Source organism: Myotis nattereri, assembly GCF_964212035.1.
Source record: "Myotis nattereri genome assembly, chromosome: 5".
In the NCBI taxonomy this organism is placed as follows: Eukaryota; Metazoa; Chordata; class Mammalia; order Chiroptera; family Vespertilionidae; genus Myotis; species Myotis nattereri.
This window is the reverse complement of record NC_138080.1, coordinates 44,555,715-44,626,027: the sequence shown is the minus strand read 5'-3', so window position 1 is coordinate 44,626,027 and position 70,313 is coordinate 44,555,715. Positions and strand designations below refer to the sequence as shown.

Here is a 70,313-nt window from a genome sequence, read left to right as displayed (position 1 = left end):
GAAGGATGAACAAGGATTAGAAAACCTATTAGAAGAAATAATATCAGAAAACTTCCCTGAGGTGGGGAAGAAAAAAGTCACACAAGCCCAGAGAGTCCCAAACAAGGTGAACCCGAAAAGACCCACACCAAGACACATCATAATTACCATGGCAAATGTTCAGGACAAAGAGAGAATCTTACAGGCTGCAAGAGAGAGACGGAAAGTTACATACAAGGGATCTCCCATTAGATTGTCAAATGATTTCTCAACAGAAACACATCAGGCCAGAAAAGAATGGACAGAAATTTACAAAGTGATGCAAAGCAAAGGACTGAATCCAAGAATACTCTATCCAGCAAGGCTATCATTCAAACTTGAAGGGGAAATAAGAAGCTTCACAGACAAAAAAAGGCTAAGGGAGTTTATCACCACCAAGCCAGCAATGCAAGGAATGCTAAAGGGACTGGTATAAAAATAATAAAAAGCTCAGAAAGAAAACAGCCACACACACAAAAAAAGAAATGGCTACAAATAAGTACCTTTCAATAATAACTTTAAACGTAAACGGACTAAATGCTCCAACCAAAAGACATCGAGTGGCTGAATGGATAAAAAAACATGACCCATACATCTGCTGTCTACAAGAAACCCACCTCATTAGAAGGGACTCACACAGACTGAAAATGAAAGGATGGAAAAATATCTTTCAGGCAAATGGAAAGGAAAAGAAAGCTGGGGTAGCAATACTTATATCGGACAAAATAGACCTCAAAGTGAAGGCCATAACAAGAGATAAGGAAGGCCACTTCATAATACTAAAGGGATCAATTCAACAAGAAGATATAACCCTGGTAAACATATATGCACCCAATGCAGGAGCACCCAAATTCATAAAAAAACTCCTGGAAGATATCAAAGGAGAGATCAACAACAATACAATCATAGTAGGGGACTTTAATACACCACTGACAGCACTGGATAAGTCCTCTAGACAAACAATCAGCAAAGATACAGCAATCCTAAACGACTCACTAGATCAGATAGACTTAATAGACATCTTCAGAACACTTCACCCCAGTGCCACGGAATATACATTCTACTCAAGTGCTCATGACACATATTCAAAAATAGACCATATATTGGGTCACAAGCAAAGTATCCCCAAATTCAAGAAGATTGAAATCATAAAAAGCATCTTCTCAGACCATGATGGCATAATATTAGAAATAAACTACAATATAAACAACCCAAAATACTCAAACACCTGGAAGCTGAATAGCATGCTATTAAATATTGATTGGATTACCAATGAAATCAAAGAAGAAATTCAAAACATCCTGGAAACTAATGACAATGAAAACACAACAATCCAAAACCTATGGGACACAATGAAAGCAGTCCTGAGAGGGAAGTTTATAGCTCTACAGGCCTATCTCAAAAAACAAGACAAAATGGTAGTAAATCAGCTAACTCTACAACTCAAAGAATTAGAAAGACAGCAACAAGAAAAGCCCAGAGTGAGCAGAAGGAAGGAGATAATAAAGATTAAAGCAGAAATAAATGACATAGAGACCAAAAAAACAATACAGAAAATCAATGAAACCAAGAGCTGGTTCTTTGAAAGGATAAACAAGATTGACAAACCTCTAGCCAGACTCACCAAGAAGCAAAGAGAGAGGACCCAAATAAACAAAATCAGAAACGATAGAGGCGAAATAACAACAGACCCCACAGAAATACAAATGAGTGTTAAAAAATACTATGGTCAGCTCTACTCCAACAAACTAGACAACCTGGAGGAAATGGACAAATTCCTAGAAAAATACAACATTCCAAAACTCAATCAGGAAGAATCTAAAAATCTCAACAGGCCAATAACTATGGAAGAAATTGAAGCAGTCATCAAAAAGCTTCCATCAAACAAAAGCCCAGGACCAGACGGCTTCACAGGGGAGTTTTACCAAACATTCAAGGAAGAACTAAAACCTATCCTCCTCAGACTACTACAAAAAATTCAAGAGGAAGGAACACTTCCAAGCTCATTCTATGAAGCCAGCATCACCCTAATACCAAAACCAGGTAAAGACAACACAATGAAAGAGAATTACAGGCCAATATCCCTCATGAACATAGATGCCAAAATCCTCAACAAAATCTTAGCAAATCGGATCCAGCAGTACATCAGAAAGATCATACACCATGACCAAGTAGGATTTATACCAGGGATGCAAGGATGGTACAATATCCGCAAATCAATAAACGTGATACATCACATAAACAAACTGAAAGAAAAAAACCACATGGTCATATCAATTGATGCAGAAAAAGCATTTGACAAAATTCAACACCCATTTTTGATAAAAACTCTCAGCAAGGTGGGAGTAGATGGATCATACCTCAACATAATAAAAGCCATATATGACAGGCCCACAGCCAACATCATACTCAATGGACAAAAACTAACACCATTTCCCCTAAGAACAAGAACAAGACAGGGATGCCCCCTCTCACCACTCCTGTTCAACATAGTACTGGAAGTGTTAGCCATTGCAATTCGGCAAGAAGAAGAAATAAAAGGCATCCAAATTGGAAAAGAGGAAGTAAAACTGTCCTTATTTGCAGACGACATGATATTATACATACAAAACCCTAGAGACTCCATCAAAAAGCTACTAGACTTAATACATGAATTTGGCAATGTAGCAGGATACAAAATTAACCCCAAGAAATCTGAGGCATTTCTATACACCAATAGTGAACTTTCAGAAAGAGAGATTATAAAAACAATCCCGTTTACCATCGCACCAAAAAAATTAAGCTACCTAGGAATAAACTTAACTAAAGAGGTAAAAGACCTCTACTCAGAAAACTACAGGACGTTGAAAAAAGATATAGAGGAAGACATAAACAGATGGAAGAACATACCATGTTCATGGATTGGTAGAATCAACATCATTAAAATGTCCATACTACCCAAAGCAATCTATAAATTCAACGCACTTCCCATTAGAATACCAACGGCATACTTCAGAGATCTAGAACGAACTCTCCAAAAATTCATCTGGAATAAAAAAAGACCCCGAATAGCTGCAGCAATCCTGAAAAAGAACAAAGTAGGTGGGATCTCAATACCAGATATCAAGTTGTATTACAAAGCCACTGTTCTCAAAACAGCCTGGTACTGGCACAAGAATAGGCATATAGATCAATGGAAAAGAATAGAGAGCCCAGAAATCGGCCCGAACCAATATGCTCAATTAATATTTGACAAAGGAGGCAAGAACATTCAATGGAGCCAAGATAGTCTCTTCAATAAATGGTGTTGGGAAAATTGGACAGATATATGCAAGAAAATGAAACTAGACCACCAACTTACACCATACACAAAAATAAACTCAAAATGGATAAAGGACTTAAATGTACGACAGGAAACCATAAAAATTTTAGAAGAATCCAAAGGCAACAAAATCTCAGACATATGCCGAAGCAATTTCTTCACTGATACAGCTCCTAGGGCACTTGAAACTAAAGAGAAAATGAACAAATGGGACTACATCAAAATAAAAAGCTTCTGCACAGCAAAAGAAACCATCAACAAAACAACGAGAAAACCCACTGTGTGGGAAAACATATTTGCCAATGTCATATCTGATAAGGGCCTAATCTCCAAAATTTATAGGGAACTCACACAACTTAACAAAAGGAAGATAAACAATCCAATCAAAAAATGGGCAAAGGACCTAAATAAACACCTTTCAAAAGAGGACATTCAGAAAGCCAAGAGACATATGAAAACATGCTCAAAGTCACTAATCATCCGAGAGATGCAAATCAAAACAACAATGAGGTACCATCTCACACCTGTCAGACTGGCTATCATCAACAAATCAACAAACGACAAGTGCTGGAGAGGATGTGGAGAAAAAGGAACACTTGTGCACTGCTGGTGGGAATGCAGATTGGTGCAGCCACTATGGAAGACAGTATGGCGTTTCCTTAAAAAACTGAAAATGGAACTCCCATTTGACCCTGTGATCCCACTTCTAGGAATATATCCCAAGAAACCAGAAACACCAATCAGAAAGGATATATGCACCCCTATGTTCATAGCAGCACAATTCACCATAGCTAAGATCTGGAAACAGCCTAAGTGCCCATCAGTAGATGAATGGATTAGAAAACTGTGGTACATCTACACGATGGAATACTATGCTGCTCTAAAAAGGAAGGAACTCTTACCATTTGCAACGTCATGGATGGAACTGGAGAGCATTATGCTAAGTGAAATAAGCCAGTCAATGAAGGAAAAATACCACATGATCTCACTCATTCATAGATAATAGAGACCATTATAAACTTTTGAATAATAATAGATACAGAGGCAGAGCTGCCTCAAACAGATTGTCAAACTGCAGCGGGAAGGCCGGGGAAGGTTGGGGGGCAGGAGGTAGGGGGGTAAGAGATGAACCTAAGGACTTGTATGCATGCATATAAGCATAACCAATGGACATAAGACACTGGGGGATAGGGGAGGCTGGGGGACTGTCTAGGGCGGGGGGGATAAAATGGACACATATGTAATACCCTTTGTAATACTTTAAGCAATAAAAAAAAAAGAAAATTAGGTATGCAATTGATACTTTTCTTTTTCTTTTGGATTATTAAATATATTCAAAAATTGAAAATTTTGAGAAAATAATAAAATAACATACCTACCATTTAAATTTTTTGCCATATTTTTCAGATTTTACATATTTTGAATCATGCTGTATATATTAGTCTGAAACCTGCTTTTTCGTTTCCCATGTTTATTGTGTATTCATGCCAATACATGAAGATAGAGTTTATTTGCTGCACAAAATACTGAATATTCCATCATTTACTTATTCAATTTTCCCCAGCTAATGAACATTTACATAGTTTTAATAGTTTATCTACAGCAAAGACATTGCAATGAAACTGTGCACATTTCCTTTTGGTTCTGTTCCTAGAAGTGAAATTGCTGGAATTTTTTGATATATGCATTTTTACCTTGACTATATATTGACAAATTGCTCTCTGATATACTAGTAGCTATACCCATTTGTATAGCCAACAGTAGCATATGAGAATTCATTTTTCCCCATTATATTATATTCTCCATTAGATTATAATGTGAGTCTTTTAAGTATTTGGTGTGTGTGTGTGTGTGTGTGTGTGTGTGTGTGTGTGTGTGTGTTTTCCAATCTTATGTATATGCATAGGTATTTTATTTTTGCTATAAGAATTCAGTGGACACTCTGGCTAGTGTGGCTCAGTTGGTTGAGTTTCATCCCATGCACCAAAAGTTGCTGGTTCTATTCCTGTCAGGATTTCAGGCTTAATAGCCAGCAGGTAGGGGGCATGCAGAAGGCAGACAATTGATGTTTCTCAGATCCATATTTTTCTCTCCCTCTCCTTTCCTCTCTCTCTCTAAAAAATCAATAAAAAACATACGTAATCCCTAGCCAGTTTGGTTCAGTGGATAAAGCATGGGCCCAGAGACTGAAGGGTCAAGGGTTTGATTCCAGTCAATGGCATGCACCTCAATTGCAGGCTTGATCCCTGGGCATGTGCAGGAGGCAACCAATCAATGTATCTCTTTCATATGAATGTTTCTCTCTTTCTGTTTCTCTTCCTCCCTTTCACTCTTTTTAAAAAAAGTCAATGGAAAACATCCTCAGGTGAGGATTAACAAAACTAACAAACAAAAACATATTTAAAAACAAAAAGAATTCAGTGTACATTAAGAGGCAGGATGGAAGTGATGATGCTCTAAACAACAAGAAATTATGAAAAACTAAAGTGAAGCTCCAGAATTATGATCGGGTATCTGTGTAGCTTTGATTGAACTCAGAAAATACTAAAGCTACTCAGGAGATTGCAATGTCAAAAGTCAACAGTGTGTCCTGAGAGACCTGCTTAAACTCTATCCGTTTTGACATGGTGGAGCTTGTATTTATTTCATGGCTCAGAGGTAGGTTAAAGTAAATATAGGTGTAGGCCAACGTTTTTGGTTATTTTGTTGTGGTGTGAGAAGAGAAGGGGTTTAAATCTCCAAGACCAATTAGAATGGATTGAGACAGATTTTTCCAGAGTTAAGGGTTATGAGCTAATAAGAAAGAAGATTAAGTACTGCAAAAGTTATTCAACAATTTCCACAAGGTCATCAGTGATTATTCCCACAATAGTATCTAACAACTTTTATGCAAATCCAGTCTTTCATCAGGTCTTACACATCTGCATTAATCAAAACCTTAGAAAGAAGACTGTAATTAAACAAAGGATTAGCTCAAATGATTCAAATGTCTACTTTAAATGACATTTAAAATTTGTATGCATTAACAAACCACAGTACACAATTCAATTAAACATTACTTCTACCAGTGGCCATCCAATTGTCCTGAATATATTTATATATCTTCCTAATGCACTGGCAACATTTCTGTCCTATTAAGAGCAAATCAAAACCACCTTTCGGCTATTCTTTTTTGTTGTTCTTTTGTTGTTTGTCATTAATCCTTGCCAGAGGATATTTTTCCCATTGATTTTTAGAGAGGGAGGAAGTGAGGGAGGGAAAAAGGGAGAGCGAGCACGAGAGCCAGAGTGAGAGAAACATTGATGTGAAAGAGACACATCGATTGGTTGCCTTCCACACGGGCCAGGGATCAAACCTGCAACCCAGATACATGCCCTTGAACAGGGATTGGAACCTGAGACCCTTCGGTGTGGGCCTATGCTCTAACCAGTGAGAAACATATGGCCAGGACTAGGCTATTCATATCCGCTGGAGCCCAAAGTGATCTTTCTTACAACGAAGTACTCTAGGTCAGTGGTCGGCAAACCGCGGCTCGCGAGCCACATGCGGCTTTTTGGCCCCTTGAGTGTGGCTCTTCCACAAAATACCACGTGCGGGCACGCATGTACAGTGCCATTGAAACTTCGTGGCCCATGCGCAGAAATCAGTTTTCGGAAAGGAGATAGAAGAAACAAGTATACAAGACGAGTGTGGATGGGAGAGTTAGAGGGGTCCACCTCAGCAAACATACCTCAATCAGATTGGGGACATTTTTAGCAAAGGCCAGCTTAGGAGTACCCTAATTAAGTTAATAACAATGTACCTACCTATATAGTTTAAGTTTAAAAAAACTTTAAAAATTTGGTTCTCAAAAGACATTTCAATCATTGTACTGTTGATGTTTGGCTCTGTAGACTAATGAGTTTGAGGACCACTGCTCTAGGTCATTCTTGTTTTGAGAAGGAGAGAGAGAGAGCAAGAAAAGCCATATATGATTAAGTTTCAGAATGTTTATTAAACAAAATACAAATTCAGAGAAGGTGAAGAGAAATAAATCTTCACATTGTTGGGGATTTCAAAACAGAATCGAATCTTGCAGACAAGATTGGAAGACCTTGTATATGCTACTGGGCCTTTAGCATAGAAGCTTAGAACAAAGTCTTACAGGTGCGAATTTGCATAGTGTGTTTGCACACATTAAGAAGATTTTACGGAGTTGAAGGGAAATAAATTGAATTGGAAATTCTTTTGAATAAAAAGACACTGGTCACATTATAGGAATCGTGGTAGTTTTATCCAAGGCAATCGCTGTAGAAAATTGAGAAATAGCCCTATAGTGTCCTAAATAAAGTGGTTGAAGATAGAAAGGAAAAATAGGCTTTGCAGTGCCAACTATTGGCACAGAATAGGGGAATAATCATGTGCTGGTGATAATAATATCAACAGGTACCACTATTCTAGAGATCAATGTGCAAATATGTAGTCAAATTAAATAATTATGACCCAGCAATTTTACTCTTGGAGATATAAACATATGATATATATATATATATATATATATATATATATATATATATATATATATATTTAATTTATATTTGATATTATGAGGTATATTATATATTTATATTATCTATAGTTATATATTATATTATCTATATCTATATTTACCAGCTCTTTAATTGGCATGTTACCCACACTTAGTGCTGCAGTTGACCTTTCATGTAAAATGGAGGTGATAATGAGTATTTACTCAATGGGTTGCTACAAGGATTAATCATATGCAATATGTTTAAAACAACGTTGGGTACGTGGGGGCACCGGGTAATATCGGTATTGTTCCCCTATTGCCATCTGGTGATACAGATTTTGAAAGGCAGCAGGAGTCCTGGTCACCTTTTATCTCAAGTTTTTCATGCTCACTAAGTTTGATTAGCAGTTACTATATATTACATTTAAAGAGATGTACATTTTTAAAAGGAGTTTTGTAATTTTCATGGTAGTGTTGCCAACACTATTTTTTAAAAGAACTCTTTTTTTTAAAGGCTTTTACATGTTAAGAACTGCAAAGAGCTGTATTAAAGAATTTCAAATCTTAAAAGTTCATAAATTGGAAGGAACTTTTGGTAAACTCACAGAGAAGGGCATGTTGTACGGTAGGAACATTTCCTCCCACTAAGTTCTGGGACATTCTGTTAAGCATAAAGCAAATCAAGTTATAATTGTTCATGTGTACACAAGTGTGCAAAATCTCTAGTAGTCATCTTTTGCATAATTCTTTTTTAGTTAATGCTTTTCTAATATTCCTGTCAAGTGCAAACAAAATAGGTTGGGTTGCCAGAGAAAGAACAACCTTTAACAAAAATACAAATGAAAAGGAGAAATGGAATGTGGGAGGTTACTGAATGATGAGTTAAATCTTTATAAAGATTCTTAGCATTGTCAAAAGATAATAAGGGCTGCTTAAAGCTTCATAATTGCCTCTTACGCAGAATTTGCAAAAGAACTGTCAAGTGAAAATGCAAGGTCCTTTATCATCTCAAAACATCAAGTTGCTAATGTTAATAACATTTAAAAAGGGCTAATTTCTTTTCCTTAAATATTTTCCTAAAAATCCCTGAGAATTCATTTTCCTTTATTACTCTTCTTAATCACCATCTATATATGTGCAAGGTATTTAAGTTCAGAAGAAGTGCTTTATTCTAAACTATACATGATAAATTTGTTGTATCACAAGTCAGCCAGCTAGATACCAGATGCCTTAACAAGCCAATTAATTAGGAGTCATTTATTGTGCACAGGTTCAGAGAAGATTACCTCTGTCAAATTCTGAACACCCAAAGGAGGAAGCATTCTCTTTTTATATTTTTTAGGTCCTTGTGTAAGTTATTTTTGCAGACAATTTGTAACCTTGAGTACATATCATAAATAACAAACACCCGTAACCTTGAATATATATCATATTTATACAGACACCTGAAACCTTGAGTATCATATCTATACAGGCACCTGGCATCAATATCAGTGTATCAGTTAGATGGCTAGTTTGCAAGGTCAGACAATTAAGTTTATCTTTTCTAGTCAAGCAAAAAACAAAAAAACAAAGTTATTTTACAGTCTAAAAATAACAGAGTTGACCTACAGAATAAGAGACTGTCTAAGGATAACAGATTAGTTCAAACAGCAGTTTCAGACAGCAGTTTTCCAAAGGAGGGAATGCTATGCTTCATTCCCCACAGGTTTTATGTAAATGAGTCAAATCATTGACTCTTGTGGGTCACTGTTGGGTAGGAGGTCATACTGGCTCCTGAGGACCATAAGCTTGATAAAATTAATTCTCTGTTGAATAAAGTTAATAAACCAGTTTATAAGACAGGGGCCCAGAGTGAGGGCCAGGAGTACATGCAAGAGAATCTCAGCTTTAGTGGGTCTGACGAAAAGTCCTGGGTTCTCTATTCTGCCAGTGTTGCCTTAAGCCGGGTGTGATGAAGCCACGTAGGTATCCCGTCGACCTTGACTGCCGTGGGGGTGGTCAAGATGACGGTGTGTGGTGCTCTCCAGGTAGGAGTCAGTCCTTGGGTGGTAAATTTCTTTACCCAAACAGAGTCACCAGGTTGGAAGGGATGGACCGGATCAGAAGTTGCTTTCTGGGTAGACTGTAAAGCCTGTAACAACTTGAGTAAAGATTGGTGATGGATTTCAGCTTTTCTAGATTGGGTTTCCATATAAACTGGTGAGGTGGGTAGGTCAGGGTATGGAAGAGTTACTAGAATTTGTAGAGGCCCCACTGGCTTTTAAGGCAGCCTCCTGGGCTGCTTTATCTACAGCCTAGTTTCCTCTTGCTTCTGGGGAGCCCCCTTCTCTCTCATAGGTAGAGGTGGGAAGACTTAGTTACATTTGGTAGCACTAGTTGGTCCATCATCGTTGCTCCGCTCATGTCTGTCTTACTGACTAATATGTTACCTCAAGGATCCTGGCTCTGAATTCTTTCAGGGAAAATGGACGCCAGCGGGCTCCTCTAACTGCTTCGTGCTGAAGGAGGACGGAGTTTTCTTTCAGAGCCAAGAGATCCTTGCTGTCTGTCAGAGGGACGATGAGGCCTGGGCACCAAAGGAGGTGTGCTTGTGACCTGGTGGAGACAAACTGCCTTATAAAAATTAGTATTATTGAGCAATTATATAAAAATTGAGTATTATAGAACAGCAAGAGTTATAACAAAAATGGTTTGGTGGAAGGGAAAGAAAACATTCCAGTTTTAATAACTTCTATTGAAATAGAATTTTTTTTTCCTTAAAATTATTCCTCTGTTTATTAAAAGAGCTAAATCAAGACTAATTTATCTATTGCATTCAATTTGGCCTGATTGTTTGCATAAATATAATAAGAATGGTAACTGACCACCTTTGCCGGAATTTCATGGTTGAATCTTAATGTGCCCCATAGGGCCAGGAAGCCAAGCCGTCCAGCTGCCTCAGGCCCGCCTGCAGTACCTGCTGAGTTAGGTGAATCCCTCACCTGCAGCGACTCCATTTGGGCCAGCGCCTTAGGCTTCAAGGCCTATTTCAGTAGCCCTCCTACTCCTGGCGGCCTAGAGTGCATGGGGGCCCCACAGGGACACAGAGGTGCCCTTATTGGTCCCCTTCTATTCTGACCAACCGCCATTGATGGCAGGGTATGGGCTTGATGTTCCAGTACCAGCCATTTTCAGGGCCACCAAGCAGGGTACCAGGCTTTCTTTATTGGCTTCAAGTGTTCAGAGTTCAGACAGAGCTCTTTAAAACATGACACTCCAGTCAAAGTTTTCCGTTAATAAAACCACTATTGAAAACCGGTCTTATTGAATCTATGCAAAGAAGTGTATTGCCATGATTTATTAAAAAATTGCCAAATTTCGGAGGAATTATATAAGGAGAAAAACATACTGACCTGCTTTAAGATTTTCTGACTTTCCTTGCCAGTCCTTTCTATGGATTCTTCAGAGTAGTATTTTTCTAAATGTATTATAATCAAATAGTAACTGCCTTTAAATGACAAGAAGAAATTTAAAATGTGTCTATACTCAAATAGGTAGTCACAGCTGTCCCTGTAGTAGGGTTCCCCCTACTTGACTTGTCTTTAAACTATATATGGTCTCTGGGAGGGGTGACATGCTCTCTCAGAATGGATTAAGGGAGTAGCTCTTCCACATGAGCTTTATCCCTTTGCAGGGTCTCACATGTCACAGGACCTCACAGGGTCTGTAATTCCTGTAACAGAGGGCTGGTACTCACCACTTCCTTCTGCTCTATATAGGCTTCCCCTACTTTTCTGAAGTTGAAGTTTGTGCCACCCCTGACATGGTGGGCATGGTCACACAGGCCTGCAAGGCAGTATACAGGCTGCCAATTGTCTCTCAATAGAAAAAATACCCTGGTGGGTATTTTTCTTTGCCTATTTGGACACCAGCCCTTTTGGCAACTGCATTCAAATCTGCAAGAGAATTAAAGGTTAATATAACATGTTTATATAATGAAGCCCAATATTGGCACTGTGGCCACTTCAGGCAGCCAAATTTTCTGCCACCAAACATGACACGCGATAGGGCTATACAAACATCTCAGGGAGTCGACTAAAGTTCGTTTTCGACCTTCCCACACAAAGCAAAAGTGTCTTTGTCTCTCTGGAGTCATGTCCATAAAGACGCAGGCATCATCTAAGTCTATTATACAGTTTTGCAGCTGGTTCTTCTTTCTAGTCACAAACACAGTCTGTCTAATTTCCCTAAAATGTATTCTGGCATGGGAGAAAGTTGTTTTGCTTTGCACAGGCAGCTTAACCCCTATACAACTAGTCTTGGACCTCCATCTAGCAAACTGCAGTCTGTAAGTTCAATATGCAGCCTCCGGTCCTTCTAATCTAACCCAACAGGGTCTCGGCTATTCTCTCAGTCAGACTCCTCCTCTCTAGGAGCTTCCGAAAGTCCTGAAGGCTCTCCGGTCCATGGAAATTACCTTCCCTTTACCCTCTCCTGTTAACCCTGTTTATCAGTTACAGGGCATTGCCATCCCTGTCTTTCACCACTGCTTGGTTTCTAGTGGTAAGCCGAACATCTCCGGGGCTGCAGGGAGAAACAAGTTCGCATGTAGCAAAGTGCTCCGGTGATGGCTTGGGCATCAGGCCCTTGCCTACCCACCTGTCCTCTTTCCTGGCAGAGACTATGGCCTCCTCTGCAGGCTCCTTTGCCGGGAATGTGCCATCCAGCCCCCCTTAACCAGGTATCTTGGCCCACCCCTTGGTCTAAGAGGTTAACTCTCTTTATTTCTCGGGAAGAATTTAAAGTCCTGAGCCCTCCAACTCAAAGGAATGTCTTTTCTCCCATTAATTCCTTGCAGTATCAGAAGCTGCTGCTGAAGTCTTAACCCTTTCAGTACATTTGCAAACAGGGAGCTTTCATTAGCTCTATTTGTTGCTTTCACAGATCCTGGGCTAGCTGCTCTATTCCTGGGGCTGCTGGAAGGCTGGTAGCAGTCACTGGCTTCTGGTTTAACTGCTGTAGCCAGCAAGACAAAGGCCTAAGTTTTGTATTGCTTGTTGTAAAACGCTCATTATTCACTGGGCGGCAGCTGGGCAGCTCCAGTGTCAGGTAAATGTCTGCTGCTCCCACACCCTTCTCCCCCCACCCCCCCTTGTCATTATTGCTGCTGTTTGGCTCTAGGTGTTTTACCTCCCCTCCTGCTTGCTCTTCTCACCCTACCCCCCCTTACCTACCCGCTCTTACTCTAGGCAAAAGTTTCTGCTGGGATTGCCTGGCTGCAGCTTAGATATGTGGCCCCTCTACCTTCTTTTGCCTGCTCATGCTTCTCTGGCGAAGGTCTCTGTCAAGACTTCTGCTCCCTGCTGCTCTTTGGGGATCTGCTTTCAAGTCCTCAAGAGGTGGGGAGTCAACACAATCTCCTGACAGGGCACTTACCCCTAAAGTCCTGTCCTGATACCTAGTGTTTGGAGCACTGGCTCCTGCTGGGACCAGCACATCTTCTAGATCATCGTTTCTCAACCTGTGGGTCGCGACCCCTTTGGGGGTCGAATGACCCTTTCAAAGGGGTCGCCTAAGACCATCAGAAAACGCATATATAATTATATATTGTTTTTGTGATTAATCACTATGCTTTAATTATGTTCAATTGGTAACAATGAAAATACATCCTGCATATCAGATATTTACATTACAATTCATAACAGTAGAAAAATTACAGTTATGAAGTAGCAACACAAATAATTTTATGGTTGGGGGTCACCACAACATGAGGAACTGCATTAAAGGGTCGCGGCATTAGGAAGGTTGAGAACCACTGTTCTAGATCCTGCCAGCGAAGCCAAGTGTCAGAGCAGCAAGGGCACAGCTGCTCTGAGTTGTTCTGAGTTCCTATATTTTTCCTTTTTTTTTAATTAATTGTTTTTTTGCAGTTTTAATCTTTTAACTAGTAAGCCAAATGCTTAAGTCCTTTATTGTACACTGTAAAATATTTATAATTCACTGGGCAACAGCTCAGGTGTCAGGTTACTGCCTGTCATTTCCCACTTTTCTCCCTGCTGCTGCTGCTGCTGGGGCTGCTGCTGCAGCTGCTGTTTCTTCTGGTGGCTGTAGGCGTCCAGGGAATCCAGCCTTTCCCCCAACCCTCGTCCCCACCCCGCCTTCCTTCTCCTGGCTCTTGGGGGCTGAGTCTGCCTAGTAACCAGCTCTAAATCACCAGGGCGGCTGTGGACTTCAGCTCCATCTCTCCTCCACTTGGCTCCTGGGAGTTTATGTGTGTGTTTTTTCCGAAGTCACGCCTGCCCCTGTCCTGACTGCTTTTTTCTCTTGCTACTAAAACCTTACTCTGTTCTTTTTATTATATATGTAATCTTTATAAATTTCATACTTTCAAATTAGTCTTCAAACCTTTTTTTCTATGTCCTTCAAAAATGCATAACTATGCCTTAGATTAGACCTTCTATTAAGTATCTTTACTCTCTGTCACACTATCACCAACTTGTAGACCTTTCTTTCTTTTATTCTTTAAAATGTATTAAAATTCTTTACTCTTAGCAATAATTGCCAAAAAGTAAACAGCCAGAATTTCTTATTAATATTTATGAACACACTTTAAATGTACTTTTTCAAGAAAATATAACTAGACCTTCTGTGATAAAACTAAGAGCAGGTAATTTAAAACTTGTCTAGTAAAAACTGCTTTATTTTTCCTTATGTAATTTCAAGTATATTGTATCAGTCTAATTTAGTTCAAAAATATTTCTTTTTGAAAGAGACAGGTTTTTGGGTTATGTCAGGGCCCTAGAGATCCATCCCATAAACTACCTTTTAGTTAAATTCTTGAAATATTACATTCGGAAAAGCTGTTAAATATATTTAATCTAAAGATTATTAAAACTTAAACCAGTCGTAACATTAAAGATTTGGTAGAATTAATTCCTTTTAATCTGGCCAATAAAATATTATATTTTAAAGTATCTCTGCTTGAACATTCTGGGGCAGCCCAAGAAGCACCCAGTAGCCCCACCCTACCAGGCTTGGAGGCAAACTTTTTTATTTTTAAACCTTGTCAGCCAGAGGGGAGACAACAAAGCCATAAATAAAAGTTCTTTGTCCTTTGAAATTTACTACTTTGTTGCAAATAGTTAACTTGAAAAGACTTCTCTCTTGCTTTATTTATTTATTTATTTAGAAGCAATCTTGGAACCTAGCCAGCCTTTATTTTCTCAGGGCTAAACCCTTTACAAATTTATACCATTAAATCTAAATTTCAACTAAGACAGTAAAATCATAAATCAGGGAAGAGCAAACCAAAACCCCTACTATAGATAGACAGAAACTTCAATATCTAAATGGGCTGATTCCCTCTGTGATAGAGAGAAAATGTCTCTGAGAAAAACAAGTCTCTGTAGCGCTACTTGAGACCTTTGTAGATTATCACGGCATTCAGCTTTTAATAAATCAAACGTTTTTAGCCAGACAAATCAACAAAGGTGCAGAATAAATCAAAGTAGCTTTTGCTTTTACACAGGCTCCCACACTTATATTTATAGACCAGTTAATGAACAGATAATTATGCCAAGACAGACAAACATCCATACTCACACTCTCTCAGCAGACAAGCACTCTTGGGAGTTAAGCAGATAACTGAAACACTGCCCACTCCCCTGATGGATGTGCGGGCACTCCTGGTAGCCATGCCTCAGGATAGGATTCTTGACCAACACCTCAGTGAGAACCTCACCAGAGAAGTTACAACTGCATCCAGTCCTTCTTCCAGTACAAGAAGACAAGTCAAACAGACAGAAAAGTGAACTCAAAATTCCTTAATTGAATTTGAATTCTTTCACCTCCAGAGGCTTTCTTTCCGATGGCTCCAAAAGAATGCAGGGGCATGTCAGGTGTCCCTTGTCTGGCTGTCAAGACCATTGAGAAGCGTCTCTGGGGCCCTGGAAAGCTTCGTTAGGTGGTACCTCTCCTTAGAGACCTTCAGGGCCTGGCAGCCAGGCCAGGGAAGCCGTCCATCCTAGGTGTCCGAGACTAGGTGCGGGTAGGCACACGTCTTTAGTCTCATTGGTGCCTCCAAATATTGTATCGCAAATCAGTGAGCTAGATACCAGAAGCCTTAACAAGCCAATTAATTAGGAGTCATTTATTGCATGCAGGTTCAGAGAAGATTACCTCAGTCAAATTCTGAACACCCAAAGGAGGAAGCATTCTCTTTTTATATTTTTTTTAGGTCCTCGTATAAGTTAATTTTACAGACAATTTGTAACCTTGAGTACATATTATATCTAACAAACACCTTGTAACCTTGAGTGTATATCATATTTATACAGACACCTGTAACCTTGAGAATCATATCTATACAGGCACCTGGCATCAATATCAGCGTATCAGTTAGATGGTTAACTTGCAAGGTCAGACAATTAAGTTTATCTTTATATTCAAGCAAAAAAACAAAGTTCTTTTACAGTCTAAAAATAACAGAGTTGACCTACAGAATAAGAGACTGTCTAAGAATAACAGAATAGTTCAAACAGCAGTTTCAAACAGCAGTTTTCCAAAGGAGGGATTACTATGCTTCAAATTCAAATAAAAAGTATAAGCATATACCTTCTATTTCTTTATCAAATGATCGCTTTCATTTTCAACTATTTAGATACTTTTCTTGTTTTGTTTTTAGAAATAGCAAGGCGTGATTCAATGTGTTGATGGGGAAATAAAACAATAAAATATCTAAGATGACTCCTTTTTGTATGTAAGATCTAATCAGTTGCCTGTATATCTAGACCTGAACTGTCCAATGATAGCCACCTGCTTCATGTGACCATTGAGCACTAGAAAAGTGGCTGGTGTTAAATTCATTAAACAAGGAGGCCATCAGACTAATGTAGCTGTAATGCCAGGGTGACTTACATAAACAACCCCAAATCTAAGTTTGTAAATGCCTCAAGGTTCAGAAATTGAAACAAGATAACCAATGACAAACGGGCTAGGCTTTTAAATTGTAGCCAATCAATCATTTCCTCACTCAGAAAGTCTCTCTTGAGCTCTTGTTGGTAGAACGACGTCCTGTATGGTGCTGCCTGATTGGAATGTATTTTCACTCAAATAAACTCTTAAAATGTTTATCGTATAACATTAGCCTGAATCGAGATGTGCCTCAGGTATAAAACATGCACTGGACTTCAAAGTCTTGGGGTGAAATAAAGAATGTAAAATGAGCCCAGCTGGCATGGCTAAATGGTTAACCATCAACCTCAGAACTAGGAGGTCAGTCAATCAATGATTCTCTCTCATCATTGATGTTTCTATCTCTCTCTCCCTCTCCCTTCCTCTCTGAAATCAATACAAATATATTTTAAAAAGAAGAATATAAAATGATTCAATCATAGTTTTTATGTGGATCACATGTTGAAATTACAGTATTTTAGATACATTAGGTTAAATAAAACATATTGTTAAAATCAGTTTCCGTTTGTGTGATATAAAACTTTTAAATTTAAAGATTTATATCACACATGACTTGCATTTATTTCTGACATTATATGTCTATTCAACCGTGCTGATAGATCATCCTTGCAATTTTCTAAGTAGACTTTAAAAACATTGCTTTGGAGGAAAGCATAGTTATCCTAATGCATCAAAGAATTACAAACACCCCATTATTTAATATCCTATCTATTCTATGCTTAAAACTGAGGATACAAAGTCATTAAACAAATATGTTTCATAAACATTTTTCCACCCACAAACGGACATCCTGCAAAAGGATTTGGACTCTAGACACACTTAACTCCCAAATCTTTCCTGCTGCTGATTCTCTCAGTTACTGGTTCATTTTGACAGCCCATAGGTTTTCTTGTCAGTTCATAAATTTGATTTCTACCTACTTTCTGAGACTGATGATACTTCCTTCAAACCCTGCCTTCCCTTTGTCTCGGGTTCCACAATATGAACACCTGATTCCTCATGGACCAACCTACTCACTTACATTCAGAGTCGTAACTGCCCAGGAACAAAAGAATCAGTAGCTGTCTTAGCCTGTGCCTTACACTGTAATGAATTTACACATGAACAACCAAAATCCCTTTGGTTATATTCTTTGTACTAATGCACTCGAGACCCATGTGCACTCACAATATCAGATTTTGGTGCTGTAATTACCCAACTTTATGATTGCATTATATTCATGGGTGTATATAAATTATATTGAAGGTTGTTTATGTCATGTCATGCAGAAAAACACAAAAGAGAAGGTATTTACGGAGGTGTTCTAATTTAATTTTTTTAAGTTGTTATAATAATTGCCCCAGCTTTACTGAGGTATAAATGACAAACAAAAATTGCATATTTTAAGGTGTGCAATGTGATGTTTTGACATATGCATACATTGCAAAATGATTACCACACTCAAGCTAATTAATATATCTATCACTTTACACAGTCACCTTTTCCATGTGAGTAATGAGAACACTTAAGATCTACCCTCTTACCAAATTTCATGTGTATAACACATCGCTATTATTAACTAAAGTCATCTTGCTGTACATTAGCTCTCAAGAACTCATTCATCTTATAACTGAAAATTTATACCCTTTGACCGACATCTTCCCATTTCCTACAACCCTGATAACCACTTTCTAATTTATGTTTCTATGAGTTCAACTGTCTTGGATTCTACACGTGAGATCATTCAGTATTTGCCTTTCTGGTCTGACTTATTTCAGTTAATATAATGCCCTTCAAGTCCACCTGTGTTGTTGCAAATAACAGGATTTTCTTCTTTTTAAAAACTGACGAATATCCTGTTATATATTTGTATCATATTTTCATCTATGGACATTTAAATTGTTTCCATGTCTTAACTATGGATTTCTATTTTTTTTAAGGGTGATGTTTTGTAAGTTAATCAAAAATGGGCAATAAATTATATTAGTACTAATTTAAAAATTATCTCTGTAATACTCACTGACACTTCCTGTCTTTCATTTTAAGAGGTTATGTTCTATTTGAAAGCATGGCTACTTATTCTCCCCTTGTTGTTAGAGAATCAAGAACACAACTCTTTGTTAAGGAATTTAAACTTAGGACACATAATTAAATAATATTACAGGGCCAATTTTTAACAGAAACACATGCATTAATGCTCTTATACACTAATCTGGATCAGTCATTGTGATTTTAGCTTAGAGTAAAAAAAAAGAAAGTCTTCACCAGGTGCTTGCCCCACCCAGTTTTATTTCCTCGAAGTTAGTTTTAAAATCCCTCACTTGATCTACTCTTTGTTCCTGGACTATTAGAGAGAGAGAATGGTTAAGAGTTTAGGTTGTCTTTCTAAGTATTCTCAAAAAGGCCAGGCCCAAGTCATAGCATCACTTCACCGGAATTTTTACCAAAAAATGATGGAATTTTGAAGCAAGAATTAAGTTTAGGTAACCTCTTGTCCAGCTCCTTTTATACAGATTAAGAAACTGAATCTCAAGAAGGTAAATGACTTATCAGGACTGTGGGGCTGGCTTTGCCAGAACTGGATTCAGGTCTTGACTCTCTGTCCAGTGTGTTTTTTTTGTTTGTTTGGTTTGGTTTGGTTTATTAATGCAAAATGATGGATTCTTCAATTTTCTCCTTGTAAATAAACAGTACTCTCATATTTGTATTGTATAGCTTCTAACATGAACTACATAAAACTTAGTTTGCCTACAATCATTCTGTCCAAATAGTTTTTATTACAAAATGCCCATTTTAACAAGTGTACATCGCTTCCTAAGATTTTAGAAGAAATATTTGGGTGAAATTTTGAACTAGGTATGTGTGAATGAATTTCATGTTACACAAATGGACAAAATAGGGTAGAGATAATTATTTTTATGCCATTCCTTTGAATCTGGAGGCTGGTGGAAGAGATGGATTCAAGGTTGCACACAGGAAGTCCCTGTCAGTTGGGAACAGAGGTGGTGAAATGCACTTGTAGGAGACATCCTATGTCTTTCCCTAACAGCATTCTCTGCTGCCCCCCAGAGGTTCTATGAGTCGTTAGTGAGGGCTGCAGAAAGGGAAACATACTTAGGGGTAAACAGATAAGTAATGATTTTTCCCTACGAATTCTGCACCCATTTACAATGTGGGCTTTCCCACACACACACACCACCAAACACTTTCCAGGACACCAGCTGGGTTTCCTACAATTCAACTCAATTTTGACACTATTTTCTAAGATAGCAAGTTTCATCCTTTTTCATCTCATGGAGCACATAAACTGATTCCTAAAATTCTGCAGCACACCCAAAATCTATATTTTTCACCAATCTGACAAAAAGGGGTATAATTTTTATTCATTCACACTGGATGGCTATTATTGTGTTGGCTGTTGTCATTTATTTGACAATCTAAAGGAAAAGAGATTTAGTGTTGGCTGCCTCCTGCACACCCCACACTGGGGATCGAGCCCGCAACTCGGGCATGTGCCCTGACTGGAAATTGAACGGTGGCTTCCTAGTTCAGAGGTCGGTGTTCAACTGCTGAGCCACACTGCCAGGCATATTGCATGTTTTAAAAATTCTTGCGGCACACTGGTTGAAAATCAGTCTTCTAGGAGATAGTATCAGATTCCACAGTTGAAGAGCTCAGCCCTAGAAAACTGCCCCCACTTCAGGGGCCCACTGCAAGTCTAGGTCATCTTCTGTGCTTCTGACCCACCTGCTATAATTCTAACATTCCCACAACACCCAATTTTGGTTTGATTAATGTGCTACAATGGCACACAAGCTCAGAGAAATTGTTTACTTACTTAAAAGCCTATTAACTCAAGAACAGCGAGATGGGAGAGATGCATGGGGCAAGATGTGAGGAAAGGGTGCAGAACCTCTCTGCCCACCTCTGCAGGCACCACTCTCTCTGCATCCTCACTGGACACTAATCTGGAAGCTCTCCAACTTGGTCTTTTTGGGCTTTTGTGAATATACTAGAGGCCCAGTGCACAAAATTTGTGCACTGGGGTGGGGGGAGTTGGTCCCTCAGCCTGGCCTGCACCCGCTTACAGTCCCGAAGTCCTCGGGGATATCTGACTGCCAGCTTAGTCCCGCCCCCCACCTCTGGGTGAGTCATGCTCCCTCTGTGGGAGTGCACTGACCATCAGGGGGCAGCTCCTGCATTGAGCGTCTGTCCCCTAGTGGTCAGTGTGCATTATAGCAACTGGTTGTTCTGCCTTTTGGTCGATTTGCATATTAGCCTTTTATTATATAGGATCATTGCACATATATGATTGATTAGATCACTGGCCATTGGTAATGGGTTTAGCCTCCAACCTTTCTCCCCGCCTTGGAAGTCAGAGGCTGGGGTTGAGAAGACTGAAAGTCCCAACCTTCTAAACACAAGAGTGGCTCCACTGGAAACCAGCCCCCATTCTTAGGTGCATGCCAAAAGTCATCATTAACATAACAAAAGAAATCTTTGTCATTTTCACCACTTAGGAAATTCCAGGGGCTTTAGAAACTTGTCTCAGAAAATGAGACAGGAAGACCAAATATATTGTAATTTATTACAAGTGATAATATCACAATATAAAATCTTCAGAAAAGACAAATTCTTAGGGACAGAAAGTAGATTAGTGGGTGTCAGGGGCTGAGGGAAGCGGTTAATTTGGAGTGACTGGTAATGTGTATAGGATGCAATTTTAAGATAATGCCAATATTCTGTAATTAGGTGGTTGTACAACCCTGTGAATATACTAAAACCACTGAATTGGACACCTTAAAAAAGTGATTTTTGATAGTATCTGAACTGTATCTCAAAAATTTTTGAATATGGCAGACTAGAGAAAGCTAGAAAATGAAATTGTCAGGATACAGTGAATTTTTAATAATTATAAAATCTAGTGGCAGGTGTATGGTTGTACCCTGTGCAATTCCTTTAACTTTTCTTTAAGTTTTCAAATATTCACACACAAAAATGTTTGGGAAAGAATTTCACAGAAACAATAAAAAGAGAATAATACTTTTTTTAAAAAGCCTGCATGCAGTAGTTATTGGGGCCAATGATTGGTATTCACTAAACTTTGGAATTAGGAAGATGGCCTCATGCAAAGCAAACTTGATGCATAGAATACACCTGCATATGAGAGTTACACAGGAAACTATAGACACTGCACGTAGGCCATGTGGACCAAAGAGCATCCAGTTTAAGTTAATGTCTTGACAAGAGTTTATTTGAGCCAAAATGACCACAGTCACTGGGAAGCAAAATTTCAAGGAACTGGGAAAACACTCAGAGAATGGCCATTTGCAACTTATTTTATACATTAGAATCAAAGGAGGAGATTTAGGAAGGATACGTGAAATCCATTGGTGGTAGACTAGGGAGGCAGGAGAAAGCAAAGCAATCACTGGGGTTGGATAAAAAGTAAAATGGAGAGACAAATGCTTCTTTTACACGGTGGGTACAGGATACTTAACTGAACATTTTCAGCACATGGGGGTGGGATTCTAGGAACAAAATAACAATGAGGGGTTCTGTGGCCTCTTGCTCTGGTGAGGTGGGTGTGCTCTGAGGGTCAGGAAAAGATTACTCTGACATTTCAAAGGTATGTTATCTTAGATGCAAAAACACAGTATACAAACCTTTGATAAAGACAGACCTTTGTCAAAGAAGCTACAGGCCTAAGACGTGACTACCCTCCATGCCCTGCCTTTAGTTAGGAATTTTTATGTTCAGCCCATCCAATGTGGTTCATTTCAGTCTCTGAGTTTATGAGGCCTGCCATGCCTTCCCCGAGCTTGACAGGTTTAGTATGCGGCCCCTTTTTCGTCCATGGCTACGAGGAGATGCAGGTCCTTACTTCCATTTGTCTTTAAACTAGAGCTCCATAAAATCCAACTGGCCTCCCTACCTTCTCACCCCACTCTGTTGTCCCTCTCCCCTCTCCTTCTCTATGTAGTCTTTTCCTTATCTTGAGTATGTTTTATCACTACAAATATCACACTTTTTTATTATTTGTATATGTGTCTTTCATTCCTAAAAGACTGTGAGCACTTCAAGAGCTGCTGTCACTGCATATTAATCTGTATATTCCTTCCCTCCTCCACCTCCCTTGCCAGAGCTAGTCTTGTTTCTGTCATTTTGTCAGTTCTAAAGAAAAATCACATTTTACAATATGCCTAAGAGGAGCACTGAACTTTATAACAGCAATGAGTCTAAACTGATTTTACATTTATAATAGGTAAAATCATAAAATGTAAGTACAAAAATAGCATTAATAAAGTGACAACATTCATATCACGTATGTTGATGTAAAAACTGTCAAGAGACAAGTGGAAAAAATAATTTATTGCAGATTCTTTTATACATTAACATGGAACGTCTATACATATATCGATGTGTTGATATGAAATACTAAATTTAAAGACAAACATTTTTACACAAAAGTAATTGCACTATATTTTGTAAAGATAGATATCAATAAATTATGGAGACATTTAAGAACAGGCCAATTATTCCAATAGGAATGCATTGGTTGTTGCAATTAAACTAAGTTATCTGAACATGATGCCCTAGATATAATCACATCCTTCTGAACTAAGAAAAAGAAGTTCATTTCTGAGAATAAAAGGCCAGGATGGCTCTGATTGACAGAGTGTCCCAGTTGTATTCTTGGAAGTGGTTAGAGTCCTGAACCTGTATCCCAAGCTAATGTAATAGCTCACGGGGGAAGAGTGCAGTTTTCTGTGACCACTGAGTGTAGTTAATGAGATTTAATACAAGGGCTACAATACAAACAATAGCATTTTACAGGAATTATAATTGCCACATGATTTGAATAAGCAACCAAATATTTTAACAACAGACACGTGTGTTCTATATTTCTGAAGGGAAATTGACACACTTCAAAATAGTCCCTATATTCTTAGCATGATATACTAATTATTACTTTGGGAGTCTGAAAATAAATCATTTTTTTCTCCCTAAAACTTACAATCCACTCCTTTAGAAAATGATTCCTATAATGCTATACACCATCATGATATAAAGTTTGTTATATGTTATAGTCATTAAAATATACATATACATATATATGAAGCATGAGACAGATTTGGTCAACCATGATCTGTATACACAAGGCCAAATACTGTTCAGTTTCATTTAACTAAATTCAACAAATACGTATTGGGTGTCTACTACTTACAAATTACCATGTTGAGTAATGCTTGTAGTAGATTTTAAGACACACGAAGCACATATCATCCACATTTAAGCCAAACTTTAGATAATGTATTAAACCTTGAAAAGAATCCAAAGCAGAGCGAAAGCTGAGTAATGAGCAGTGAAAGATATACCTAAGAGATAGGCTTGGGGTCACTGAAAACGACAAAACAAGAATTTGTATCCATCGGTAACAACTGCTCCTACTCTTGCCAGATGTTAGGGGATAACCGGAACCTAATCCCAGTCTTCCTCCTGCAGTCCAAGATTCAGTTATCATCCTGGTTTGTTTCCTTGGGAAGGGGGAGACACAAGGGATTCATTTTCAGTGATGATAAAGCTGACAGTACCCTTCAAAACAATCGTTTTCTGTAAGAGTGGGACCTGCATTCCTGTCTACCGTTTTTCTAAGGCATTCATTCCCACCATAACTCTGGGTGAGAGAGGGCCACCCAACTACAAGGACCAACACTCGAGGTACGGTTAAACGTATCAGAAAATATCAGTAAGCATGCCAACCCCAGAAGTAAATTATTTAAAGTAAAAACAGCTGAAAGAGGATACAGATAAACATTTTAAAACTCGTCATTCCATTCCTTTCAGGACTTGTTATATTCTAAAAGTATTTTCAGGGGATGTATACATATAGGAAAGGAAATGTAATCAAGTAGTCTCACCCCCTCTACAGAACCAATACAGCAATAGGGGAACAGAGTGTCCAACTAGTTTCTGATGCCACACACTGCAAGTGGGAAAGGCTGGGCTTGGCCTGCATGTGTGCCAGTTCACTGGCAGTCATGGCATTTCAGCTCTGGGGCCAGTGTTCTGAGGTCCGCTCCAGCACGTGGGTTCTGGCGGGAAGACAACCGCAGCGCTAGCACGAACCTAAAGCTTTCCTACAAAATCATTTACATTCTGGAAAATTATAAATCACTCTTCTCTGTAGGTAACACACCCAAGGGACCAGAATTGCCAAAGATTCCCCAAACACTTACAGGGAGATCCTTGGCCCTTAGAATGATCTAAAACCACGTGGTTGCCCAGTTGGTGTTGCTCAGTGGTGAGCATTGACCTATGAACCAAAAGGTCACTGCTCGATTCCCCTTTCCCTTCTCTGAGTTGAGGAAACAAGGCCAGGGGATTCCCGTCACAACCCACACACCTCAGTTGTGTTTGAGCCAGATGACAGAGCAAGAACAAAAAGTCAGGGCTTCTCCATCCAGTGATTTTGGTTTTAATTTCAAAAGCCAGCAACCACAAAGTATCCCTTAAGAAGTATAGGGTGTCCCCCAAAATGTACACACAGATTTTGAATAATTATAAAGGCAGTGTTTATTAAGATACATTTCATTTTCAAAACTGAGCTATCAGCTGTTAAAGTGTGTATACATCCTGGGGGGACATCCCGCATTTATTTGTCTAACTGGCTCATTGGCAGTGCAGTACTTTGGCTGCTTTACTTAGAAGTTTAATTCCGGGAACAAGAATTCTTTTCAAATGAAACATGTTTTCAGTGATTGAGACTTAACTCCCCATTTTTATAAACTGTCTTGAAAAAGAATTAGGCTCTGCGTAGTCATACCTCTGTCCCTGCGTTTTTTCTGGATAGAAACCAAACTTGCATTGGCTCTTTCTTGCCCTTCATGGGCACTGGGCCCCTGTGCTCCAAGAGGAACTGTGGGTCTGAATTTTCTGGTGTCATAAGACATCTGAAAGACAGCGAACAGAGAATAGGGAGAGATTGGGGAATATGGTTGCATGGCGAGAGAGCGTGGCATGCACCAAAGCTATAGAGACAGCAAGGGCCACACACTAAAATTGTGCTTAAAGGTAGTTCAAGATTTTAGGAGCAATGATCATATCAGGAATTTCTGAGATGATATGAAAACATTTAAAGTGAGAATCATGACGCAGTCTTCTCAAATACAAATTAAATAATCCTAAGAGTGAAGATGATTAACGGCTTAACAGTAAACAAATTCACACAGAAAGTTAAACCACACGCAAACAGACATTTTCCTTTCAAATCAGTGAATACCAAGACGTGTTCTCTTACCTGTATGTATATTCAGACACATTGATTTTTCCTTTTTCTCCGGTGGTTTCTGTCCTGCTTGTGAGGTTGACAGTATTTCCAAAAAGACAGTAGCGAGGCATCCTCTGCCCTATGACCCCTGTGACCACCTCGCCAGTGTGTATCCCTATTGTTATCTGCGGGAATCAAAGCTTTGCTTCAGTAACTTTAATCACTAACACACTAATATTTATTTATTTGGTGTTAGGGAATAATGTAGAGTCACTATACAAAAATCATAAGAATTCCCTAGAAGAACTCCAAATGTATGATGGACAAAAATAAAAACGCTCACAAAATCCGTCTTCCAAGAGGAACATTCCTTTTCTAAAGACTTAAGATTTCAAAGATATGACTCTGGCAAGTTATGAGACACAAGAAAGAGGTTTTAAGAAAAATGAAAAAAAAACAACAAAAAAACCCAGAAGGGGCAGGAGGTTTTATTTCATTCTCATAACTGTCAGTACATGGGGTAGACTAAGTAATTTCAGATAAGTGGAGAGATTTGTCATCTCTATGAAAAAATGTAATACAATGGATTCTTTAAAATATTTCCGTCTTTGCTGTGAAGATACCCGTCCTTGTACATAATTTTGTGACTGATCAAGAACATGAATTGGTTGTCTACAGAGGCCCACTACCATTAGTGTGATATCTATTTTATTTACTAACCTGAACAGATTCACCATCTACTTGAACTTGGCCAGCAATTTCCATCATGTCCAAGGCCAGGTGGCAAATGGATCGTGCATGGTGGATGCACGGCTCTGGCAAACCACTCACTGTCATATACTTATCGCCAACAGTCTCCACCTAACATAGCACAGACAGTTAGATGTTTATTGGGTAGCATAAATATGACCGCTTCATTTGCTATCCTTATACAAAAAATTACTTGTCCAAGGCTATCAGTAACTTTAAACTCTCCTCCCACTTAGTTCTATAAAAACTTTAACAACAACAACCTGAAACTTTGTCATTGTTTGAAATGTATACACATGGCATTTGAGGTCTTTGATTACAGGCAGGTGTAGACACAGCATTATTTTTCCTCTTGTTAAGTCCTGATATTGCACCTCAGATACCCTTATAATTCAGTAAAACAATGTATTGCCTTATTCCCTCTCCCCCACAAACATATCCAAGCAGTGAAAGTTTAACAGCACAAGAGCCACTGCCTGAAGTTCAATGATTTATCCTGGTCCTTAACCATTTATTTTTATGATCTGCTCACCAAGTGTTACACTAAAGCTCAGAAAACAACTATATAATAAATAGTTCTCAAGGCACTTATATGACTCCAGATGCCAGTGGATGGTTTAATTAACATTCTTTCCTTTACGAAGCAATATTCCACTGACTTCATTTTTCCAATATTATCATTGCTTCTCATTGAAACCAAGGGCAGAAATGCCGCATGAATGTTTATCTTCAGGTTGGTGTGTCTAAACTTCCAGCACACTTCTCATGCTCCAGGGCTCTTTCCCGTATAAAACATTTATACATTTCAGCAAAAATGTCTCATCCAGCCAAAACCGGTTTGGCTCAGTGGATAGAGCGTCAGCCTGTGGACTGAAAGGTCCCAGGTTCGATTCCGGTCAAGGGCATGTACCAGGGTTGTGGGCACATCCCCAGTAGGAGATGCGCAGGAGGCAGCTGATCGATGTTTCTCTCTCATCGATGTTTCTAACTCTCTATCTCTCTCCCTTCCTCTCTGTAAAAAATCAATAAAAATATATTTAAAAAAAAAAAAAAAATGTCTCATCCAGAGCATGAAAACGAGTGCTACGTTTATATCCCGTGTGCTCAGATTTGTTCAGTGAATGCCAAAAAGCTGCTGAAGATTACGTTTTAACTAGGGAATCATCTGTTCCATGCATGTTGGTTACAAGAAAGAGAATGCTTTATAGCAAGCATGTCAAACTTGTGTATTTGGCCCGTGTTAGCCTTTGAGTTTGACATGCCTGCTTTATAGCCAGAGGTGATTACTTAAGGTAATGATAAGTATGGGACACGTGGAGGTTTCCTATCTACGGAGGCTACACTCAGAGAACTGAATGGAGTGCCCCTAGAGGGCAGGGTCTGACAGCACTGCATCGCCATAAGGTCAGGACTTGCCTTATACACAAATGGATTTTTCCTGGAATCAGTCAGTGTGTCAAATCTGGTGTAGAGGTCATTGAGGAGGTTGACAATCTTCATGGCCCCTTCCCCAGAGGCATGCTTGCTACAGAACGCGTTGAAGCCCACGATGCCACTGAAGAGGATGGTCACATTGTCGTATCTTTTAGCAGGCACAGGACGCTTGTGTCTCAGCTCATTGGCAACAGATTGAGGAAGGACGGAGTACAGCAACCTGTCCAGTGGGATCAGGAAAAAGCAGTAGTAAGGAATGCTGGGACTAGGTTTAGTGCTTCTATTGACCATTTCATAGAACATTGATATCATTTGCTCTGGGAAGTCCTGGCTTCTTATAGGGAAACCTCTACAGCTAGCATCAAATGTTAGCTGTTTTTATGTCAAAACAAGACATATAGACAGTATAAATTATTTGTCTGATTTGAATTACATACAATTCCCCAAGGCCAAACCAACGCAAACCAAATCAAAATAAGCCAAACAAACACCAGACCAAACAAAGAAAAGTCAGTTTTCATTTCTAGGCCTGTATTCTGACTCTGCTGTTAGGATAGTCACCGTATGGAAGTTGTCACTACCAGCCCTGAAAACACGGCATGACTAGCACACCGGGAGCATGCTTATCTCTCCGGAATGAGAAACTGATTTCAATTGTTGTAAAGCAATATTGAGAGGAGCAGATTTCCTCCAATCGCCTTCATCCCTCACTCTTCTGTGGCAGAAACTGGCAATACAGGTGGACCTTGGTCTAGACAAGAAAATATTTTGTTTCTCTAGTCGATACTCAGACTGCAGCAATGGCCTCAGGGACCCTGCTGAGGGGACAAGTGTGGTAAACACAAGAGGAGAAGGGTGATCTCTGATGAATTTACAGGGAAAGAACCAGAAAGCAGGGAGACTGAGGACTCGGCATGAGGGCTCAGAGGGAAAAATGAAGCCTCCTTCCTTTTTCTTCTCTGTAGTCAGAGGGCATAACGTGCGACATTGAATGTATAACATGGAGCTGCGCTCACATTATTTTTCCTAGCTTTAGTGGAATTTCCCCAGTCTTTCATTTTTAACTTTCAAACAGAGAAAATTTCATAAACTATTTTAAAGCTATATTTGAATATTAAATGTGAACAGTAGGACTACTTGGCTTGAAAGAAAAGAAACAGTAAAAGGGTTTATAATTAAATCACCTAGAGAAACAAATGTCTATAAAAAATGAAAATACTAAACCGGGGTGTTTTTCTAATATAACAGCCAGAGCAGAATACTAACTTGACTTTGAATCTTTGTCCTAAGGACTGTCTTACGTGCTCCACAAAATTTGATGTTTTTCATGGATAAAGTTGTAACACAGACCAATAAAACATACAGTTTGAGTTGTTTTTCAAGCAGTGGAAGGAATGTGAAATGTCTGTCCCATATATTTTCTGAATTTTTCAAAATACATGAATAGCTTAAGGGGTTCGGTTTAGGACTGTGAGGAATGTTAAGTGGTCTCAATAAATAAATAAACAAACAAACAAACAAATACAGCTTTCACCTGCATTATACAAGGGCCAAGACAATGCATTAAGAAGCTGTGGAAAAATACAAGCATTAAATGGCGTTCTCTGTTTCATCCATGCTATGAATAAATAGCTAACTGATGTTTTTATGTGTGGGCACAGGATCCATCCATGGGCAACTACACATTTATCAATGCAAAAAAAAAGCATAGAAAGTGATGTTGTAACCAAGATTGTAAGTGCTCAGGTAGAGTAAAAGCTCATATGGAAGTAAGACAGAGGAGATCAATTCTCCGACAAGATATATTCCAATTATACAAACATTAAAAATGAACATACAAGGCCCTGGGTAAAATATCTTATGAACATCAGTGACTTAATGCCTTTCATTACTATAGGCAAGCAAGGCCAAGTAGTATGCCTGATGTGTATTTAAGTGAATTACTGAAAATGAACTACTACTTTAATGCTACTTGCCCCAAATTTCATAATTTCATCTACCATTCATAGAAAAATAATTATAGCCTTATACGTCCATTTTTTGATAATGTTTGCCTTTAAAAATATAATTGTTGTCATTACAGAGGACATTACAATCTGTCAGATTCATATCAGCCAATTCCTAAAATAATTCAGTCCAAGAAAAGAACTCTTTTAAAATGTAATGGCCAACTCTAAGTTCTGTGTGCAGTGTAACCCTCAGAACTTGGCCAGCCCTTGGCGCATAGAGGATGCTCAAAATATATTTCTTGTATAAAGGAAAGAATGAATGATAGTTGGATTTCAAACATCTGAATTACTGTAATGATTTTCAGAGAGCTGTATTGGCATTTATTCTTTCAGCTTGATTTGTAAAAATAGAAGGCATATTCCCACCACCATTGAGACTGATTTATTTCTGTATGCATAATTTCATTTTAAGTGATATGGAAGAGTTTATCTACTACTCTGGAGCTATAATGGCTCTCATGCCTTTTTAGTCTGACTACTGATCTTCACTGTAGTAGAGTCACTGTACGCCTAGCAGTCGTGCAAGGTTACAGGCTTACGTGTCTGTCTTTTTCTTTTCATCTTCCAGTGCTCTTAATGTGAGCTGCAGTCTGTCTGTCAGAATTTCCAGCTCCTGGGTCAGTTTGTATTCCTCTCTGAATTGTTCCCCCAAAAGGACGAGGTCCCGCGTGGCATCGTGCAGAGGGATGTCACTGAGATACAGGCCTCTCCTCGTCAAATCGTCCAGATTCATCACACTGTTATACAGAGAAATGAGGCACAGTCATTCCAGCTCACCCACATGACCACACCAATGTTGATTACTGTCAGGGAGCATACTCCTGCCCTCTCCTAACATTCTAAAGCTTCTCGGGTTGAAGAGAAAAAAAGGAGAATCATTATTCATTCTTCTAGAGATTTCAAAATCTACCAAAGGGCAGTGAACTTAAAATACATTTTTGCCAAATTGTACTTTTAATGCTATTAGCCTACATTGAAAGATAATGTAGACAATCGCCCTATGCAACCTGCTCAAGTATTTAACACAAGGCTGTGATTTATTATCACATTTGCTCTCATTATCAAGAGATGAAAAAAATTGATCCCTACTCTCTTTAACAGGGATATGTGTGCTTCTTCTGAGAAACTTGTTTGTTTCTTCCTATAGATTCTGCGACTCCTGTGACAGGTTGCTTTTTCCTTTCAGACATGATGATTAAAAGTTTACAACCAGACTTATGACCCATCTTCTACAAGTATTTTATGTATTTACTAGAGGCCCGATGAACGAAATTCGTGCAAGGGGCTTGGCCTCCACCACCACGGCTTCATCTGGAAGGACGTCTGGTCTAATTAGCATATTATACTTGTATTATTATAGATAACTTTCTGACATATATTTTTATATGCTATTCTTACTTTTGATTCTAATTTCTTATCTACTCTTATTTTCTTTGACTTTTGTTTCTCATTTATTTGAATCAGTATATTAATTGCTGAATTTTATGCATCTTTGCAACTTAAGTCATTTTCAGAAACAACATAATATTTATTGATTCAGTGTAGACCTGGTAAATAAGTAGCTTTTTAAAAAATGTTCTTAAAAATTTAATCTTTGGTTAAAATGTCTTAGGGTTATATTATTGGTATGAATTCTTTAGGTGTAAAGTAATTACTTTGGGACATTTACAATAATAATTTCTCTAAGATGACATAATTGAGATCTTCCTGAAGAATTATGGATTGCTAAAATGCCCCCCTGGAATACATTTTCATCAGAAATGTCCATATTTCAAAGCAAAAATTAGCATGCCAACATAGAGATATAAAATGATCAAAACATTTACTAATGAAGCACATGGTCTCTTTAGATTTTGTTAAAATGGATATGTAAGTAAAACTCACTTGCAGAAATAGACTTTCTGGAAAGAGGCCAGATAATCTGCTAACTCGCATAGGACTGCCCATGAGCAGAGAAAAAAAATATTATATGCTTAAAATAAAAATGAATGGTTATGGCCCTTGCTGGATTGGCTCAGTGGATAGAGTGTCAGCCTGCAGACTGAAAGGTCCCAGGTTCAATTCCAGTCAAGGGCACATACTCATGTTGTGGGCTCAATCCCCAGTAAGGGGCGGGAGGGAGCCGATCAATGATTCTCTCATCATTGATGTTTCTCTCTCTCCCTCTCCTTTCTTCTCTGAGTCAATAAAAATGTATTTAAAAAAAGAATGGTCATGAATGTTCAGACTAAGTTAAAAACAATCAAATTATGTCTCATTTTTTAAAAAAAATTATTTATTATTTTGTCAAACTATCAAGATTTTTTTCTAAATTTCAACTAATTCTCTTGAAATTATTTTAGAAGTAAAACTGCTCTTAGTTGATCTCTTAAAATTCAATGTGAGTATGTCTTTTTTCACACAGGGACTGATACCACATAACAATCTGCATGTGTGTCACTATGTAACTAATTTCTGCATATGATAGTTAAGAAATAGACTCCAAATTTTCTGCTCTGTTTCCATAGAAAACTTCATCACCATGAATAGAAACTGTTCCTATTGAGAAGCTCTTGACTACTAAAGTTCTACTTGGAAAGAAGCAGAAGAAAAAAAACAATATTGATGGCAGATAAATATATAATTAGACCAATGCAGGTTGTTAATAAAAAAATAAAGTTTATGTTCCCTACTTTTGTCTTTTTGAAATCTGTTTTTATTGATAATTTTAGAGAGAGAAGAAGGAAAAGGGATAGAGGTACACTATAAAATCGACTTACACTTCAGAATATGTAGACATGATTGAATAAAATGCTATTGAAATCCTTTGTTAGCTAAAGATGGGTTCTTACCAGTATATACATTATAATTAACCTAAAAAGCATTACCTTGGTGAGCACAGAAAAAGTATGCTGTCTGCTTCAGGTAAGTAGATCATTTGACCCTTGAGACGTAAGCAGCTGATCTCAGTCCCAGTCAGTTCATCTTCACATTCTAATTTCTCTACATCCAACAATCCTTCCTTGAAAAGGCAAGACAAAACCGTTACCTAATGCCTTTTCCCTACCTAACAATTCAGCAAAAGGAAGGACACATAAACCTCATTTCCCACCAAACCCTAAGGGAGAATAAGTGCACCAATTAGAACAAGGGAGAGATTTCACCAGAGTTCTGCCAGGGTGTAAACATAGTGGTTCCCTTAAAAACACTGCAAAAAACCGAGTTTATTCTCTCTGAGCACAGAAAGCCAGTAGGTATACTACTGTTCACATATTTATTTAAAGCTCCCATTATTATTTCTGATTTTCCAGTATGACTACGCTATAACACTCTGTCTTAAACACACACACACACACACACACACACACACACACACACAAAAAAAAAAACAAGCCTCGCCACTCCTCACCCCTGCATTCACAGAACAACTGGAAATAATTCCAAATACATAAAGTATGTGTACATAGGACCTTTGGGAAGGCTGTAAGAAGGATGAAGTGTGTACTTCAGGACACCTTTGCTCTATCAATCCCAAAGACAGAAACTGTGAGATCTGGGTACTACCTAAATTATCAACTGAATGAATATTTTATCACTCCTATTTCCATCACAAAAGTGGAACCAAGAATAACAGACACTTGAAGGAAGTGGGTGAAGTTTAAAAAAAAATCTTTATCAGTTCTTCTGACTCCTAAAATAGGACATCGCAGCTATACCGGGGCTAAAAGATGTTGGATTAATATGTGAAGCGAGGTTGTCCCAGCAAGGCATTCTCAACACTTACTTTTGTCAATGCTGACCAGGTGACAGAGTCTCATTGCTCCTCCGGAAAATAAAAAATCAACAGTGTCGCCTTTGAAATAGGATTCCTTTTGAGGTTTGCTTCTCATCTAGCTATACCTCCTCCAACTTCTAGAATGGCATAATAGCTTCCTTCCCCCCAGAACACTTCTAGTATGTAACTCACCCTTCTTACTCACATTTAATAAAACAATATCTTGCTTACCTTGCTTCTCAATACGAAAACCGTATTGATGTGTGAAAGGATCCCATGGAAACTAATGTCAATATGAGGACGGACCAGAGAGAAGACAGACAAAAGGCTGCAAGTGCCAGGCTGGAGCTAAAATGTAGATAAAAAGAAAAAGAACACCTATTTAAAACAATGTTTATTTTATATTTTTAGATTAATCAGCTCAATTGTATATAAGCACAGAAATATATTATTTTGTAGGAAAGTTACCTCAACTATGGACTCATATCTTGACCTATGCAACTCAGTGATTAAATGGACATCAAATAGTTCCATGAACATAAAACCTAATATGGATTCAGATGACCAATATTCAAAAATAATCTCACAAAAATAAGAGAAGTATTTTCAACGGAGAATGGAAATTTCTCTTTGAAAATGTAGCATGACCTATTAAATGCCAATGGCTTAAAATGAAATTTAAATATCAAGACCCTCATCAAACAGTTTATCAATAGATGGTTAATAATAATAATAATAATAATAGGAAGCAGTTACTGATTGCTTATAAGGGACAAGGACAGAGAGAGGCCAAGTAACACACCCCAGCTAAGAATGAGGGAGAGCCTTAGCCAGCGTAAGAGCCCAGGCTTTTGGATTTATAGGTTTATGCCTGATCCCATTTGGGCTAATCCTGGACTATCAAGTCTCTTTAATTATAAGTAAATATTATTTCTGGATACATGTCATGTACAACTCCAAAAGTTGGTAGAGTAGAAAGGAAGGCTTTTACAACTGGGTCAGAATAATGCCAATCAAACGCAGATTCTCATCACGGCCTCCACTGTTGTCCTTTGACGCTTTTTCTACCCAGTCCCATGATAAGCTCTGTCGTTTTTAGTGTTTTTTAAAATTCTCTTCTTTCCCCTGAAAATGTCAAAGGTTGATTTTGAAAGCTATTTTCAGATAGTAGATATCCAGTGAATATTCATTCAATGAATAAATAAGTGAAAGTTGATTGTTACTAGAAAGTTATCCGTTATCTCATTTTTAAAAAGTATAGCATTCCCACTTGCCGTCTTTATTTTTTTAATCCTCATGTAAGAATATTTTCTCCATTGAATTTTAGAAAAAGTAGAATGGAGGGAGGAAAGGAAAGAGAGAGAGAGAGAGAGAGAGAGAGAGAGAGAGAGAGAGAGAGAGAGAGAGAGAAACATTCATGTGAGAGAGATACATCACTTGGTTGCCTCCCGCACAGGTCCTGACTCGGGTAGGGATGAGCTTGCAACCTAGGTATGTGTCCTTGACCAGAAATCGAACCTGAGACCTTTCACCCTTCAGTCCATGGGCCGACACTCTAACCACTTAGCAAAACCAGCCAGGGCAGCACTTGCCCCGCTTTTAATAGAAAAAAGAAAAAGGAAAAACCTGTTGTAGGAAAGGTAGCATTATGTTTAAATATACTATGCTCACATTTAAACAATTTATGTAATATACGATATGCTGCACATCACCTAATACACAGTAAAAAGGTAAATAAAGGAATGTTCGCATGTAACAATAGCTCCTTTATGGCCTTTTGTCTCAGTCCCCAATGAAGTGGGATGTCGTTTACCTGGGGAAGCACTCTGTATATGGCATTGCCACACTGAGTGACCACTAGGTCCCGGTCAAATATTATGTGGAAAGGAAAAGCTTTGCAGAAGGTGTAGGGGCTGATGCGTGAGTCCTGGGTACCATTTTCTTCAAATCTGTCAAGATCTTCATAAAAATCCTCTTCTTTAGACTCTTTTTCTTCAATTAAAAATTGAGTATGATCACATTCTTCATTTCTTTGCTGAATAACCTGGATGTCAAAGGGGAAAATGGTCTTAATTGTCTGCATTTCAATTTACTTAAAAAGGCCTAAGTATCTAAGAAACTGGTTTTGAGAATTGCATTTAGAGAGTTAATTTTAAAAATTTAATGTGTGCAAATGCTACACATGCCTAAAATAGAAAACATTGTCTGGATATTCATTTATGAAACTCGAAGACTGAATAATTATTCACAGTAAAATTATGAATCTGTTATCAGTCCCCTAGTAGCCTGTACAGACTCTGGTAGAATTGGAGGAAAAGCAATCTCTTATCCTGGTGTGCGTAGTCTCTAAGCCTGGCACATTACTATAATGAATGACCTACAAACTATACAAGTAGTATTATTTAACATGTTAAAAATAATATTTGCAGACAAAAATAAAATAATAGAAGCACATATTTAAAAATACACAAAATGTCATTCTTTTACCCATCAATTGGCAAGTACATAAAATTACAATACCAAGTTGGTTAGGATACATTAAAAAGTAAGGCTGAAATAGGGTGTTCCTCTCCACACTTTTCTCAAATTTGGGGCCACTGAAAAATGGCTCTTTGGGCTGAATATGCTGAGCACACAGAAAGCAGCTCACTGGAAGAGACTGTCTGGATTAAATATAGAAAAATGATGGTTCTCTTTATTGCATAACTAGAGGCCCGATGCATGAAATTTGTGCAAGGGGCTTGGCCCTGGCAGGCCCAGCTGCCTCGTGGCCCTGCGCACTGGTCGTTTGGAAGGTCTTCCGGAAAGTCATTCCACCCTCTGGTCTAATTAGCATATTAGCTCTTCATTATATAGGATTGCATTCATATCTTGAAATTCTCACCTAAAACTAACAATCCGTATTATCAATAGCAACACCTTTTTAAAGTATGAGACCTGGCTTCTTTAAACAAGTAATATAATTTTTTTTTTTTAAAAAAGTAAAACTTTTAGTTCACAAAATAAGATATTCCAATGATATTTCAGGGATAGACAAAAAAACCCACAAAGAAACAATGCACAGTAATATAATATCTAATTTTATATTATCATAGAGTTTGACTGTGTGTTATGGAGGGTATTTTTTTTTTTTTGTACAGTCGGGCCTTGACTTACGAGTGTCCCGACTAACGAGTTTTTTGAGATACCAGCTGTCTCTTGGCCAATTTTTTGCATTGAGTTGACAGAGTAATTTGAGTTAACGAGCTCCTTAACGAGCTGGGTCTCGGAACGAATTAAACTCATAAGTCAAGGCCCCACTGTATTCTGAAGGACACAGCTTAGCCAGTCCCATATCCTCCTGCTCACAGAGAATGCAAACTAAATTAAACAATGTATAAAAAGAAAAATCTGCTGAGACAAAGGGAAAAAATTGCCTGTATTCCTATATATCCTTGCATTCCAAGGCCAAGCATAGACTTCTGGTGATGCCAGTGTTATGGTTTATACTAGTACTAGAGGCCCAGTGCACGAAATTCCTGCACTGGGGATGGGGGTGGAGTCCCTCAGCCCGGCCTGTGCCCTCTCACAGTCCGGGACCCCTTGCTCCTTACCGCCCACCTGCTTGCTGCTCCCTACAGCTTGGCTCGCTGCTCCTTAGTGCTGCTGCGGAGGTTCCCACCACCTCCACTGCACTTGCCAGCCGTGAGCCCGGCTTCTGGCTGAGCAGCGCTCTGCCTGTGGGAGCGCACTGACCACTACAGGGAAGCTCCTATGTTGAGCATCTGCCCCCTGGTGGTCAGTTCATAGCGACCAGTCATTCCACCGTTCGGTCAATTTGCTTATTAGGATTTTATTATATAAGATATGCCTTTGGTGAGTTCCACTAGCTGCAAGAATTAAAGGTAAATTTACTGAGCACCACTTTTAATAGTCTGCCATCTCTATTTAGAAGTGTCTTCATTACTGATCATTACCTTCATGTCGATTTCAGTGCCATGTATTTGTTGAGCTACCGTTTTAATGATTCCGATGACAATATCCTGAAGTCCTTCTCTCTCTGAGTAGTAGTGCAGAATGAGTCCTTTGCCCTTATCTGCATCAGTGCACCTAAAGGAAGGTGCACGCATGCCTGGGTAGATAGTAGCAAGGTGGTCATGCAGAGCATCAAGGTTCTGCAATGAAGAGGAAATGGTGATGAATAAACAATGCTCCCACAATGGCAGCTGACTCCTGGAAAGCAAGATAAAGACAGAAGGTTCAATCTGAGCTTAGTGGGCAGATCAGCCGAGTAAACATTCACACAGCAAGCCCTTCCCTTGTGGCACAGAGACATCTGTAAGGCAAGAACCACAGAGAACTTGAAACTCAAGTAGAGTAATTAAAACAAACATCTGTGGCTATTAATAGTTAATGCATCTTAAGAAAAGATAAATAAACAAGTGGGGTAAAAAAAAAAAAAGGAATGACTGAAGCAGAAAAAAAGAGACATAGTTAGGGCTAAAGCAAAGATATACATATTTATAGGTTTGGGGCAGCTATATATGCATGACACTATCATTTCATGGTAACATAGCAGTTTACCCAATTTTTCTAAGACTTGATTTTTTTCTGATAAAATGGAGATAAATAAAATGATATATATAAAACACTAAGCACATCCCAGGTGCAGCAAGCAAAATAATGGTGCTCTCCCAAGTTTCCATGCCCTAATCCCTTTGAATATGATACCTCTCCTGGCAAAGGAGATTTTGCAGATGGGATCAAGGTTATGGATCCTGAATTGGGAAGGAGGTCCTGCATGATCCTGGTGGACCCAGCTAATCATATGCGTGACTGAGACCTTAAAAGCCAGGACCCTTTCCTGGTTATAGGGACAGAGAAGTGTAATGACAGAAGGTCAAAGAGATGGTGGCATGAGAATGATACTTTGTTCCAGGTTCTGAGATGTAAGAGACTCATGTGCAAGGGTGGAGAGAGGCCTCCAGGACCTCTCAGCAAAAACATCAGTTCATCCCCATTGCCTGTAGGGGCTGCTATTGTCATGTAAAATATGACAGACACGAAGTATTGGAAGTTAATACATAAACTACAAGCCGCTTGAGTCCTAAAACTATTTTACTTGGTTAAGTAGTACGAGGAGTTCTTCCTATGACAAGTTCTTCTCAGGATAATTCTTTTCTGAGAAGGGAAGACCTGAACACATAACCCTCCCAGACCCCATCTGCTGATGTTGCAAAAAGGTTATGAGAGCCCTGGCTGGTTTGGTTCAGTGGATAGAGCGTTGGCCGGCAGACCAAAGGCTCCTGGGTTCGATTCCAGTCAAAGACGCTACCTTGGTTGCAGGCTCCTCCACGACCTGGGTCCTGGTTGGGGCGAATATAAGAGGCAACCAATCAATGTGTTTCTCTCACATCAATGTTTCTCCAATGTTTCTCTCTGTCTTTCCTTCTCTCTTCAACTCTCCCTAAAGATCAATGGAAAAATATCCTCGAGGGAGGATTAACAACAACAACAACAACAACAAAACTTCATGAGAAAATCTGGTGAGGAAAAAAATGACCAAAGAGTTTTATACTTATCTCCATTTCCCACAAAGCCAAAATTGAGCTTGTTGCTGCATTTAGGTAATTAATGTCCTCAGGTTCAGTACTGTGTTGTGGCTCATTTTAAAGGAAAAAAGATAAGTCAACCAATAATTTGAAAAATATATTTTAATAATATTGTTTCAATTTTCCCTCTGTGAAAAATTGAAATTTGTAATTTTCAAATACAGCAACGTATTTATATCATAAGTCAATATGCCTATATCATTTGCATACTCATCTATTTTCATCTTGTTCATATTATATTAACACATTTCTACATGCAGCTACGTCATGAGTCACAAAGAGATAGACACTTTAGTCCTGGCCGGGTCACTCAATTGGTTAGAGCATCGTCCTGATAAGCCAAGGTTGTCAGGGCACATACAAGAAGCAACCAATGAATGCATCAATAAATGGAATAATAATTCAGTCTCTCTCTCTCTCTCTCTCAAAAAATCAATTTTAAAAAATTTAAATTAAATAAAAGATAGGCACTTCATCCTAAATGCTGAGCCATTTTTATTTAAATAAAGGTATAAATATTACTAATAGCATGTTGCTTAATTTATTGCTCCAAAGCAAGTGGGAAAGCAAAACATTTGAAGTCAGAATGTTCATCTTTTAGTCTTTGCGGTAACCAACTCTCCAGAGATTTACTGTTTTATTGAATTTACTGTTAATTAAATGGACAAGCTAAGTGCTTTCCTGCAACATGAAAGCTTTAACACCACTTAATGCAATATTGATTTTCTTTAGATAGCATCTAACATAAAAACACTCTTGGGATTTCTTAAGTTACAGCTTTCCTTACTTGGTTTTACTCTTTCAAAATTGAAGTGATTGCCACAGCCTATCTAATATGAGAAATGGAATTTGTGATTAAAAATTAAATTATTTTCATTTGAGTACACTTATATTGCTAAAAATGTACCTTCACCATAGATTAGAATTGTTTACAGCCACATTGAAGGCCAAAAAAAGATTCTCAAAATAGCCTAGATAAAACCTTGGCTACATTTTATAATGATTTATACAAAGCTAATCATTTATCCACATGGCTGTAGCAATGTATTTTGGAGAATAAAAGTTTCATATTAAAACTGGTATTCCATGTGTTGTTGTTTTTTTTTAAATATACCCGTTGAAGCAGGTATACAAAGTAAAAAACTATACACATTACAAAGAAGTATATACATTATGTATGTGTGTGTGGGGGGCGGGGGCGGGGGCGCGGACAGATTGAGCAAGAAAAAGAGAGAATTCGTGGACAACAGTGATTGTTGGGGTAGAGGGGGTGTGGGTGGAGATAGAAGAGGGCATAGAAGGATAAATGGTGATGGAAAAAATAAAATTTTTAAAAAGGAAGTATACACATTAAACATAAGAAAAAAAAAAGTGAACACATACATATACTCTAGCACAAGTAGATTCCCAAGAATCAATAAAGAAAACCTCAAATGTGCTTCCCCTTCATTCTTCTCAGCTTTAGGAAATTAGGACACGGGAAAGAGCTAGAGAGCAGGCCCACCATCTTTTTTGCCTCACAATGCCAAAAAGTTACTCTGAGGTTTTCATTTTGTTTCTTAACGCCCTGATATCATTTAACCGGTTTTGGGAGAAGCAAAATAAATGTACTTTTTTTCAGATCCATGAGTCCAGTTCATCTTGTCACCTAGCGCTTATCATTTGCAGAAGAAAAACGAATGCTGGCATCCGGGAGACGGTATGGAGTGGTCCATGTAGCACATTCCACAGATGGAGGCAGCCAAAGAGAATGTATCCTTCCACTGAGAAACACTGAAGTTCTACATGTTGAAAGATCTCGGAATGTTTCTACATAAATGCAAATTTTCTTTGTAATACGCACGGCAAAAAATGAGTGCATACACAATTACAGAGGCAAAATTTCTAGAACTCAGCTACTTCTTTTTCCAGGCTTCCAGGGCATTTAATTAAAAATCCCTAAAATCCACATAAGTGGGCAGAGTAAGACCTCGCTTCGAACGTTTTGAGACAGAGAGCTGTTTCCGTCTCTAAGAATCCGAGAGGATGGGAAAGCGGGAGCTATCTGTGTTACTTGAGAACGTTACTGGCACTTAGATCTGGAAGAAATCTTAAGATCAGTCCTTGCAAACCTCTTTTTTTAAGGAAAAAGGATGGGACGCAACATTTCCTTTCTTTTCATTCCTCACACTTCTGACAAACAAGACCAACGCCAACATTTACTTGTGCGAGTCATGTAATTTGACGAATATTTTAAGTTTTATAAGAAAGGAGTCATCTTAGAATTTGAACATGAGAAATTCAAGCAGGCAAGACCTCAATAAAGTGGAAAACACAACCCCATAAGAATGGTCAGCACCAAAGTCAGGGTGTGAGCAGCATGAGGTCAGAGTAAGGAAGTTGACACTTTAAGGCTCCTGTTCCTGCCTTTTCTCGTTGGAGCTGCTCCTTGAGAAATAGCCTCCCACTGAAAAGATACAGTAAATATTTTTTTTCTTTTAAGAAATAATGTAAGGCCCAATTTAAAAAAAAGAAATTATACCAGTTACTAAAATTCTTTAAATAATATCTTGAAATTACATATAGCTATCATTACCATCCTCTCAAGAGAAATATTTTAAAGAAAAAGGGCAAGTGATTATAGAATTGCCTGTGTAAAATATTTCACTTACGCTATAGCTCTTAAACTCATGTGTGTTTTTTTTTTTAAAAATCCCACTTATATAATACTATATTTGACAATCAATATTATGAAGATATATACCAGCTACTCAAATACTTATCTTCCTTTAAAGTCCTCACTTGTCCATTTAAAAACTGCAGGTTACAGAAATTAACATTTTGGATGTTGAAGAAAATAGGTCCTTTGGAAATCCAAAAGTTAAAAATAAAATGGAGCATTTTTTTCCTAAGAAACATTGTAAATAATTTAGGGAAGTATTAGAATTTCACAGCTGTTCAGGAAAATCCTCACATTTCCCAGAATAACACTTTGGACAAACATTTAAGATTTTAGATCGGTCATCAATCCCAGATTGCTCCTGGTGGGCTGGCCAGAGCGTTGTGTTTTGGAGGCCAAAACATGGAGTTGTTGTGACCTGGAAATCCCACGGCAGGCTGCACAGAGGCCCTGAGAGGAACCCCCACGTATATGAATTGAGGGAATGGGTGAAATCGCCCATTGAACGAGCCAGTGTTTCCAGTAAACTCTGACAGAATATTTGTAGTATGATTCAACTGAAATTTCTATGCATATTTAAACAGGCCCATAATTTAAATTCTAACTCGTCTCTCAGATTGCATTGGCATCCTTTGAAGCTTATTTTAATTTCATTTCACCTCTGTGAAATCACTGGGTAAAGAAAATATAATGGGATAATAACGGAACGGCACTAAAAATGAATTGGTAGCCCTGCTGTGGACTGACTTGGGTTCCATTCCTGAAAGCCATATATTATCTTATCAATGATAGCCAATACTCAAAGCTTCCGACTCAAGGAAATCAGTCTAGTATGGGGCTGCCTACTCCTCTATATTCGATCTATGATTTATCTCTAAATAAAATTACATAGTTTCATCTAAAAGGGGGTTTTGTTATTCTTAATAAAACATTTAAGCCCTAACCGGTTTGGCTCAGTAGATAGAGTGTCGGCCTGCAGACTAAAGAGTCCCAGGTTCGATTCCGGTCAAGGGCATGTACCTTGGTTGCAGGCACATACCCAGTAGGGAGTGTGCAGGAGGCAACTGATCGATGTTTCTCTTTCATCGATGTTTCTAACTCTCTATCCCTCTCTTTTCCTCTCTGTAAAAAAAATCAATGAAATATATTTTATAAAAACATTTAATCTTGAGGCTATGGTCATATTTGCTTCCTATTTTTACACAAAGAGCACATCTTAAAAAAATAAAAAGACAGATATTCATTCCCAGATAGACAGATTGTATCTGTGGAGATACCATCATTAAGGGATTACACATGGTCTCTGGCTTCATGAAGTTTACATTCCAGCCCAACAAACAGGAAATGATAATACAGTATGAGAACAACTATGGCTGGGAAAATAAATGTACTATGAAAACATGAGAAATGCCAATGACCCAGAAGAAGTAATTTGACCAGCAGGATAAACAGAATTTATCGAGGTGAAAAGGAGCATGAACAGTATTCCAGATAAAGGAAAGAGCAGATGCAAAAACTCAGAGGATTAAGAGAGCAAGATTTAAAAAAAAAAAAAAAAGCGAAGTTATATTTGGCTGGGCTGCAGAAGAGGAAGAGGCAGAATGTATAGGGAATGTAAGTGGTTTCAGTCATTTTAACTATTTTTGACATTGCCCAATGAGCAATGGGGAATCACTGAAGGGTTTAAGAAAAAAAAATGCTTTTAATGGTATGATGAGATATATTTGCATTTCAGAAAAGTCATAGAATAAAGATGAGATTGGAGGAGTCATGAGAGAGATAGAGAAATCATCCGATCTCTACACAGAAGTGTAGGGGGAATGAAGAAAAGTGATAGAACTCCCAAAATCCAGCCCCATGTAGCTATTAGCTATCCTATTAACAGTGCAGCCCTGGAACAGAGAGGAACACACCAGATGTGGCTTGCTCTCTCACGGCACCATGACGACCTTAGCAGGTGGCCACCACGAGCCAACGTAAAACAAAAACAATGTGAACATTTGTTGTGCTGTGTAAACGTGGCCATTGAGAGAAAGATGGAATTAAGACAGAGAAAATACAAGTTCAGACTTTGTTGATAAGGTAACAGTTTTTTTAAAAAAATGGAAGATGTATTCCAAAATCCAAAGTCTTAAAATACTTTCAAATATCACACTTGAATCCATTTAACATAATTCATTTAAATACAGCCTGTTCCCGTTTAATTTACACATCTCCTGGCAGCCACTCCATTTGGCAGTGGCAGCGTTCTTGGACCCAGTAGTTAGGTAAATCCGCGGCAGGCGATCGCAAATCAGTTTCCATCTTGATTTAATGCTGTTTTAAGTTTATAAGAAAAATGTCACTGTGTAAACAACAGACATTTTGATTAAACACCAAAGTTCTTATTTTGGCTGTTAAATCAATAATGCAGCTGGACTGGAAGTCGTTTACATTCCCTCAAAACTGGGCTTCAGTTCAGCTACTATTGCACTGACATCATTTTCCAGCAAGATCTGGCGGCTCTAGGCAGCCAGTTTGGAAATATCCTTTACAAACAACCACATAATTTTCAACATTAACACATCAAGAAGAAGGTCTCACAAATGGCCTCTGCTTAAAATAGGACAGACAATCCAAAAATAGTCTTTCATCGAATGTGTGCTTCACTAGTAAAAATCTTGTAAGGTAATTTTATCAGGAATATAAGACAAAGGCGTTTGGTGACATTATTTATCTTGTCCTGCACCTGAAATTGCCTTTGCAAGGCCTCTTACTTTCCTTTCTCTAGTAGATTCTTTAACTAATTAGTTACATTAATTAATATGTAACTCAGAGTTATGATTCTCAAATTTGCTTTGGTGGCAGAGCACCTGTAAGCCAGCGGGCTTTTTACTAAACAAGCTCCGGATAGAAAGTCATAGATACTGGCATACTATTTAATTACGCTACGCAAAATTAAGGAATTAAGGAATGCTTTGCAAAAAAAAATAAATAAATAATAATAAAACCATGTTATAGAGCCAAACATAAAACCAAAACTAGTATCAAATACAATACCATTAAAAAAAGGCAGTTGGGACTGCCCAGTGTGGCTCAGTTGTTGAGTGTCAACCTGTAAATCAGGAGGTCATGGTTTGATTCCCAGTCAGGGCACTTGCCCGGTTGCAGGCTCCATCCCCAGTAGGGGGTGTGCAGAGGACAGCCAATTCTCATCATTGATGTTTCTCTCTCTCTCTCTCTCCTTCTCTCCTTTCGTCTCTGAAATCAATAAAAACATTTTTTTAAAGGCAGTTGGATACACCACAATAGGCCATGATGAGTTTTTCAAAGAACCTTAATTTACAACTTGCATATTTATAGTCATCAAAAGTTAAAAGAAAAAATATGAAGCAAAAATGCTAAAAATGTATTCAAGACCTAATAACTATTATTTTATTGAATTGCAAAAAAATGTCACCATGATTCCATTTCAGCATCAAGACACTCTCATACAGCTGGCTGAACAACAGAATGCTAGAACCTATGTTAAAGAATCACGAATTCAGCACTTTTAACAAGACCTCAAATTGCTTACCTGTAGGAACTCCCTGACATTAGATCCCAGGACGCGCAAGATTGTATCATAACCAGATTCTTGACAAAAGACAAAAAACATCTTCCCAAACATTTGGAGGATTTCTCCCGCGTTGAGATCTATTTTATAGGTTTGAAAGAATAATAAAAACAAAACATACATGTAGACTATTATTAATGGGAAGAAGGAAGATAATTGAATAACAACAAAATGTTAAATATCCTCAATTTTTGTGCTTAGTGAATATACATCACATGAAAAATTTCTGGCCAGGACAATACAATGAAACCTGAGAAGACAATACATTACCATGCTAACACTGTACATTTGTACTTAATAGCAAAGCAATCAGTTTCTCAGCTTCCATGACAAACTAGTTAATTAATTTTAAGCTTTTTTAAAAATGTATATTTAATTTAGAACTTATTTTTTTCTGAAAAATACAGGAAGGTCCTAAAAATCATCCAGAATGCACATGACAATATTTTGGTATAGAAAGATTTTTCTTTATCTAAATACACATATTAATAAATTGGTTGCATATAGTATGTACCCTAATATCCTGCTTTTTTGTTTATATCCAATTATTATTTCTTAAAACTTTAAGATTTTTTCTGTAATTTCAATCACTACCTCACTCAACATAGAGATGCAACATTTTATTTAATTGATCCCCTTATTCAAAATGTAAGCTTCTCTAATTTTTGATACTATAAGTAACCCTGAAGTGAAAGCACATAAATCTTAATGCAAATAAAACTAATAATTTTCTTTGGAAAAATTCTTAAAAGGTTTAAATATTTTTTAAGTGTCTGATTTATTTTTAAATTCTATCCTTGACTACACTAGATAGTTAATTTTCAAAAATTGACAAATTTATATGAAAAAAATCATACTTGTTTCAATTTTGATTACAAATGAGATTGGATATTTTCTTCTTATTATTAACAATTCACCATTTTTCTTTGTAATTCTTATATTCTGCAATAGATAGTATTTGCTCTACTAGTTATATTTGGCAAAGCTAAAAAGCTTTTTTTTTATATTCTACCCAAAGCTTAGTTATAAATTAAGTACTTTGAGAATAAGAGACACTACTTTCAGAAAGACTTGTTTTTATAAAGCTATTTTTTTTAACTTTGCCTTCATTGCATAAGTTTTGTCTGACATAGATCTATTTCCTGTTTCTTTTACCAATAGCTAACAAAACTTATTATAAAAGAGATTTGGGAATCAAATTTTCTCCATTCCAAAATGCAGAAATGAGTAATTATTACACTGTGCAATTCTGTGCTGTTGACATAGTAATGTATTATTACATTATTGAAATTACTACATTAAGAAGCAATAATTTATTTTTTCTTCCCCAAAATATGGCTTTCTGTGGGGAGGGGCAAAGAGCTCCTCTATTCTCTAAAGAGTTCGTAAAAGGAGAAATAGACTGAGCATAGCCTCAGCCTAACATTATATGTAAATGTCTTCCCATCAGGGTTGTGTAATGCATAACCTACATCCCTGTACATCCTATATAATACTACTAAAAGCCTAATATGCTAAATGTTCGATCAACCGGTCAGCCGTTCAACCAATCAAAGCATAATATGCTAATGATATGCTAAGGCCTCTCAATTGCTCGCTCTGATGTGCACTGACCACCAGGGGACAGACAGTCAACTGGTCGACCAGTCACTATGACGTACACTAACCACCAGGGGGCAAATGCTACGACTAGTAGGTTAGCTTGCTATTGGGGTCCGGCCAATCCAGATTGAGTGAGATGGGCAGACATGCCCTGGAGCCCTCCCACGGTTCCTCCCAGCCTCTCACATCTCTCCCTGTCCCCAGTCATGCACCGGTGGAGCGATCCCACAGGCCAGACCGAGGGACCCCACTAGTGCACGAATTTGTGCTCCAGGCCTCTAGTCACTATATAATGGAATATGCATTCCTTTGCACTTGTATGTGTAACCTGGCCAAAGAAGGAAAGTCACATTCAACTTACTGAGGACTTTGCTTGCAGCAGCAACCAAATCATAAGTTTTAGAATCATCATATATTATTCTGACAAGAAACTGTCCTTCTTCATCTAATTGTGCCTCTTTTCTGGAAAACAAAAAAGAGAGACAAGAAAAAAAGCTGGAATAAAAGAATAGGTTCTATAATTACAATGATTGTATAAATAATGGTTTTATATCTGAAATATAACTTCTTTTTGGCAAATTTGTTTAAATCAATGTGCTGTACTTAAAAGTCTGGTGGTTAAGAGGAAATTATTTCACATCCCCCTCCCCAAATTAAAAGGACATAGGTTAAGTATATTTTAGCAGGGATAACATTTCTATAGTACTATAGTACTTTAACACCCAATCCAACACCTGATATTAAATATAACCAAGAAATAACTTTTGGTTTAATAAACAGTTAGCAAATATTTGTTTAGTTCCTATATATGCCAGGCATTGTTCTAGGCACTGGGAATACAGTGTTTAGTAACGTAAACAAAAATACCTGATTACCTGGAACATTCGTATTCCAGGAGGGGAGACAGAAGGGGCATAAAACTCATAAGTGACAAATGTAATGGTAAGTTGTTTGGAGAAACATAAAGCCGGATAGTGGCATAAGGAGTTCAAGTACAATAATTGGAAGCTCACTGAGTAGCCGGAAATGGAGTGGAGTCTGGGAGTGAGCCATGAGCCAGTGGGGACGTGTGTTCTGGGCAGAGGGACGAGTACATGCAAAGGGCTAGACAGGAGCAGCCTGGGGAGTTGTGGGAACAGCGGGGGCTGGGGCTAAAACAGAGACAGGGCAGAGTAGCTGTCAGGGAACAGATCAGAGAGGTGACATGAGGTTGGACGTCGGAATGACTGACATTTACTTGAAAGAGATGGAGGGTCCTGGTACTTGTGATATGAGCACTGAGACTAGTGGACCTGGTTAAAGGGGCTGCTACTGCATTGAGAATGGACCAAAGGGCCTAGGACAGAGCAAGGAGACCGGTGAGAAGGCTACCGCCAACATTCTGGCGAGAAAAGCTGCTGACTTGGTTCAGAGCAGAAGCAGAAAAGGGAGTGAGAAGTGGCCCATGTTGGGATATAGTCTGAAGGCAAATTCAACGTGATCTGCTGAGAGGCTGGATGGAGGGTGTGAGAGAAGGAAAGGACACAAAGATGACTAAGGTTTTGGCCCGAGCAACTGGATAGATGTTGTACCCAATTCAGATAGGAGCTGAATTGGGAAAGACTGTTGGAGGTGGACAGGGGGGTAAGATAAAGAGCTGTGTTTCAACGTATTAAAGTTTGCGTGCCAAGTGTACTGAAAACATCTTCTAACACAGTGGTTGGCAAACTCATTAGTCAACAGAGCCAAATATCAACAGTACAACGATTGAAATTTCTTTTGAGAGCCAAATTTTTTTTTCTTTTTTTTGGTTTTCAGAGACATTTTTAATATTTCAAAATATGTCCCTAAGGAATAATTCTTTGCAAATACATAATCATGTTTCTCTCCCTTTAAAAAGGGACATAATTTTGTTATTTGATATTTAAAAAGAAATGATATATAAATTTTACAGTTTACACTGTTTTACATGGTATTAAAATTATTTCTTGATATTTTAAGCTTTTATGAACAGTGATCCCATTTCAATAGTTGTTAATACACATAAAACAATTTAATCTGAACTCTTTTTACTTGAAATTCATGCCATTAAAACTTAGACTTTTACCTTTGTTTGGCTAATGGGGAAAACATGTAGGCAAATAGAAGTAAACCCTAGTGTTTGATATACTTAAGAAAATACATATTTCAATCTCTTTAAAAACATATGCTTACATTGTATGCACATCTTATTTATTCATTAAGATCAGTACCCAAGGAGTTTTATGTGCCAACAATTATTGGTTTAAGTATGAAGTATGGTATAGTTTTGAAAGAAATATTGTAATTCATTTTTTGCCGGGGTCCCACCCCAGCAGGTCCAGGGGTCCCCAAAGGTGTGGACGGAGTTGGCGAAGAAGGAATGACATGGAGACAGCATTCAGTTGATCAGCAGCCTAGCCAGGATCTCTAGCCAGGATCTCTCCAGCCAGGTTCTGGTCTGGATCTCCAGAGAGGTTCTGCTTAGGATCTCCAGCCAGGTTCTGTGTCCATGTTCTCTTGCTAGGTTCTCCAGGTTCTCCAGCCAGGTTCTGTAGCCATGTTCCCTCGCTAGGTTCTCCAGCCAGGTTCTGTCCAGGTTCTCCAGCCAGGTTCAGTCACCAGGTTCTAGTCAGGTTCTCTTGCCAATTTCTGTAGTCAGGTTCAGTCCAGGATCTTTTGCCATGTTCTCTCGCTAGGTTCTGTCTCTAGGTTCTGAGGCCAGTTTCTGTCCAGGATCTTTTGCCATGTTCTCTCCAGCGAAGCTCTTCTGTCTCTAGAGAACGTTCTGTGTAGGTTCTGTGCCTAGGTTCTGTCTCCTCTCTTTTGAGAGCCAAATTTTTTAAACTTAAACTATATAGGTAGGTACATTGTTATTGACGTAATGAGGGTACTCCTAAGCCTTAGGAAGAGCCACACTCAAGGGGCCAAAGAGCCGTATGTGGCTCGCAAGCCGCAGTTTGCCGACCACGGTTCTAACATATCCTTAGCCTACTACATACAGTAGCTCAAAATATACCCAGTATTAATGAAAGGGCTTTATAGTAACTGTTAATAGTTGTCATGGTTGTATACATATATCTATTTTGATAGGCTTTGGATTGTTTTTCTCAAACTAGTGTCCAAAGGGGACAGAAAATCTATCGTCCAAAGTATTGCCAGTGGTGGAAGAGAAATGACAAGTTCCCAGACACTGTTCCAATGTTCAATTCACAAAAATACGTGGAGTTTGGATATCAATCTCTGACGCTCAGTCCAAATCTTCTAAATTCTTGTACACTGCCAGGAGAATACAAGAAAAACTAGCCACTATTGTTAGGTAAACTTTCAACACAGTAGCTCGGAATAGCTCCTTAAATGCTGCCAAGGCCGGCCACATGGAGTCGCAACCACTTTCTCTTCCTCAGAAGCTATGCTACCACAGCTGCTGCTTGTGGCTTGGCCAGTTTCTGCTCAAGGGAACAGTTCAAATAGTGACATGTCTTAGGTCCAGGTGGGATGGAGATGGTCTTTAAAAACCCTGTGTCCTTCAGAGCATACCATTTATTTGCTGGCAGTTATGCATAACAGTGCATGTGGCAAAAAAAGAAAACACAGCATAATTTTGTAGGCACAGAAATTTCAGTTCAGAGCCCACAATCCAAATGAACTCGAACAAGTCAAATAGACCACTTGAGCATTAAAACCCCTCTTTTCTAAAATGGGAGCAATTATATAACCCACAAGTGTAAAGAAATAAAGTGCGAAAGAATGTTCTAAGCAGTTGAAAAATTATATATATTACTAATGACCATAGTACTTCCCTTATCTATATATTCAAAAATTTGATGTGAAATCCTCCCCCCTTTTGCTGCACAGACACAAACACATCTTCAAAATCCTCAAATCTTTTTAATACTCAAAGTCAGTGAAATATCCCCAAATCATAACAATATAATCTGCAAACACTGACTTATCTTTTGATAAATGCTATTAGGTACCTTATGCATTCTAATTTCTATTTGTATAAAAATACAAAATACTGATGCTCCTTGACTTATGATGGGCTTTTGTCTCAATAAGTGACCCAATAAACATCATAAGGTGGAAATATAAGTCGAAATATTTAAGTTGAAAATGCATTTAGCACACCTAACCTAGCCCACCTTAACTGTGCTCAGAAGACTTACATTAGCCTACATCTGGACAAAAATCATCTAACACAAAGCCTATTTTATAATAAAGTGTCGAATATCGCATTTATCTGATGGGCTACAGTATCTGGAAAATGCCGGCAACACAGTACACTGTAGAGCACCAGCTGCTCACCCTCGCCACCATGTGGCTGGCTGAGCTCACCGACACTCTCAGCATCACTAACCTGGGAAGAGAATAAAATTCAAAATTTGAAATGTGGTTGCTACTGAATGCATATCGCTTTCCTCCCATCACAAAGTCAAAAAAAATCTTATGTCAGACCATCGTAAGTCAGGGTCCTTTTGTATAAGAAAAAAGCTTAAAAAAAAATCCTCCACTATCTTGAGATACACACTGTTATTCAATTTGTTCATGCTTAAATATACTTGTATAAATAACACACAATAATACTGCTTTCAAACCCCCCTTTCTTGACTACTATTTGATAGACATCCATTTATTATTAAGTATATTTCTATACCTTGACTACATAAAATTGTATTCTATACACATATTAAAGTTTTAGTAGATATTTAGATTGCTCTTATTTTTCACAAGTGCAAACAATGTTGTGATGAATATTTGGTAGCTAACAATTTATATTTCTGTGTAAAATAGGATAAACGTTTGGAAATGGAGTTGCCGATCTGAAGGACGTGGATAGACTAATTTTTCTCACGTTGTCACTAATATCTTGTTATGCAACAGCATTGCTCTACAGGCTGAAATTTTAAAGCCTCTGATTTAGGGCATCTTAATAAAATATCAATTGATTTTAGCTAAATATATAATAAAATACAAATTAGTTCATGCTCTCACTGTGCCTTATTCTGTTTATTCCAGTGGGGATAAATCAAATGACATAACTTCTGGAACCATCTCAGTTTCTTGGAAGCACCGATCCATAGCACCCATTACGTGAATGATGTACAAACAGAATACAAAGTCCTTCTAAATAAAATAGAGGAATGGCCACTTCCCTAGAATTCCCCTAACCATGAGTCAAGACACCCTTTCTTTCCTAGCTTTCCTTTTAATGAAATAAGCTCCCTTATCTTTTAAGCTTTGTTTCCTGAACTGATCAACCCAACATGTTCCCTGGAGGAAGACTGAAATAATAAATGAAATAGTAGGACATGAAAGGAAATAATCACTTCCATTAAAACATTCACACTGAATTCCAATGACTTCTTCAAAATATTTAGTATTCCTAGTTTATTATATTTATGTTTAAAATCTTTGGGAGCTTTGGATCACTCTTTATTCTTTCCCACCAATGCCCTCCACCACTCCCCACTCCATACCCCACCTCAGGGGAGGGAGTTTTGCCACAAATATTTGAGCACCTATTATGCCCTGGGACTTTTTTAAGCACTTTAAATATACCAATGGACAAAATAAATGTCCCTGTCCTCATAGAGTTTACATTTTAGCTGGCAGAAACAAGCAATAAACAATAAGCATAATATATGCTCAAATTTTATAATCTATGATGAGGTGATAGATGCTACAAAAGAAAGTAGATGAGGATAAAGGGTGAGAGCAGCACCTAGGAGCAAGGGGCAGGATGCAATGCTAGATGTAGTCAGCATGGAGGCTGCCTGGAGAAGTTAGCATCAGAGCAAAGACTTCAGGAGGAAAAATTGATCTCTATGACTTAATAATCTTTTGGGACCCATTTCCCTTCTTTCTGTAGCCCATTCTTCATCTTTTCCCCTTATCAGAGGAAAAGCTAATTGGAGATATTATAATAAACAGTTTAGGGAGACTTGATTGAATACATTAAACTGAACAGAATTTACAGTGCAAATGGAGTAATAAACAAAAGAATTCCAGGCCACATGGTCATTGAAAACAAACTCTCACCTGGGGAAAAATGGCAAATAATTGCATCCTATACATTTGTAGCTACAATAACTGTTTAAAAACTGAGTATTTATAAATGAAAATTTTTCCAAGTAGCAATTCATTTCCTAGTTACTTTTAGAGATGGCTATTTGTTATAGTTTAAACTGATCATTTATTTGCAGCACTTACCCTTCCCCCAAAGAGTAGTGTGCATATATCCTATATAATAAAAGGCTAATATGCAAATTGACTGAACGGTCACTATGAAGCACACTGACCACCAGAGGGCAGACACTCAATGCAGGAGCTGCCCCCTGGTGGTCAGTGTGCTCCCACAGGGGAAGTGCTGCTCAGCCAGAAGCCAGGCTCACTGCTGGCGAGTGCAGCACTGGTGGCGGGTGCCTCTTCTGCCTCCGTGGCAGTCAGACATCCCCCGAGGGCTCCCAGACTGCAAGAGGGTGCAGACCAGGCTGAGGCACCCCCCAAGTGCACAGATTTCATGCACCAGGCCTCCAGTGTGTGTGTGTGTGTGTATATATATATATATATATATATATATATATATGCATATATATGTGTGTATATATATGTATATATATACACACATATATGTATGTATATATGTGTGTATATATATATATATATATATATATATATATATATGTAGTATTTTGTGGTTTTGATTTATGATTTTTGATGTTTGGTTTTTTAATCACTGGTGCCTAACCCAAGTGCCTGGAGTAGAACATGCATGCATTCAATAAATGCCTGCATGTTTTAAAGTAAGCAAAGGAATGAATTAGTTACAAATATTTCCCCATGAGTTTCCAAAGTCCCTACTAAAAATCAAACAAGCAAATATTACTGTCAAAATATTGTTCCATTATTTAAAAAAAAAAAGGTATAGCCGACTGGAGTTACTCAGTGGTTGAGCATCAACCCATGAAGCAGGAGATCACAGTTCGACTCTGGTCAGGGACATGCCCAGGTGCAGGAGGCAGCTGATCAGTGAGTCTCTCTCATCCTTGATGTTTCTATCTCTCTCTCCCTCTCCCTTCCTCTCTCTGAAATAAATAAACACATATAAAAGATTAATATATATATTAATTATTATTAATTAATATATACAATTATTAATTTATATATACACATACACACACACACACACACACACACATATGCAATTTGTCAGAAATATCCAGGCAACATCTCTAACAACTCTTTACTTAAGCAGATATTCCTTAACTCCAAAATGTGAATGCACAAAACTGAATTAATATTCTCAACCTGAGCTCCAGCTATTATGCACTTTTCAAGTAAGTTTAGTATTCTAAAGGATTGCTGGCTTTTAGGTAAATACGTTCCCTTGGAAGTTTGAAAAAATGAGTATTCTGAAGTGGGAGATCCTGAATACAGGCATCTGAGAAAGGAGTCTCAGAACAGGGTGTGGTCTCAGGCAGAAAAGGTCAACATACATCACACAATCAGCCCAATCAATGACAGCTCAAAGGGGTCCTGGTCCTTTAAAAACCCTTATCGCAGAGCATGTCCTACAAACAATAGTATGTCGGTGTTGTCTGGTTAATAAATCCTGGGATGTTCCATTGTAGTGAGCTGTAAAGGACATCATGAATGCTGGTTTGTGTCCAGCCACTATTAAAATTAAAATCTACCAATATAAAACACAGATAATAACTATAAGCAACATCTTAATTAAAAATGTATATATATTTCTGTGAGTGGGTGCAAAGCATTAATGGCTCTCAATTTTCAATAACCCAAGCCAATGATTCCCAATGAGTCTGAATCCCCGGAAGGGCAGACTCTGGTTTGAGAGAGCTGCCAAGCAGCGAGGCCCTTCCCATGCAGCGATGGCTTCTGCTTGGGTCCTCCTTCAGCTGGCAAAGGTCAGTCCTTTCCATTCAATGTGTTCACTCATCCAAGGACTGTAAACAGTAACAGTAAATGCTCACATGAGTGACATAGATTTTGGCAAAGTAACATCACTCTTGATATATAATTGCATTTTTTTCTGACTGTGTTCAGCTTACCACGTGAGAGTTTTATTAGTAATGGCTTGAATTTTGAAACCATATGCACAAACATTTCAAATAAGCCCTTTTCAGTAGCTTCAGCAGACAAATGAATTTGCTTATTAGCCACCCATTTTATCGTCAACTCGCCTCCTGAGTACATCCGGTCACAGCTCTTCTAAAAATAAACAAATTGCTCACAATTTCTGAGGCTCTGATTTCCTGTAGTAGATGTGCCAGTTGGTGAATCAAACCACCTTTAAAAATATGACAAGCAGCCTGGCCCTTGTGGCTCAGTGTTTGAGGGCCAACCTATGAATCAGGAGGTCACACTTAGATTCCCAATCAAGGCACATGCCCAGGTTGTGGGTTTTATCCCCACTAGGGGGCGTGCAGGAGGCAGCTGATCAATATACTCTCATTGATGTTTCTATCCCTCTTCTTTCTTCTCTGAAATCAATAAAATAAATAAATAAATATGACAAGCAAAATAACCTGTGAAAGTTCTTGAAAAGTTCAGGGGAGACAAAAACAAAAACAGGTGGTACTAACACACATCCTGTTGTCCATCTCCATGCTCATCTGGTTGTCTTGGGAAAAGAGAAGGTCATAGATCCTGCTTTTGGGGGGAAAGCACATAATATGACCATTCCAAGCCCATCTGTGTGCTCTGATGATTAACAGCTGAGTAGTTTGGACACCGTTTTAAAGTACTGAAGCTTCACTTCCCCAATTTATAAAATGAGAATAATAGACATCTATTTTCTGTGGTGGTTATTGTGAGAATTAGGTGTAGAACCATATGGTAAGTGTCATATATATATATATATATATTATAAAAGGTATATATGAATTACCTTTCACATTTTAATTTCCAGAGAATAGAGCACATGTACATTCATCATATATATATATATATATATATATATATATATAGAGAGAGAGAGAGAGAGAGAGAGAGAGAGAGAGAGAGAGAGGCTTTCCCCTAGGCCACCGATTTTCAACCAGTGTACCAAAGAATTTTTAAAACGTGTAACACCTGATTATTTAGTCAGGGAAACTGACCTCTTTTCCCTTAGATTGTCAATAAAAAATGACAACAGCCAACACAACAACAGCCATCTGGTGGGAATGAGTCAAAATTATACCTATTCTTTTGGTCAAATCACCAAAAAACGTTTTTTTGGTGTGCCGCAGAATTTTAGTAATTAGTTTAAGTGTGCCATGAGATGCAAAAGGTTGCAAATCCGCTTTCCTAGGCAATCGTTATAATAGATAGAGGCTAGAGAGGCTAGTGAGACAAGAGAGATAATCAAGTAGTAGAAATAACATAATTATATACTGTTGCATGTACAGTGAGACGTAAGTACAGTTTTGGAGGTAAAGGAAGGCTTCCTTAAGAAATAACATTAGTTTTGTCATCTCAAAGCTGAGCCATATTTAAGTTAATGGGCAGGGTGGGGAGAGTGAAGAAAAGGAGACCCTTCTAAACTCAGGCTTGTGTTACCCTAACACATGTAAAAGCTCAGTGTGCAGCAGGAACAGAAGCTGGCCCATGAGGCTACAGTGCTGGCAGCGACTGCGACGTAAGGACTGAAAGGTCCCACGTTTGAGTGACTTGAAGATTGACCACAAATCATTTCAAGAAAGCAACAATTTCATATTGCATGATTCAATAATGATGGGCAAGTAGATCAGAATATGCGATAAAAGCAAAGCTGCAGTAACAAGGAATAAATATAAATACTTCGAGTGTTTACTGGGAGTAGAAACTTCTTTAACCTCAATATCTTTGATATAGAAAAAAAGCGTTCAGTTTTGCTAGGCATAAACAAAGGCACCATTTCCCCCACTGTTTCCTTTTTAATGAACGAAGTAGCAAAGTAGCAAATGGAAAAGCTGCAAGTACTCAGGTCTTCTGAGTCGTCAGCCTCTGAACTGGGCCAGCCATACAGATCTCTTTAAGTGTGTTTTCCTGTTGACATCCTCAGAGTATCCACCCAGAACTATCACTTTCCAACACCATGAAGAGAAACATTTGCTATGGAAAGAGTCGAAAGGACATCTGTTCCTTGCAAACTACACCAACACCCAGTTAATGTTGGCCACAATTAGGTCTGGGTATACAGGAGAATACAGATTTTCTGATTTATCCTCTGGTGCTCATTTCAGTGACCCACCCAATAACATGCTTCTATGATTTTTTTTTTAATTCTCAAAAATTGCAGAATGCTAGTAAAAGAAAGACCCAGCTTGAATCCCATGGTTGCCTCAGATCATCAAAGTAAAACCCTGAGATAAGACCAGGTTTACCTCCTGGGCTCCATGCTGCTCACCTGACATGGCCCAGGTTCTGAGAGAGTCCCTCTGCAAGTGCTCACTGATGGGTATGTGAAGAGTTTACAGTCAGATATTTACTTTTACCTAAAAGAATAACTTCAAATGTTGGTGATGTATTGGTGATGCACTTATCAGCTAATGCACTGTGCCTTCTTTCATCTTTCAGGCTAACTGGCCTATCTTTCTACGGAAAAAGGTCTTGATCTAACAATTACCCAGTTTATCTATTTTTAAAAATCTCAACATTAATTTGTTTATTTGTATTGAGGAAGTTTCTGGGTACAAAAATTAATATGGTTTCATTTTTGTATGTATACTACATTAGCTCCTATTTCTAACTTAAAAGGAATAGTAAATAGCACCAAAAGAGCTGGATTGAAGTAGTGACTTCAGTGATAAAGCTGACTTCATCATTAAAAAAATAAAATTTAGCTGAAACCGGTTTGGCTCAGTGGATAGAGCGTCGGCCTGCGGACGTGAAAGGTCCCAGGTTCGATTCTGGTCAAGGGCATGTACCTTGGTTGCGGGCACATCCCCAGTAGGAGATGTGCAGGAGGCAGCCGATCGATGTTTCTCTCTCATTGATGTTTCTAACTCTCTATCTCTCTCCCTTCCTCTCTGTAAAAAATCAATAAAATATATTTTAAAAAATAATAATAATAAATAAAATAAAATAAAATTGAGCCTAGTCAGTGCCACTCAGTGGTTGAGCGTCCACCCATAAACCAGGGGATCAAGCCCACATGGCAGGTTGTGGGCTTGATCCCCAGGAGGGGGTGTACAGGAGTCAGCTGATGGATGTTTCTCTCTCATCCATGTTTCTATCTCTGTATCCCTCTCCCTTCCTCTCTCTCCAAAATTAATAAAAATTTAATAAATAAAATTGAATAAAATAAAAAACACTGAGCTCACTTGTATATGGAAGCTAATAAGAACAAACTCAGAGAAACAGAGAGTAGAGTGACAGTGACCAAGGCTTGGGTGTGGGAGAAATTAGCAGCTATTGCTCAAAGGGTACAGACAACCAGTTATAAGATTACCAAGCTGATTATCCTATATAATAAAAGGCTAATATGCAAATTGACAGAACTGCAGAACAACCGGTACCTATGATGCACACTGACCACCAGGGAGTAGATGCTCAATGCAGGAACTGCCCCCTGGTGGTCAGTGCACTCCCACAGGGGGAAGTGCCAGCCACTCAGCCAGAAGCCGGGCTCATGGCTGGTGAGCGCAGCGGCGGTGGCAGGAGCCTCTCCCACCTCTGCGGCAGCGCTGATGTCTGACTGCCCATAGGGAGCAGGCCTAAGCCATCAGTAGGACATCCCTCAGGGCTCCCAGACTGTGAGAGGGCACAGGATGGGCTGAGGGCCCCCCCCCCCCCTGCCCCATGCACGAATTTCATGCACCGGGCTTCTAGTAGCTAATAATACTGTATCATATGCTTGAATGTTGCTAAGAGAGTAGATCTTAAATGTTCCCACCCCAAAAAGGAAACGGTCCTATGTGGCACAATGGCGGTGGTAGTTCATGCCAAGGTGGCAGTCACTTCACAATGTATAAATGTATCCAATCAACACATTGCACACTTTAAACTAAGCTGGTGGGAGTGGGGGTGACTGTGCTAGAAAGGCCCTTCCTATCTCAAATGGGCATTGTAGTACTCAACTGACATGACAGAGAAAAGAATTTTGGAAATATCGAACAGCATTTGTTATATAAAGTACCACTAATATATTAAAACCTACATGTGCAAGGGTATAGCGATTTACTTAGATAGCCTCATGAATATGAAAATCTGATTAAAACACAGTATACTATTTTGTTTGCATTCATTCACTTTGATAAAATGAATACTGAGAACATATGCTGCGTTTTCAAACAACAAATAGGAGTTGAGGGAAAGAAAAAAGAGTCAAAATGACAATGAAGTTGCTACTTTTCCTAGAGTGATGAAGGAACATTTAGACTGGTGTAGTACATACACTTCAATGAGCTACTGCTATTTAAAGGAGAGCTTCATATCTTTCAGGTGAGCTGGGGAAGGGAAAAGTTGAAACACTTCGATTCTAGAGAAAAATAATAGCTACCATTTATCCATGTTATTTTTCAAGATCTGTGTTTAGCACTATTCAACATATTACAACATTACAGAGTAGGTATTATCTACTCCTTATATACAGTTGAGGTAGGTATCTACTCCTTATATACAATAATGTGCCAGTTCATTGTGAGGGGATGTCCGACTGCCACGTTAGCAATGGCTACATGGCCACTAGCTCCTACAATAAAGACTCTCTCTACATCCACAACGTCTCATGGCTTCTTCATCTACCACCTGGCATCCAAGAAAGTCCAGCCCCTGGCAGAGGGGCTCAGACCTGACAGTTGGCATAGTTGGGCAGGATCAGGACCTGTGGACCTGACAACGACACAGCGAGCAGAGAATAAAGGAGGAACTGAGTTCCCACCAGTTAGTACAGCGAGCAGGGTTCGAGGAGGAACTTGCTCTGACACTTGGCACTGTGTGCCGGATTCAGAAGCATGTGTGGGTTCAAGGAGCGAGTGCTCCCACATGATTATATCATTCACTTTTCCATCCTCCAAGTCCAAAACACAGACTACGCTCTTTAAAAATAAGATTAACTAGAGAATGAAAGAATGAATCAATCAATGAAAAAATCAATGAATGCCTGCCTTACTATAGGTAAATTAGATATATAAGCATACTAAATATATACATATTCTTTATACAAAGATGATGATTGACAGATTCTAGAGAAAATTACTCCAGTATTTATCAACTATCAGTGTCATTATATCATTTTCAAATCTCATACCAAAATTTTGATCACAATGTTTATCTCTGATCTTTCAGTAAAACAGAGAAGGGCTGATCAATACACAGTGTAGCACTTAGGCATTTCAAGTCAGTATTTGTTCCTTAGTCTGCTCAACTCTAGGCACAATAGTTTTTACAAAGGTGCTTTTATTTGTTTTTAATAGACATTTAATCATCTTAGATTTTTTTTCTTATTTGAATCCATCTTTACGTTCCAATGACGTTAAAAAACCTAAAATCAAACCCAGTAATTTGATCCCATGATTAGTTTTGCCAGGACTAATGAAAGGGTAACATAGCTGATTAAATAAAGTATGTAGGTACTGTTCTAATATGTATATCTTGATTTCATGGGCGTTTTTTTCTGAAATAAAGATTGGTTTTTCTCTTCCCTTGGAAACCATGACTTCCAAAAAGGACTATCTGAAAACTGAAAGGAAACCAACAAAAGACTTGAAGTAGATTCAGAGATCTCTTTTGCTCTTTAACATGTATTTATGGTCTAGATCAGAGGTGGACAAACTATAGTCAGTTGGTCAAATTCAGCCCACTACCTGTTTCTGTCTGGTCCAAGAGCAAGGAATATTTTTTACATTTTTAAATGGTTACATCTTAATAGTTATATAGACACCTACATAATATCTTCAATATTGACTCTTGGCCTCCAGCACCTAAAATATTTACTATCAGACCTTTCTCTATCTACCCTCCATCTAGACCATTTATCTTTTTCTTAAAAAGGGGAATTTAAAGTTCTTGGGAAATGGTTACATTGTTGGGAGTGTAAGTAAATGCTGAGTTTACAATGAAGCAATTTTTGGCTCTTATGCACTTAGAACGTTCTGTCTGGAATCTGTTACTTGGGATTTTATTTGCCATTAAATGTTTGGCATCCTTTCTCATGAAGAATGGATGGCCATTTCCTACTAAATCAAAAAAAGTATGATGTAAATTTTGTAAACATCAATGTAGACAGTTTCTCAGAGACCAAAAATGAAGATAGAGGAGTATGGTACTTAATGAGACAAAACAAGTTTTTTCCATAAATTCAGTTTTTCCTAAGAAGTTGAAACTGAAAACATCTTGCACCACTGACTACAGTGATCCTCCTTAGAGCTGAGGGTGAGGTCTGGAGAAGGGAATCAGAATGTCCCAGGGAGCATTTTAAGATTAAATTCCTCCAACTGCTCCCCTGCCCCCAGGCAGTGAGAATCTGTTTGGATAGGCCAATGTTCTTCCCGGAGCTCTGAGTAATAATGCCTCAATGGGACTACCTGGGTTGGAAACCAATGACCTGCTTCAGTGCCCTGAACTATGTTCTCTGGTTCAGATACTAAACTATACCCAAGACAAGATGGGCTCCACCAAAAAGTATGTTTGGGAAAAAAAGAATCAAAATGAACACCTGGATTGTAAAGGCTAGTTTAACTAATAGTATTTCCCTTTCAAGAGCATATAATCCTTGAGATAATTTTATTTAAAAAAAAAAAAAAAGAGAGAGAGAGAGCCTGGTGTGGCTTAGTGGTTGAACATCAACCTATGAATTAGTAGGTCACAGTTAGATTCCCCATTAGGGCACCTGACCCAGTGATCCCCAGTAGGGGGCGTGCAGGATGCAGCCGATGATTCTCATCATTGATGTTTCTATCTCACTCCTTCTCCCTTCCTCTCTGAAATCGATAAAAATGATATTTAGAAAAAAGAAACACCCATATGATTTGTTTCATTTTATCATAAAAAGGTATTTGAATAATTTAAATTGTCAACATTTGAATAGATTAAGAACACTGTTTAAAGCAATTTAGAGATACATTAGGGCATTAAAATATTGATGTTTGATTTAAAACTAATAGTTTTCCAAAGTAGAATGTAACAATATTCTTAGTGATTTGGCAGAATTAAGTTTTCACATCAGTGTAATTTGTATATTTTTAGATATTTTTACTTTCTCTGGGGAAAACATAGCCAATACAAGCAAATAACTTGATAATTTAATTTTTTAAAAAATTTTGATATATTTCTCTATGACATAAAATTTTCCATCTCTGTATTTAACAGTAATCTAAATTGATAATGGGTAGGGTACATTCTAAATCTGGTTAAAATGCATAACAACTGTTTAACCATATTGCCATATTTTATTGTGCTCTCAAAATCCTAAATATATTCATTGTCATAGCATATCCACCAGAAAAAATGGGGATTTGTAACTTACACATGAGAAAACATCATTTTCATAAATTTACAAAGTGGCTTAAAAATAATCCTATACTTGTTAACATTGTTTAAAATTCTGCTCCTGATATCTCCCGTATACCTGTCCACTAAGCAAAATAAAAATTCTGAAAGCATTAATAAGATTCACAGAAAATTCAAATCTCAAAGTAAGCTTTAGTGTCAACATTCTCATTTGATTTAACTGCATAATTGCCAAACCTCCACTTCGTTTATATTATGTAGGCGTGCTCTCTGGGTAACATAAATACGGCTTATGGATAGTGGAACGATGCTCATTGATACAGGCCCAAGAGAAGGAAAAGTTGCATTTTAGTATTTCATATTTAACCCTGGTCATTTCCATGGAAACTATTTATTTAAAAAAAAATCCCTATCGTGTAACTGTATAATAAGCCTAATGCTAATAACTATAACGTATTTGGGGGGGGGGGGAATAGCATGAAAGCATCACCTACTTGATATACTAAAATCAGGGAGGACAGAAAACACGAGTACAGAATAGCAATGTGTTCTCCTTTGCCCACCAGGTAACCACGCCCTCCGCCTCCATTTAATGGGACAGATTAGACTGCTGTTCCAATATGAAAATCCACAGACACGGTTTTGTTGTAGCTAGTTGGTGGGGTCATCTATGCAGTAAGTTAAGTGCATATTTCACTAGAACAAAGGGAACGGCCTCTGTTAAATCGAAATGCTCATTATGGCCACAGAGACAGACGATCCATCGTTTCAACAGGTTTACCAGTAAACTCTCAGGCGCCTGTGGTCTTTCCGTCCCATCAGGGGTCCTGGGCTCCTAGTTCCAGCCTGAAACTAGGATGCCCTCCCACCACTGACGGCCTCCACCATAGTCGAAGCAGAAAGGGTGTGTGTGTGTGTGTGGGGGGGGGGGGGGTTAATTTGGGGAAAATAAAAGGGCATACATTCCAGTTCCACTTTATTTCAAAATGAATAAATGCAGGTGCTATTCACAGTTGCTCAGGAAATAGTCTCACGTTTTAGCATCGTGAAAAGGCGTCACTCTGCTTATGTCTGCGAGGTGTGTACCTGTGCAAGGAGCCGGGTCTCCCGTTTGTGCCTAAGGCCTCTGGGAACGGGAACGTGGCGGAGGCCCGTGTGGTCCCTGGGGCCCTTCTCCGCGTGGGAGCCGCGGGGCCTGCAGAGCCTGGGAGCGCCCGGCGCGGGCAGCGCGTTCCCACGCTCGGGCGGGTCCGGAGGCCGTGCCGACCCGGAGGCCTCTCCCTCCTTCCCTGGCTCTCCCCTCCCAGCCTCTCCCCGCCCCGGCGGCCCCTCCTCCCAGGGTCCCGGCCCCGGAGCGTGGGAGCGCAGCTGCGGCCGCGAGCGGCGGGCGGAGGCATCTCCGCGATGCGCGTCCGCGACGGGCGCAGGCGGCGGAGAATGAATCGAGGAGCGGGGAGCAGCTCCCGGGGCCGCCCGGGGCCCCTCCACGCGCGGCGCCGGGGCCGGGCCCGAGCTCCAGGAGCCGGTCACTTACTTGATGTCCTCCCACACCTCCGGGCCGTAATTGCGGATCACCAGCAGCTCCAGCGCGTGGTTCACGAACCCGTACTGTGGGGACAGAGGGAAGCCCGCGCGTCAGGGACCGGCTGCCGATGGAAGAGGCTGGAGGGCCAGGCTCTGCCTTGACTGCCTCTCGGCTGCTTTAACTTTGGGTCCAACCTATTCGGGGTGCTCGCCGCTAAAGAGGGGTACCTCTGGGTCGCCACCCAAGCCACCAATAGGGGGCAGATCCTCTCCATCACCGCCCACCCCCACAGCCGTGCCACCTCCTTACCCCGCTCACCTGTCACGGCCAGGAGGCAGGCTGGGCAGCGGGGAAGCATGGCAGAGGGGACGAGCCCTGCACCCCCCACACCACTGCTCTCAGCCTCGCTCACCCGCAGGGCCCGCCTGAGCCGGGCAAGCCCCGCGTCTCGGCTGCACGGCCCCTTCCCGGGCTCGGGAAAGCACGGCGGACCCCTTTGGAAGCAAAGGCACCCATGGCCCCCCGCCGCGATCTCCTTCCTCCCTCCCCCTCCCCCGGCGTTCCCATCTCCTCTGCTCCGGACGCGGGCAAACTGCGAGGCTGCTCCCGCGACAAGCGGTGCGCTCCCCGGGCCCCAGCGCCAAGCTCCGGTGGCGCGGTCGGTTCCCTTGGGCTTCCAGGCCCGGTCCAGCTGCGGCTTGTGGGTGCGGCCTGAGCCGGCTGAGAGCACTCACCATGGTGTCTGCGCCCGGGCTGGGGGAGGATGCCCCCGCGGAGAGGCACGACCGAAGGGACCCAGGCGACGGAGGCGGCAGCGCAACAGGACCCCAGCGGCAGCATAGGACTGGAATGAGCGCAGTGGTCTCGGTCCGCCTTGATTGCCACCTCTTCCCGGCCAATAGCGAGTCGAGCCGCAGGGGGCTGGCCGCTGCCTCCTAGTTTTCAACCAATCGACGGCAGAGGAGGGAATTCAGATGCTGTCACTACTGCTGCGCTCCAGGTCTTCCCGCCCCCGCCCTAGTGACAAGGCTTTCATTCGAGGCCACAACAATGACGATGGAGAAGCTCCAGTTTTGTTCCTTGCATGAATTTTGGGGGCAGGAAGAATGCAACTATTGTAGTCCCCCCAAATATATTCTTATCCAAAGATCTACCCGCAGAGGTAGCAAAAACTGAGTAGAGGGTGTGTGTGTGTGTGTGTGTGTGTGTGTGTTTATCTTGCAATGCACAAGCCTTAAAAGGAATAAGCCCTCGTGGTCAGCATCCTTCTTGTTTAATGTCATCTTGCAGATAAATATTTCCTTTGTGGCTTGGTCCTGCAACAGTTTATGGTAAACTGAAAGCTAATAATACTGAGCTTCACACATTTTGCTTTCAGTCAATGGGACTAGTTGAGTGAGTTAGCTAAAATTTTCAGCAATGTAGCTTAGTGTGTGTGGTGTCAAAAGAAACTCTGCCCATTACTAAACTTCTCTACACATCCAGTAATGATCTGTGCTTGCTCCTGGTGGGATGCCTGATCCCATATCATGGCCAGGAACCATGATCCGAAGATTTTGACTGTCCAGAATTTGGTCTCTGTTGTTGTTTCTCAGAGCTAATGATGAACTGTAAAAGGCCCAGTACACAGTGAGTAGGCTTTTAATTAATCTTTCCCCAGTCTGTAATCTAGGAGGCATTTGGATTAGTTAATGCCCTGAGCCTCACCACAGGGATAAGAAGGAACTGATGATTAAAACTCTGTGCTTGGGGCACATGGACACGATTGATGAGGGAGAGGTGAAAAGTGAGGAAGGGAAGGCAAGTGTTGCTTCCAGATCACAAGGGTCAAGGGGACCTGAGAAGCCAAGATGATATTCTATGACATGAATAGTTAGCTGTGAGAACAGTTTCAACATGGTGAGAGAAAAGGTCAAACCTATAAAACTACTAGCATCCATACCCAGGGACCTATCTTGAGGCATAATAGGTTCAGAAATAATTACATAGGAAACAAATAAAACAATGACAAATTATAAAAGTACTAATGTTGAATAGTAAATTATAAATTTACAACGACAATGGTGAAAATATAAAATAAATTAGAATCTTTCATACCATGGAACACTTTACTTTGTACAAATATCAAAATATTAAACCATTATGAATATCAGCTGTTAATTTTAGTTATTAAAATAGCCCCTTGCTCTATAGAGCCATGAAAACACTAGATACAAAATGATAGAAAGAGAAACTGACGTGAGAAACGTTGATTGGTTGCCTCTCATACCTACAGCCTAGGTATGTGCCCTGTCAGGGAAGTGAGCCCGTTACCTTTCAGTGTATAAGAGACACTTCAACCAAATGAGTCACACCAGTCAGGGCAACCCTCAATTTTTTAATGTTTATACAGAATAAGGCGTCATTTGGATAACAATAACACATATACATACACATTGCTATAAAAATGCATAGGAAATTTTTTTATCTCTGTTGTTTGTAATTAAAACCAGTGGCTGCCCTAGTTGGTTTGACTCAGTGGATAGACCATCAGCCTGGGTTTGATTCTGGTCAAGGGCACATGCCCAGGTTGCAGGCTCGATCCCCAGTAGGGGGCGTGCAGGAGGCAGCTAATCAATGATTCTCTTGCATCATTAATGTTTCTATCTTTCTCTTCCTCTCCATTCTTCTCTCTGAATAAAGTAAAAAGATATAAAATAAAAATAAAAAACAGTGACTGAAGGGACCAAGGCTTTTACTTTTTGCATTATGACCTTCTGTATCTTTTGATTGTTTTCTATTCACAGGTAATAATTTTTTTTACTTGTTAAAAAGACTTTTTCTCATTTCTCGACCTGTCTTCCTTTGAACAGCAGTAGAATGAGCTGTGGTGTCCTGAACTTTAGACTCTTGATAGGTAAAAACAGGGAAGAAAATTGCTCTCTAGTGATGAAAATGAAGAAAGTTCACTTTGAGAAAGATGAGAGCGAAAATGAAGCATGAGCACCCTGCCAACTTTTTTCCTATCTCTGAAGTTCTAACTTCCACCGTCACTGTTCTTTTTGACCTGTAACTCTTTGAGCGTATTGTCCTTTTGTCCAACACCTACATGCATTTGTAAAGATGTTATACTGTGTGTGTTTTTTCTAACTGTCTTATATTCACTCAGAATCTCAAGGAAGGTCTGTTCACTAAAACTTTGCCAATTTTTGTTTGGCCCACAAGATACTGCAAAGGGTCTGCCGATCAGGGAGAGAGGTCGGCCACCAGCCACGGAAGAACCCAAAACAGGCCCCTGTGCCTCTGTAAACGCCCTGTCCATGGTCCCTGCGGCTGACAATGGAGCATAGAAATCAGGTCACAAGTAGGTTATGCCATATTTTCAGAAACAATAAATCGCCCTTTTCCCTGTATGACCCAAGCTGAAGAGAATCAGGGAGGAAAAGGAGGAGCCTACGGAATGGCTTAGCCAGCCATAGTGTCAACCTTAACTATTTGAAAATCAGCCCAATGCATAAAAATTAAATAAATAATCAAAAGGCATACATGGCTTTCAGAAATGTCCACTGAAATGACTCACATTTTCAGCTAATAAAAAGAAATTAGTAGCCTGGCTGGTGTGGTTCAGTGGTTCAGCATCGACCCATGAACCAGGAGGTCATGTTTCTTTCTGGTCAGGGTACATACTCAGGTTCGATCCCCAGTGGGGGGTGTGCAGAAGGCAGGCCATCGATAGTTCTCTCTTATCATTGATGCTTCTATTTCTCTCTCCCTCAACCTTTCTCTCTCTGAAATCAATAAAAACATTAAAATAAATTAGTTGGGCGGTTTAAGTATTAAATATTTAATAAGATCTAATTTAGAATGCATTTTGATGGACCTTTAACTATGATTTCCGTTGTCTCTATATGATAGTTCTCCCACATGACAAAGAGCATCAAACTGACATACAGAAACAAAAAAAACCTAAACTGGTTTAACCAGATTCAGTGATCCTTTAATGGTGCTTCACTTGAGAATCATCCATACCCTATTGAAAAGATTAGAGGGTAAAACAATATTCACTCCATTGGAATAATTCTAATGCTATTTAGTGAGGTTTTTTAATGCCTTATTTCTAAATAACATTTGCAACTAACCTAGTACTTTCACACACTTTGTCCCCTTTTCATGATCTCATTGGTTATGAGGGAGATAGTGTTTTGCTCATCGTGGATGTGAGGACCTGAGGCCCAGAGTGAGGGATTCCTCACACATTTCGAAGGGCCATCCTTTGACTCATTGACCCTATTGCAGATCTTAGATCCCAAACCCATAACTCTTTCCTTAAATATAATTATTTCTCTTTATGTGTCTGACAGTTAGTGTTTAGTGCCAAATAGAGTATGCAAAAGTCAAAAGAAAAGTTATCTACAACTTGATAACTATGTAAATTGGGGGTCGGGGGAACACATGATTTCCCTAAATTTCACTTTCCTAATCTGTAAAACAAATATAAATAGTAATTTTATACCTCCTGTAAAATGGGTACATTACAAATAGTAACTTTTATAGCTTCTGTAGGATTTTGGTAAGGATCAAATGAGTTAACATATATGTATGTACTTTATAGAGAGTACAATTTAATGCACGTTGCTTTTACTAAATTTATTATATGACTCTGTCTGAATTATATAAATTTTTAATATTCTTCATGTGAGAAAATACCATGAGGGATAGGAGAAAATGCGATTCATAAGACTTCTGGTCTTTGGTCCTACAGTGGACAAGTTACTGAGCTCATCTAAACCTCTGAAAATAAGGCAATCATGAAGATGAAATATGATGATATACATCAATGATATATTACAGTGCTTGACACATGGTAACTGCTCAGCAAATGTGAACTTGATAATCCATTTAAGAAATGTGTCTATAATAAGGTAAATAGTCCATTTCATAGGTGCTGAGTTTGAGTTAAGATAATGCTTAACCCCCATACTGACAATGCAGAGAATATAAGCCATGGTTTCCCAATTCCTTCCTTTATTATCAGTCCAGACCCACAGGTTGGAGCCAAAGTTAGCAGAATGAAGCATCCCTTGATTTGTTCCATTCTACTAGTATTATCCTAAATGAATGAAAATGAAACCACCCTGGGTTATGTTTTTCTGTTCTACTTAACAAAGTAATACACATTCATTTGACTGAACTGCTCTTATTTCTTTCTTCTTTGTACTCTGTTGCTTTCATTTTCATCCCTGGCAAGAAACCAATAAAAAACACCACAAATAATTGGCCATAATTCCCAACGCTACTCAGACCTACATTGTGGGTCTGGCATGGAAATCTGTGTTTTTTTCCAGTCTAACCAAGAGTTTTCTCACATGAAAAAAAAAAAAATGGTACAGTAGAGTGAATTGAGTTAGAAAATCCTGAGCTGTGATGTGGATCTTCTCACATATGTAGCATGAGGTATGCTTTAGTAGACAGAATAAGTCTTCTCCCCAACCCAAGGTGTCCATGGCCTAATCCCCAGAACCTGTGAATATGTTACCCTACTTGGCAAAAGGGATTTTGTACATGTGATTAAGCCAAAGATATGGGCTGAGCATCCTGGATTTTCTGGTAATCAGGAAGGAGATTATAAGAGAGAGGCAGGAGTGTCAAAGTCAGAGAAAGTGTCATATTAGAAGCAAAGGTGGGAGTGGTATAAGGAAGGCATCATGAGCCAAGGAATGCAGAAGGCCTGTAGATGCTGAAAAGGGCAAGAAAAAGGATTCTTACCTAGAGCCTCCAGAAGGAATGCAGCCCTGCCGACCTGGATTTTAGGACTTCTGACCTCCAGAAGTAGAAGGTAATAAATTTGTGTTCTTTTAAGCCTCTGTTTCTGGTAATTTGTTATGGTAACAATAGGATACTAATACTATGGGCTGAGTATCTTTTCTGAATCAAATTCTGAGATCT

The 70,313-nt window shown here is 38.9% G+C and overlaps 1 protein-coding gene across 1 annotated transcript; it reads right to left on the bottom strand.

The window, feature by feature from the left end:
- Positions 1–23,116: 23,116 nt before the first annotated feature.
- On the bottom strand, positions 23,117–65,265 carry GUCY1B1 (guanylate cyclase 1 soluble subunit beta 1). Its single transcript, XM_081093459.1, has 14 exons — positions 65,123–65,265; positions 64,398–64,471; positions 47,790–47,890; positions 45,788–45,906; positions 37,938–38,135; positions 35,795–36,025; positions 34,213–34,329; positions 33,095–33,228; positions 30,767–30,964; positions 28,201–28,438; positions 26,755–26,895; positions 26,065–26,219; positions 25,591–25,717; positions 23,117–24,301 (listed from the first exon to the last, which is right to left on the bottom strand). The coding sequence occupies exons 1-14, from the start codon at positions 65,123–65,125 to the stop codon at positions 24,278–24,280; spliced, it is 1,860 nt and encodes a 619-aa protein (XP_080949585.1). The 5' UTR covers positions 65,126–65,265; the 3' UTR covers positions 23,117–24,277.
- Positions 65,266–70,313: the final 5,048 nt, after the last annotated feature.

Coding starts and splice junctions, on each gene's coding strand:
- GUCY1B1 (XM_081093459.1), bottom strand. Junction 30,965..33,094: donor CTTTTTCTGTGCTCACCAAG/GTAATGCTTTTT, acceptor TCTGTATAACAG/TGTGATGAATCTGGACGATT. Junction 26,220..26,754: donor TAGATGGTGAATCTGTTCAG/GTTAGTAAATAA, acceptor TGATTCCCGCAG/ATAACAATAGGGATACACAC.